Below are 72,089 nucleotides of genomic sequence, written 5' to 3'. Positions count from 1 at the left end.
CAACTTCATGCTGGTTTCATGCTGGTTTCATGCAATTCTTTCATGATAGCTAGAGAGAGAAGCAATGGGAGTGGTAAGTTAGCAAGCTAAGCTGGAACCTTGGAGGGGTGTAAGAGCAAAAATGGTTCTTTCTAATATGCAAGGAAACAAATAGCAGTTCCTAGACCAGCTTTTGGATTTTTGTATTTTCAGTGTCCTGTTTGATCTTGTCTGACTTGACTAAGCCAAGAGCTCCTTTAAAGGAATTCCTGTGATTGAAGGGGCATCTCAGGTTTGATGGTGGATTTTCAGTTTAAAATTTTCCACCACACTGTCACAATTTTAAAGTTTATTTGCTCCAAGATGGAACAATTACCAAAAACATTTGTGCAGTGATAATCCTTCTAGATTTACACTCTCAGCATGCAGTTCACCACCTGGGATGAGGATTAGACAAGGATTAAAACATTTCTGATAAAATTATAATGTAATGTAAAAACTGCTTCCCTTGTTGCTGTAATTCTTCTTTCCCCAGTTACACACTTAAGCATGTGTGTTCTTTTCTTTTATTTTCTATGTTTCAATAAAGTGTACCATTAATGTTGTAAATTTTGATTAAAAGGTGAGTAGTCTGTGCAAAAGAACACGTCTGGAAAGTATCACTTTAACTCACACAGCTTGCACACTACTGGAGTCCTTCCCAATATCAATTCTATCTCATTCTTCTCATAAATATTCACAGGAAGCACTCCTTAGCTTCAAAACCTGACCCCAGGATCCATCAGCCTTCTCACTAACACTATTGGACAGGGATTTTTATCTTTGTAATCCTGAGGAGCACTGTTATGATAATGCTGGTTCCTAAATAGCAAGAGGCAGTAATTTATTGAAATGAACACCACAATATGTATTTTTTTTTTACATTCTTTCATAAATCAGAAACCTTGAGGGTGTTTTGTTCAAACTTTCCCAATAATTTTACCTTTTAACAGAAAAAAGAATTGGTAATTTTAAAATAAAGGAGCTGTGCTTTAGAAAATCTTGAGCAGCGACTTCCAAGTTTTGTTCACTAATGGATGCTTAAACATGAGAAATCAAATTAGGAGTGCTATAAACAAAATTCTTCTCACTGTAATGCCTAAGTTAATACAATGCTTCAAACCAGGACTTTTTTTTGCACGTTGTGCATGACCTTCGGTATGGTCTGGGAAGTTGTCGCTCAGAATACATGGAAACAAAGGTAACTGATAGTAATCGGTTTTGCTATACTGCCTATTGCTTTCAATGAAGTTGAAGATGTGGCAGTAGCATAGACAAGACAAAGAAAAGCTCTTAACAAATTCTCCAGTCAATACACTTTTCTTGGTTAAAATTCACAATGGCAAATGATGTGAAAGAACTTCGCATAGATGGACTGTCAGATAAACCTAACATGGTCTGTCTGCAAGCCAGCTGTAAGGAAAATTTGACACTTCTCAATCACTGTCTGCCCAGAAAATCTGTTTTTCCATTACTCAGGGTATTTCATACCTTTATCTTTTGGAGGTTATATATAGAGCAGTAATGAAGAAATACACCATCTATCAAGGTAGCATGCTGCAGGAGTGAGATCTAGGGTTGTGAGGTGTTGTGATGGGATTAATGAGGTGTGGTAGTTGCACCTGATGGGGTGATCAGCCAGAAGCCCGATGGCTCTTAATGCTGCCTCAGCTGGGTGCAAATAGGGAATGATGGGAGTTCTCTGCCCTTGCACAAGACCCACAGCCCTTGAGCAGCCTGATGGAATGGTAAGCTGTCTCACACTCAGGTCAGACTGATTCTAAAGAGAGAGCTCCCTGTGCATTGCTACATCTCTGCTGTAGAAACCACAACTCTTCAAAGGAAGATTAAGTATCATTATGTAAAATTAAAGAGCTAGTAAAAATCAGGAAAGCAAGTCACTTTATGTACTTGACTTGTGTACTTGATCTTAGGCATCGTATTTGTTGCTGAAAACTGCATCATCTACCTTATTTCAGTAAAGAAGCTTACTTGGATGAAGGCAGTGAATGTATGTCTCTGGGCCTTTGGGTTTAAATCAGCCATTAGCGCTTCCTTTTATTTTATCCAGTTAACATTTATACACTCCGGAAGGGAATACTTTTATTAGCCTAGCAATAGGGGCTTGTATTTTCCTCTTTACATCCTCAGGTACAGACAATAACCCCCTAATGAGAGTTCAGGGCACATTTCCTCCCCCCCCCCCTTTTTTTTTTTTTGCCTTTTCATTTGATATGTTCTGAGGGAAGAGATTTCAGTGGGAAAAAGTGATTAATTATGAGTTATTGTTGTTTCTGTCTTGAAATCGTGCTGGAAGTGTAGGAAGGTAGGTAAGTGTTAAAGGCTACCACATTCCTCAAGCAGCAGTTTATCACCTATGTTAAGGGAGAGAACTGCTACCACACAGAAATTAGGATCACAATGTTATTTTAACTATAATTTAGATTACCTATGTCCTTTAACTTAAAATGTATGCTGCAATGAGTCAGCTAAGACAGAATAAGATTTTAGGGAAGTTAATGCATTAGTGTAGCAGGACCTAATTCAGCTTGAACTAACATGCTACTACATTCGATGTGAAATACAGACTGTCTTGGGAATACAACTGCATACTTTGTGGAGCAGGGTCTTGAAACAGCCAGAGGGGTTAAATTAGTCTAACTAATAGTAATGATCTTTTTCTTGTAGAAATAGTCACTGGAATTGCTTTATGTTTTCCCAGGTGTCTGCCTGGCTCTCATGCCCACCACTTGGGAGTTTTATAAAGAAGGAAAATGGGCCAGCCCCACTCCCTGCCAGAGGCTCTCTTTGTAACTCTCATCACATAAAGCATTCTGGACAGCTGCTATGAAACACAGGCAATTGCCACTGTGTGTCAACGCCATGTTTGCCAGATAGGGTTAACCCCATGGCTTTCACAGGAATATACTCAGATATGTTATGAGGAACATATTGCAGATCAGACAAACAAGGAAGGCGTATCTGATGTGCAAAGTTTTCTTAAAAAAAAAACCAAACCCAGTAACAAAACCCTAAATACTCAGCGTTATCACTTATAAAGAAGCGTAAGATTACAGTTTTCATAACCTTCTAATTCTCTTAGGAAGATTACTGGAAAGTTCTCCTCTAGAGTTGCTTATGTGGCAACATCAGTAACAGAAATAGAGCTTCAGTTCTCCCTGAAGTTTCTGTAAGTTAAAGCTATAGCTCCCCATATCTGATGAATAGAGAATGCAGCAGTATTCTTAAATTTCCCATCTATTTTTATAGAGACAGCGATTCACCCTTAGAGCCACTGGTAGTTGTGTGATAATTGAAGATAAATCTGAGATTCTGTGGAACAATGAAGAAGCAAATACTTTTGAGTATCTTTTAAAATAGGTATTTTCTTCCCCAGGGTATTTTGTTCTCAACAAATGCAGATTTAGATGTTTGTGTGGGGGACTGCAATCTGTATACTGTTTATTTTAGCGATAAATCTTACAAAAGCTTCTTCCTTGTGAATATTCAAAAGTGGTAGATTGGAATATGATTGACTTTTATCAGTTTGTATATATATATTTTGCAAAGTGAGCCTTCTCATTTTACTACAGGTCATATAATTTTTCCCCTGTTTTTTCACCCCCATGAAGTGTTGACATCTCTAGTAGTGCACCTCATGTTTCACAGCACTGACAGATGCAGCCTCAGTCTAAGTGAAAGGTGGGGAGGCTTGGTTATTGAGTGAGATAATCCTTACCTCATCCCTCCCCCTCCCAACTTTGTCATCCGGGTAATCTGCACAGTGATAATTATCTTAAACCAAGTACTTAGGTACCTAAAAATGAGAATACTTGTATTTACAAATGTTAAGTGATCTAAAGGTTTTGACACAAATTTCCCAATTATTTCTGCTGCTGTCTCTTTTTATAAAGCCTCCTTGGGTGCTTTTGTGAATCTTACACTTTCACGTATCTAATTGTGGCCTTCCTGCATGTTAGGGTGTTGGGTGAGCTGTTGTTATGGATATATAATGCAAGAATATGGCACATGTTGATAATCAACCTCCCATAACATAGAATCTCCATTAATAACTGTCAAGTACTCAAGCTTGAGTACATCCATTTTACTATTAGCCCAGTTGCACGCTGGAGACTCCAGGCAGGCTTTGTGCAGTCTCCACTGGCAGCACAAGCCTGCCACTTGCAGAACAGAACAGCTGAACTTTTCACAGTTGCAAATCAGATTTCTCTATCAGAGCAGTGATTTTTAAAAGAGAGTATTTCCTTTTTGCCTAATACCGTTGCTGTCTGTGTAACAGACAGAAGCAATTGAAATATCCTGGGTTTATCCTTGGATTTTCAGCTGAGGAGAAAATAAACATCCAGGCACTGCTGTGGGGACAGAGATATGTGCCCTTATTTTCCTTGTTCTGCAAAAAAATCCTGAAGTTATTTGTCCAGGTCATTTTATACAGTCAGCATAGCTCCTGACATGTGTGCTCCTTTTCCCCTGGAGCAGGGGACACAACAACTCGTTACTACTGCAGGACTCTTCCTCTTCCGCTGTCTGACTCCCTGATTAATTCACACTGCTTCCTCAAAACCTCGTACTTAATAAAGTGACAGAGTTCTGGCTCAGCAGGTTCCCCACTCTCTAGCAGAATAATCATGTGGCCTCCTGCAGCATGCAGGCTGCTGGAAAAGCCTCTGGGTCTGGACAAGCTATTTGAAAAGTGACTTGGCTGCAAGGCAAAGCCATGCTGGCTGAACCTCCATGCTGTCTCCCAAGGAGATTGCCATGGTAGTGCAGATAGCCTATTAACAACCTTCTCTGCTTGCTTCTGTCTCGCTGGGCAGCAAAAAATACTTACTTAAAAGCAAACACAAAGGCTGTCAAACAGAAAGGGAAAACAATCAGCCGAGGTCTGATATCAGATGAGAAGCCATGGGTCAGTGACCAACTGCATATGTGCAAATCAACACATGTTTAAGGGCTACCTATACAAGAATTCCACCTTGTAGAAACAGCCACTCATACCGGTCTTTATAGTCTGCACTATACATGCCTCATGTATTGCTTCCTGCACAACTGCTAGCCCATGTGCCTCTTTGCCCTTCCCTGCCTTCTTCTAGATGATGATTTTCACCTTTTCCCTAGTTGCCAGTTGGTATCTCAGCATGTATCTTTGAACTTTCTGTTCTTTATCAGCAGCCTTCTCCCTCATGGCCAATTTCTATTTCATGGTAATATGCAGAAAGTGGATATATAGGTAAAAGAGCTAATTAGGAACTTTAAATTGAGTCTCAGAAGACCCAGGTTCTGTGCTTAGATTATAAAAAAATACTTCTTTGTCTCCTGAATATAAATCTGAAAATTATAAACTTTCACAGCAACTTAGAGCATAGAAAGAATCTGTTTCCTGTAAATACAACAGTTATTTGTACCTGCTGTAAAAAGGGTGTTGCACAAGATGACCTTCAAAGGTCCTTTCCAACCTCTTGTGTAATATTTATACACCTGAGCAAGAAAAGTAGTCTAAGGATGTCTTATCTTACTACTTTAATAACCCTGACAAATTTGCTCTACCGTTTCATGCATGTTGCAATTATGTCTGAGAAATGGCAAATTAGCAAATTTCTGTGTTCTACAAAAGGAACAAACTTAAGCTGTAACTGTGAGGTGGGACTGGGAATTCTGTAACATCAACAGAGTGCGTGGAGCAGGGCTTGCACCTATCTAGTTAATTCGGGAGGAATCTTGAGAGGCCCTACCAGGCATGAACACCCTCTGGTGGAAACATTCAGTAATCTTGCTGGTTTACAGAGGATGTGCAAAAGGGAATGATTTGGAAATGGCCACTCTAGCAGGTAAATGCTTCTTTCTACAGTTAGCAGTATACCTCAGAATGCTTTCAGTAGCTGTGAACAGCAGTTAGGAACTTGAGACCCCTTCCTAACTTTGCTTTCTCTGCAGGCTTCTGCTATCTGGAGTCTACAGAGAGTCAGTTTTGAGATAGAGTGGGAAGGAAAATAAAAATACATCTAACTATAAAAGATTATTCATGTATTCTCTTTATAGTTATCTTCAGCACTTTCCTGAGCTTGTATCAAAACTTTCTTTAGTGCCACTGCCTACTTAGAAAGTATGACATTGGGCAGTTGTCCTGGTTTTGGCTGGGATAGAGTTAATTTTCTTCCTATTAGCTGGTACAGTGCTGTGTTTTGGATTTAGGATGAGAATAATATTGATAACACATTGATGTTTTATTTGTGAACAGTGCTTACATTAAGACAAGAGTTTTTCATGCATTGTGAGCATGTGAAGGAAAACAGCCAGGACAGCTGACCCCAACTGACCCAAGGGATATCCCATACTATATGGCATGGTGCTCAGCTTATGAGCTAGGGGAAAACTGGCTGGGGATTACTGCTCTGGAAAAGTTTGGGCATCATTTGGTTGGTGGCGAGCAATTGTATTTCATTTACATCACTTGTTTCTCTTGGGTTTTTATTTCTCTCTCTTTTCTTCCCATTATTATTATTATGATGATGATTATTATTATTGTTATTATTAACTGTTCTCATCTCAACCCCTGAATTTTCTTGCTTTTATCCTTCCAGTGATCTCCCTCACCCCACTGCGGGGGGATGGGTAGCAAGTGGCTGTGTATGGCTTTGTTGCTGGCTGGAGTTAAACCATGACAGCAGAATTTCTCTAGAGGTAAAATATGTCACACAGGTTTGTTCCATGATAGTGCACTGCAACAGCTATATGAATGGAGGGTGATGCAAAATGTTGTTTTGTATAATTTCTGGTCTCAGGTTCTAGTATTATTGTTTTTTCTTGTGGTACAGATCCTGTAAATGAAAGCCTTTCCATTAATGTTTGCAATAATGCAGCAAAGCATTTTCTTTGCTCTGTAACGGTATTTCTTGAACTGCCGTGAGCATGATCCGTTTATGGGCTCCAGTCTCTCCTCATAGCTCTCCTTTCCTCTCCCTCTTTCCTGCTCTCAAAACTCCTGCAGCACCTGCACCTATTATTCCCGGGAGCAGCACTGCTCATCTAGGGCAGAGGGATGAGTACTAGTTAAAATTACTGAGGCCAGTTGTAGGAAGACAGAGCTGTGCTCAGCAATCTAAGCTAGTGCGATTTCTGTGACTTGTTTATGACCACTAAAGGGCTGTAAGCCACAGTCTGAGAAACATTGTCTAGAAACTCAGCTCTGGTCACTAACTCCAGAAACTTAGAAAAGTTATACTTCATTAAATCCAGTATAAATAAGCTTGGATTTGGGCCCAAGTCTGAAAAATCTTCATCCAACACATTTTTAAGCTAAAATGCTAGTAAATGTCACTAAAATGTTAGACTGAAATGTTACCTGTTTTTTCATTACTGTAAACATTTTGTATCGGGTTTTGTTGACTTTCATATCTCTGCAACAATGGAGATGCCATTCTCATTTCAAGGCAAGAGAAAAAGAGCTAGAAGAAAGAGACAATAGCATATTCCCTGCATAGAACAGGATAAACAGACAACCAGAAACTATGTACTTTAAAAATGAATGTCTACATTTGATTGGAAAAAGGCTGACCTTTAATGCACTGGCATGTATTTTTCCTAATCTGCAAGAAAGCAGAACAGTGACTGGCAATAAAAGGGGGATCTAATGTGCCTGAAAATTTACATTTAGTTTGCATATAATGGCTTTTCTATTGTTTCTTTTCCTCGTTTCCATTCTGCAACATGCAGTGCAGTTCATTTCATTTCATCTTTCTGTATTCTGTCTAATGAGACAGAATTTGAGTTACTCCTGAGGGAGAGACCAAAAGGTACGCCTAGCCGAATGAATAGATTTCAAAACTTAAGGCAATGACTTAGAAGGGAAGACAATCTCCCACAAGCTACCCATATGCAAAAGAATACGTAAAGGAAGTTCCCAGTGGACAGTGTAATTCACAGGGTATCAGAACTCCTGCAAACCTAGGAGAAAGCAATTGAATTTCAATTATAAGATTAAATATAAAGGTATTAAAATAAAGAACAGACATGGCCAGCTCATCAAAGTTTTTATTCTGAAAGAAGTCTACAGGTTCATATGGGCATTAAATCTCAAGAGACTTATTAATGAATGAGTTTCCTTCAATATTTTATCTTAATTTATTGCATATTTTTCAGCCTGCACAGTCCAATGTTACGCTTCATGTTCTGAGACTGTTGACTTAAAAAAGTAAAAGACAATATCTTCATGTGATCAAAGGCACCATGAGCAATCACTCTAAGATAGCAGTTCAGTCACATTTAATCTCTGCAACATATTACAAGGGTGCAGTCTAAGTTTGATTACTATTAAAAAGAAAGAAAAAAAAGGAAAGAAATGTCCTTCCTCCATTATTTCTGTAGGCAGCTGAAACAGTTTTCAGCCTTGTTCATCAGTGACACTGAAACCATGAAACCTGATGCAATCAAAACAGTGCAATGGGGAACCTGTGATTAAAAGGAGCCAAAAGAGTAGATGATGGCAGTGAGGATAGAAACTGCTGATAGGGACCGCCTTAGTTCACCCTTGGGAACAATTGAACAATAAAAACATGATAAACACAACAGACAAAATTGATTGGTTTTGAATTTAATAGTGGATTCCACAGCATAGCAAACATCCATTAAGACAATTAAGGGATTGGAACATCTGTGAAAGAAGGAGAGGCCAAGAGAGGTGGAACTGCTCAGCCTGGAGAAGAGGAGGCACACAGAGGTCTTCTCCATCTATATAAATATGTGATGGAGGGAGAAAACAAGATGGAGCCAGGCTCTTCAGCGTGGCTCAGTGAGAGGACAGGAGGCAATGGGAATAAACTGAAATATAGGAAATGCCACTTAAACAGGACAATTTCTCACAGAGATACACAGGATACTGAGGAACACACTGGAATAGGATTCACAGAGAAGCTGTGGAGCCTTCATTCTTGGGGATATTCAAAACCCAACTGGTCATGTCCTTGGGCAGCCTGTTCTGCTAGGTCCTGATCTGAGCAGGGCTGGATGGTCTCCAGAAGTGTCTTCTCAGGCCATCCTGTGATTCTCTGAGCTGCTCATTGCTAAAAATCAGTTAGTTTTGCAGCATTGTTTAGTCGATGATGTAAGTTGGTCAGTTTTCATACAGCAATATTTGCATGAGTTGCCTCATAAGCAGGGAAATGAGTCATAAAACCTTACAGCTACAACAGTTTTTTTTTCTAACCCATCTTTAGGAATACCACTGTAGCAAAGCTATCAAAAGATTAACAAAAATAAGGTAGATTTTGTTTACTTTCAGCTGATGCTTAGTGGAAGTTGTAGCTAAGGCTGCTTCTGACCTCTTTATTTCAATTTCAAATTCAGTAGTTTTCTAATAAAAATGTACCCTTAATGTAAAAAAAAGATAGTTCTTAGAAAACTTGATTTTCTTTTGAGGGTATTTCTGGCAGATCATTCTTAGCCTGCCCTTTGTATATTTTTCTGCTTTCTGCACTGTATCTACTGTCTCTCATCTTATATGATAAAGTCTGAAACTAACTTATTTTGGTATGTGTTCATCCAGTATCTAACACCAAGTGCCCAGTAACCCTACCAGTTTTCAGAAAGCAAATTAATGGTGGTAGCAGTGATAAAGTTGATGTTTAAAAGGTAGATTTTCCCCAAATGACTACATCTATTTGTCAGATTTTTGTAAATAACTAGTTTTACCTGCCGTATTTGCTGTCTTGTATATCCCTGTGTATTTAATACAGGTTCTACTGAATATAAACCTAAGTAATTATTTCTAAAGTCTTATTAAGAAAAACTATAAAATTTTATTTTTGGAGGACCTTAGAAATAGGAGAAAGTCTTCATTCTTCTAATTCACAGAAGAGAGGAAACAGCTTGTATTGTTCCTACAGTTCCCAGTCTGGGAGGACACACTGGTCTTTTCAGAAGCTTTCCTTTGCAATTTTCTTTACTAGCCTGCCCTCCATGCACTTCCCTGGTTGTCTTGCAACACTGCTCCTTCTCCTTGTGTATTATGTGAATATAACCTGCATCAGGGCAATTGGAGGCCACCTTCTCCCTCCTCTTTCAGAAATATACATACGAACTGGATGAAGACAAAAAATGTGGTAGAGCAAACAACTTTTCCTCATAGTCCTTGCAAGTGTGTGTCATCAGTTGTTGCTCACAGGCATACAGACACAACAGGAAAGTGGGAGGCTGTAAAGCAGAGACTGTGAGCTTGGGTTACTCTAATATTACAGTATCATCAGTACATGTGCACTAATTCCACATCTAATCTTGAGTAAAAAGTATAGCTTATCTTTATTGCTATATAAGGGAAACGTTGGGCAGGAAAAGGAAATTCATAGGAAGGGGTAAGAAAAGTTCAGTTAAAATACAGTTAATACATGAATTGGATCATATTAATAGGGATGTAACAACCATATTTAACAATCACAGTGCTTTAGTTTTGCTTAATAAGCTGGTCTTATTTTAAAATTACTTTTTTGCTGAATTGAACACTACCTTTGCTTCCAGGGATCTGCAAGAATCTATTCAGAAACACCCACAGCGCATGCTAAAATATATACTAAAAACTAACAGCTTAACATTTACATGACTTATTTGACTTCTACAGATGTCCAAGAAACCACAGCAAGCTGGGGTGAAATTCAACCTTATTGATCAGCCCTCTTTAAGTCCTTTTTTAACTTGGCTGGACAATATATTTTTGTTAGGTTCCCTGAAGATGGATGAATTTTGCTTGTAATGATTAAAAATCAGCAAGGTTAGAAAATTTACATGCGTACTTTGCCAATGCAAGGCAAGCATTACAGTGAAATTATCTTTGGGACTTCCAATCCTGTTAGCAGAAGCTAATAAGGGTACCAGATCAATTGTACTCTACTACATATCTACGAAAGCAGCAGCATTTTCATCAATTTGGTAAGAGTAATAATTCTACCACCTACTCTCTGAGACATCCTGGCTACCACAGATAATTAAATACTCTGTTTGTATGTTAATCAGTAGTTAAAAAATCACTGTTATTGGCATTATGTGCTAAATAATGTGGATTAGAAAACCAATGGCCAAAGGTGGCTGAGCACTTGAGGTTAGGACATGTGATATTTATTCTACTGTGGAATGTACAGCACACTTAAATCAGAGGTAAAGTTTCCTTAAGACACAGCAGAAAAGAGCTTATTAGCATGAACTGTCCATTTCCAATAGGCTTTCTGCAGCAAGTATCCATGGTTTGAATATCAGTATCATCCAAGCATGCTTTCAGTTGTATTACCCAGTTAGGTACCAGAGTTCGTTCTGTGGAGTACAATAAATCACTTCTGATGGAGTGAGCTCTAAGAGTGCAAAGACTTGTGTGTCTGTGAGAAGGGGCATGAACGAAGAAGCAGGAGCCTAGGTATTTCCTACTACTTTCATAGCTGTAGTGGAGTCCATGGGCACTTGTTATTTATATTTGTTTGAATGATTTTCTGTATGCTGGAAAAAATGTTGCACTTTGAGATTGTAAAATGCCAAGAAAGAAGCAAACTGAGCAACTACGAGAGCAGAATTAGTATCTGGGCACTACTATTTCATCCTCTAGAAGATCTATGCTTGGCTGACATCTACAGGATTTAAATAGTGCAGGTTTCAGTCTTTGGGAAAAAGATTAAAATGGATGGATATGTGTCCTGATACCAGTGCATATCCCTTTGATCCCTTGTCCTGCACCAAGACTGTGAGAACATGAATCCTAATGACCCATAAGAGGTAAGATCAGTGCTGCTAAGTGATTATAAAGGTATTTTGGACAGAATGCTGTGTTTGCATTTCTAAGTAATATCAGCCCTGATACTAAGGCTAGGTTAGCAAAAACTGTGAAAGGTGCTTGACTATAGTAGATATGTGGATCTGATTTTGTTTTTATTTGCAGTATAATTGCTAACTTGTGGTTCTTGGAGCACATCTGGCTCACAAATAGATGAATTGTGACCCTCAAACATTGCTTCTGAATTTTCCAGGAGTTCACTTATCCTTCAGGTATGTGATATATATCCAGGAAGTTTTAGCTACATCAAGCATGCAGTCTGGCAGCACCAAGATTGCTGGATGTCTATGCATTAACTAAGTAATTTGGCCCTGTAATTTTTGTGATGCAGTCTCTCATGTAGTAGCTATATAGCCTGAGGCTAGAAAGACTCTGTAAAGAAAAGACTGACTCAGAAAGAAACTGTAAGATATGCCATCCTCCCTAAGAATTGTGATACACAATTCTTTGCCTGATAATTGCTTTTACACCTGACTGTGATAGTTTCCAATGGATTAGAATTTCTAGGTGATTGGACCAGTTTACACATAGATTTCACCTGAATGCCCTTGAAATGGGAGTTCTGTTCAGTCACCCAGAAGTTTTAAGACCAAAGACCTAAACTGCTTGTAAATTATTTATCCAATGAAAATATAATTTAGCTTTCCTAATTTCTCTGTAGAAAATAAAGAGTCTAATCTCTGTAATCAGAGCAGAAAACAGAGGTGAGCTGGGAGCTGGACTTTGATTGGTGTGCTCCTTGCTTTTCATAATTTTTGTTTTCCAGTAAAACCAATCTTTTAGAAAAGGATTGGACAGGCACCCCACTGTTTGCCTAGAGTGGCTTATAATAATGTAAGTGTTTGCACGAAGATGATCTTTTCTTCAAGAGCTAATCTGCCAGTGGGTCTCAGTGTGACAGATATGTGCACTGGCAAGGATGGCTCAGTATCAAGCCTTTCACTACATTTATTTTACATGATTAATAAATTTTTATTAGGAACAGATTATGCTTAGTACTAGTAGTTCATCATGGAGATGTGTTTTGTGCTGTGTTTCAATGCAGGCATAAATATGTCCTTTATCATCTCAGACACTGAATACTGCTCCTTATTTTTATCAAATGTAACCTTTTTCTTTCTGTTTTCTGGTTACTTTTTACTGAAAAGTCTGGGCTGAAGAAGCTGGATACTTCCATCTTACAGAGCTACTCAAAATACGTGCGATTTACACAGATGTTTTTACAAGCTCCTCACCTACCTCCCTTGTAAAAAGATGAATTTTTTAAATAACTGATTTGGAGTTTTAGGGACTAGGGAATTTGACTGAAGCTTTACTTTAATTTATGGTTGCCTCCTCCCTGATTACCCCAAAGTATAACCCTTTGAAAGAGCATCAATTTTATATCTCATCCAATTACTTTAATGCAACTGCTAGTTTAATGATTAGAAAAATATTTTACTGATTTGGGCAAGATGCTAAAACTGTTACAGGTGTAACAGCATTTCAGACAGAAAAAGTGGGAGGCCTCTATTTATATTTATACACTTAACCATGACTTCAGAATATAAGGTTGTGCTCAACATTAACCATGTTCTTGAAATCATGGTAGCACCAAATCCTTCCAATGGAATAATTACTTCACTTTTAGAAGTTGCAAGGAGTTAAGGTTTCTGCACTTTCAAAAATGTTTTTTTTAATTCACACTAGCATTAGCACTGTGAGTTTCAGTAGTTGGCTTTCATCTTTGGACACAAAAAAAACCCTCCACTATGCCTAAAAAATCCCTGAGATTGCACTTTAACATCTGTGCACCCAAGTATGATGGTAGGGGTTTTATAGCGCCTACTCTACCAGAACAAGTAACCTCATCAATGATCTAGGACAATTCTGTATTGTTTAATTTTCATCTAGAAAAGTGAAAAGTAAAATTATATTTTGTAATGACTATCCCTGGAAGGTATTGTGTAAGGTGACTTAATTCAATCTGTCATTATAGCAGCTAAGTTATAATGAAATGTGGAGGAAATTGAATTTGCCAATTTTGGTTACTTGCAGCTTAATTATCATTGATTAAGTGCTAATGCTGTATATCTCATGCAGAAAGCTGCCTGGGTAAAGGATTTCTTAAAATTCACTAAAGCTCTTTTTCTCTTCCAGTTTTGTATTGCATAGAGTATACTTTTAAACACAGATACATTGATTATTATAGACGTGCCATGGGTATTATCCAAGTTCCACGTGAAACGTTGTCTCAGATCTACAGATTTCCCTTCCTCCCTCTTTTCATCAGATCTGACTGTCAAAACTGGCCAAGTAATTGGGACAATTAAGGTGCCCCTGAGATATAATTATCCTTTATAATTTCTCTATATGTTTAAGAAGAATTATGATTGGCTCACAAAAACAGGTTCCCTATGGTAAAATGAGAAAGAGGATACTGGAAACGAACAAATCAGCTTTAATTTCTTGCACTTAAATAGTCGATAAAATAATTTAAGCCCAAACTCTTCCTTCTGCGCCAGAAACTTATGCTACAAAGTAACACTTTCAGTATACATAGACAAATAAATGAGGATCATCTCTGTTCAAAGTATCCTTTGGTCCATTAGGATCCTCATAACGACTCCCAGTTGCTAAGGTGAAGAAGATAAATGTGACAGCCATTTTCCCATGCTCCAGTGACTATTCATTCACCCAAGTACATAGACAATCCTCCAAGTACCCCTCCAGCCTCACAGCTCCTCTGTGGCTGAGCAGCCTTATTCCCACTTTCATAGAGGAAGAACTGATTTAGGCAGAATGTCTTATCCTCATTATTTGGGCAGTTTATGGGGAGAGGCTGGATGCTTACCCCACCATATAACTGCTAGACCAATACCACTCACAAGGTCATGGGAGTAGGAACACGCCCATCATGAAGCCATCAGCATTTGCAACAATTCACTGAACTGGCCTTGACCACAGATGTTCAGGGCTCTTCAGAAATCCATTGTCCAGCTGAGAAATTTTATTCTTGCCTCCTGCCTGCACCTCCAGCTAACTCTAAATTATAAAATTGAAGTAAAAACTTTGACTTTATTTTGTGAAGAAAATTCAATCACTAACATGCAGCATTATTATTGCTCAGATTGAATCAACAGCTGGTTGTAAAATGTTTTTTAACACCAGTGTACTAATAGAGCACCCTCTTATTTCCAGACTTCATTATAAGAATAGAATACTAAGGAGTTAATATTTCCCTCAGGTAATTGAGGTACACCATTTACTTCAATTTCCAAAGAATGCATAGATTTAAAAGGATAAATATGACACAATGGTACAGGAATAGGTGTATTCATGAGAATAATGTTTATACCACATCTATTCCCCTAGGCAAGAACATACTCTTTTCCACCTCCATACCACAGCTGTATGTTTCTACAAATCCACATTTATACAATTACATTCTGAGGAAAAAGGAGCAGTGATTGTTTTAAATTAATCTCCTTTCAGGCCAGAAACAATTCCTACACTTTTTTTGTAATGGCTACCAAATCACTGCATTCCCTGACAAGAAAAAAGTTCTTATTTAAGACACATAGCCCTACAGAAAATGCCAGTCTTTAAAGTCAAAATATGGCACTATCCTCTCATAGGGGATAGGTTGAAAAGGATCTGTGAAACAGAAGTCAGAATTTGAGGAGGTTGTGAATTGCAGGCTCTATCCAAATTTAATTTGCCTTCTATATACCATAAATACCCTATATTTATAGATTAAAGATTTTGGGAAGAATTTGTGGTTGCTTAGCACCTTAGTGTATTCACATACGTTCAGCAAAGTGTATGAATATACAGTTACCCTCTCCCAGCTCAGTGGTATAGTATTTTACATTTGCTTTGCATTCTCCTTGGCTGACTGGCAACACATATCAGAAGGCAGTTTAAAATCCAGCACCCCAGCACATATGTTATATTCTAATAATCAAGCACAGGAAATAGCAGCTACTTCTTTCACCTCTTTCTCACCTGGAAACTGTGCATCCCTGGTCTGTTGAGTGAGGTTGAAGACCTCACTCAACAATTTGCTGCAGCAGCAGCAAAGGCAAAAGCTGTGTCTTAACAGCAAAAGATAATGATGGGGTTTAGATACTGAAGAAGAGTTATGTCCAGATTCAGCCAGCCTGAACTATACCTCAGGTTTGTCCCTCATGCCTCTTGGATATATAGGTTTAGAATCATCTGAAACATTGAAACAATGAGGCCCAAACTGGCTGATCTGAGCCTTTCCCATCTCTACCAGAACTTAAGCATAAAAAAATTCACCCCCATTTCCCATGGCAGCTTTGGCCTCAACTCCTTGTCACCATCTACATGTATCTACTTAGATCCAGAAAGCCCTAGGGATTTTTGAAAGTTTATTCTGGAAGAAAGAAAAGACTATGTGTTGCTTCCTTGTATTTTTGTTTTTCCCTGTGCACTTGCCTGGTTGCTTCTCATTCACTTACTACCCCTGGATTGAACTGGCTGCAAGTATAAAAGAGAAAAGAAATGCAGCTGACTATATTGGCAGGCATGGGTGAGACTGTGAAAGAGGGTTGATTGTTTAGTCAGCAAGGCTCAGATTCTTTAAACTTTGTCATTGTCCCCAAATGAAATGTGTCATACAATTCATAGCTGATTTGCTTACCCAGATTAAACACTAAAATCTTAAAGGAGGCTCTGAGATGAATTTACTTCCTCCGGAGAACCCATTCCCTTAGTACCCATTTGTTCAATGTATTTACTTTGCCCTTAGCCTGTCCCATCCCTCCTACCACTCTGTCACTATCAATTCCCCCTAGGCAACTTTGACCCATTGCTGGTAATACAATGACATTTAAATTGTAAAAAATGCATTAAGGTCTATCAGAGGACTGTGTTCATCTTCATATAAAACGTTAACTTTCCCTTTGCCTGTGGGAAAGGGAATACCTCAGAGCAATTTCTTGGGTCTCATAGTGGGGAAAAAAAAGCCAGAATGATATTTCCTCTGTGAAATGTTCCAAATTGCTGAAAGAAGTGTCCCTCAATGTCTAGAGTCCACAGAATTCCTATACCCACATGGAAAAATTATACTGAGGTATGTGCCCTGTTCACCTGAACTCTGGTCTATTATATTTTGCACCATCTTGCTCAAGTTTTGTGAGCAATATTATTCAGAAGGTTTTCTGAAGCCTTTTCTACTAACTGGCTTTTGTCAGAGGTGATGTCAGTCAGTACAAGATATGTGAATGTGTTGACAGAACAAAGATTTTGAGATGTTTATAGTTCCATATATATATAAATAAAAAATTTGACAGGGTTTGTTCTATTCCTGTTTTCGTTCCCTTGGTAGAGGCTGAAGGTGAGCTGAAATAGAAATTCTGGTTAGCTCTGCTTTATAAAAAACAAATGTCAGCTTGCAGAGTCCTCAAAGCTCATGGAGATGGGGACAGAGAAAAGGCAAAGGCAAGAATTAGTGCTACACCTAGCAGCAGGACTCATGAAAACCCACAGCATCCCTTCCTCCCTTTATCATCCCTCAGTTCTTTCGTTCCCCACTTAAAATTACAAAAAAAAGTAGGACCTATTATAAAAAATGTTATTGCTTTCTTACATTTTCATGTGACCTTTTTTTTTCTTTTAGCCTTTATAAGTGGTTGGCAAAATATATATAATATTTTGGTGAAAATAGAAATTTATGTTTTTCATTTATTTTCCATTTTATCACCTTTCCTTGTATAGGTCTTCTACTTGTCTCTTCCAATTTATCTCTGGAAAAGTAATGGGAGCAAGGTAGGGAATTATATGCATTTTAAAGGCTTATTTTCAAATAGTTTTCATTGAAACTTCAGTTTTAGTAAGAGGTTGAGCTTCCAAATGATCTTTCACAATGCCTAAATATAAAGAATCTCAACCAACTCTTTGGCTATATGTGTTAATACCATAGTAGTAATAGTATACAGCATAGACTGGTAGTACCTGGACCTGTTTTTTCCTGGGTTTTTTTGTTTGTTTGTTTTTATCTAAATATCAAAAAAAACCACCAAATCAGTACAATGCAGCTGAAATACTACATTTATTTTTTTATCCAGAGATACTTCAAATATTAGTGTATTTTTTGAGTGGCAGGAGTGAAAAGTAAAGTTACCTTACTGTTACCAATCTTGAGCTGAAAGTATTTCCTTAGAACTAGCCTGGTAATTGTCTTCAGTAATTGCAAGGCTGCTAGCTACTTGCTGTATTATCTAAAATCCTGGGTCATCCTCCTGTAACTTTGATCAGCACGGTTTTCTCTCTGACATGGTTTTCACATGTTTCTAAGTATTAGGTGGTCAGTGCTGCAAAGCCCAAAAGGTAGCACATTCTGTTATCTGCGTGCTATAAAATGTATCATGCAAAAGTTGTACATTAGCAAATTGTATCTTACAAATAAATTTTTAAAGCAACACCCTGGGCTTCAATGCTCCACAAATAATGCATTACAGATTCCCACTCTGCCTTGATTTGGTCTGTGCAGATAAAGAAGAAATACATAAGATTACTGACAGATCTTTTAATTTTGTGAGATGTAATCCATGTGACACATGGGTTTAGGTGCTATTATTTTGTTTCCTGCTTTACAGAGACTTCAGTTCTGAAATGTCAATTATCTACTGAATCAAGTGTACAGTACAGGAACTAGTAAACATAAAATAGCAAATGCATGCCATTGGTTTCCCTTCTCTTACAGATTTGGCCATTGGGGGAAACCTAGGTTAGTTTTCAAGATATTTATATGAATGTTGATATTACTGGGAACCACAGTTAATTCCATTGCTTACATTGAGTATTATATATTAATTTTTACACTGATGATTAATAAAAGCAGAGTCTTCTGTATGCTAAAAAACCTACATCAGTTGTATAATTCTACCCTAGAAAAAGTCTCTGCTGTTGGAAATAGACTAACACCTCACCTCTGTGATTTGGGCCTGAAAAGCTGTGTGATTAGGTGTAATCTAAACTTGCAAAACTTCAGCAAGTGTTTGGTTGTACATACTTTGAGTCTTATGAACTTCAGTGATTAGCACAGTGCAAAGCAAATATAACAATTTTTGCAGAACAAAAGGAGTGAATACAATGTGCAACAGATACATAAAAATGAAAGTACTAGTTCAGCAAGAACCGCTAGAAACCACCTTAAATATAGGGTTATTTGGTCTTACAGTTTGTGTTGAGAATGATTCCAAAGAACTGCCTTAAGCCTAGTGTTTTCATGCTTTTCATGATAGTCCTTGTAACATGGGCTAGGACATTCCAGTCCCTTCTCTGGTATATGTACAAGATAGCAGGCTGTACCTTCATTTAGCCGCATGAGTCGATTTGAAAACTAATAATTGAAGTGTTTGTGAGCAGAAGTACCTTTAAGGAGTTTGGGAGCTCTTCAGCAGATTACTGTAAAACATAGGATGCCATCATACTCACTGAAAAGGCCTTTATAGCCTTTAAATGTCCTATATGTAGCCTGACTTTCCTGGAAGGTAACTTTCTATATTAACAGAAGTATCTTGTTTCTTTTCCCCTGCTTGTTCAATAACCCCTTTGAATCATTGAAAAGCCTGTAGGTGATAAAAGTATTCCTTGAAATCATCTCAAACCGAATGTAGCCACAAGGTAAAATTCTTCCAAGAGCAAACATTGGTCATGCACGATTACTTTCTGAAGCACAAAATAGCTAGCTCAGACTTTATACCATCATTAAATAAATGGGAACTAACGAAAAGTCCTTTTTTCTTTCTCTGTCCTTATTACGCAGAATATGTTTTGACAATGTTTTCTGCATTAATGTGGACCCAACTCAACCTTGCTCTTATTCTGTATAATGATTTACAATAACAAAAAAAGGATACATAGTACTGCATTTTGGATTTCATAGCTTTTTGTCTCCACTTTGTTAAGCATGTATAGAACAAGTGAAGGGGATGGGAGGTAAGTCTCAGTGGCAACCAAGAGGAGCTCCTCTGTAGTAACATGAAAGGAATGCTGTATTGTAACATGACTTACCCTCACTGCTAGATCTGTCATGAGACACAAACTCTACACAACTTTACTCCTCATTATTAATAAGAATAGACCACCTTCTATTTACCATGGACAACACTCTGCTAACATTAACCATCTTAAATTCGACCTTGCTCTCACATAAATTCAATGAAACCCATTGCAGAGTGTTATCTGATATAACTGATTTCTGAGTTGTCTCAAGAAGCCATTTCTGAGGGCAGGCAGCTCACGCTGTTTCTTACCAGAATATACAAAAGTCTTTGGAAACAATGGCAACTAATGATAGCCTGTACTGCTACTGCTTTTCCTTTCAGTGCTGGCACTGTGATCCATTATACCATTGTGTGAATAAGAGCAAATGGGTGCATGTTTAAAAAAGGAAAATGTTGATAAAGGCATTGCTCTTTATTCATCTTACCCTGGTGCTCAGCACAGATTTACTTAGTAGTTCAGTGAGCGTTAGCCTCTCCTTCCTGTTCAGCAGTCAGTTCATCCTTTCTGCCTACATCATATTACAGCCCCAAAGCCCTGCTGCTCTCCCTGTCTCCATAATAACTACATCCCCCCCGCCCCAGTCAATCACTGCTCTCCACAGTCAGTCCCTTTGAAGTTAATTAACCCCACTCCTGACAGAAGATTCTACTGAAAATGAAAAAAAAAAAAAGGTACAAAGTTCAAAAAATATAAGGTGTCTGACTCAGTGGTCACAGGGAATGGAGACAAATGCTAATATGTAAACCCGTAGTAACTGGAGCATTAATCAAATGATGTAAGGTCACCATTCCCCTTTAAGACTGACCACAAAGCAATGAACAACAATGCATCATCTTCCACATGTAAAAATGAAGAAATAAGACTGAAATCCAGATTCTGATTTGACTCTCACCCTTTTGATCAGAGATTAGTAGTCCTATGCTTCACTGAAATCTGAAATTGAGCTCTAAAAAGGAAGTACGGCACTTCAGAGATGAAACGGTTATCAATATTGCCCTTCTGTGCATTCAGCATTTTAAAAAGAGTATCTTTACCCCCTCAAATAAGAATAGGTAAACATTCAAATAGTTATTATAGCCACTTATTATTCATTTTGGAGTGCGTTCTTATAATCCATTTGGCAGAACAAAGAGGTGTTTATTGGAGAGAAATTGCCTTTCTTAGGCATACTGTCACTGAGCCCATCTGACATAGACAAGCTCAGATAGGAGAGAGGTCAAAGGATGAAAAAGTTGGAAAATTCCTTCCTTGTGTCCGTTATAAGGAAGTAAGCTATTTACCAAGCGAGTGTGAAGTTACTTGCTACTTATGCAAGCAATGAGCAGAGGAAGAAACACTGACTGAGCCATAATTTGTACCCTGCTCTGACTGTATTGACTATTTCACTGTACACTCAGGATCAAAGCAGCCTGGTGTCACCCAGCAGCTAGCTTAACTGCATAGGCAGGGGAAATGCTGGAATGCATCACATCCACTCTTCCTTCTGACTGTGAGATGAACTGTAATCTTGAGAGTAAGACTGCTATGAAGCTCCATTTCAAAGTCAAGTTATAAAATCTAGAAACATTCCATTCCCAGCATGACACTAATGGAATATCTCAGTGGTGAGTGGTTGTTTGAGAGCTGGTATATGAAAGAGCATAGATACAAGTGATACTTCTGCGCTGCAAACTTCCAGGAAAATGATGAATTCACTGTAGTTTCTCTTATGATGATTAGCTGTGAGTGGAATGTGCAGGTCAATTTTGCTTGTTGAAAATACTCATGACATTACAGGGGGTGGGAGGGGAGCAGGAGGCTGTCCCATGTTTCCTTCTTTGTGTTTTCCTTTGAAGCTGAAGATACCACAATATGAGAAGTCATCTCAGAAAGTAAGTCACTTGGGTTAGACGCCATTGTCACTGTGTTTGTACAGAACATGTCAGGGCTCCTGGGTCTGGGAGCATCTCAGCTGTCACTAAACAAATTCTTTGTGGGGGGCTGCGGTGCCAAGCATGTGGTTGCCTTATCTTTGCACAAAGAACTGTTGTTTAAGGCAACTAGCTCTATCCAAGACAACATCCGTAATGGCTTACTAGCTTCTTTAACACTGAAGTCTCTGACTGCTGTGCCAAGCCTTTCGTCTGACCGTTGACTTGCTTTCAGTCCCCTGTCTCTGGATGCTAATGTATGGGTAACAGCCCCTCCAGAGGCTGAGTTACCACTCCTGGACCTCTTTACCATACCTAGACATATTCATCTGATCTATTGAAATGCAACTGAATTAAAACCAAAGACTTCCATTAATTTACTAGAAAGAAAATCTAGTGAACAGGTTTTGCACTCTTGTTATACAGCCACATGGTTTTCTGTACAGAATAGTGTTCTAATCTCATTTTTTCATATGGCCCTCGACAGACTTTGTATCCAGACTGAAAGAAAAATACTCGTAAATCTTACTAGACACCAATGTGATCTGAGGTATTCCACATTATAAAATTAGAGTGCCTGTGCATTAACTTTGGGAAGTAAACTGACAATGGGATAAAGGAAATATTTTCCATAGTGAATTACTGTAAATCTGATTTTTCATTTCTTTCTTGGAAGATCACCATAGTAGATCAAATGACCTATGATCCAGAAAAAACATTTCTTCTCCCCTCCCCTTCATGACTAGGAGTAGAATTTTCATGAGAAGACTATATATGCAATTGTATTCTGCTGTATTTTGATTCACCTTTGGATAAAGATGGGTTTCTTCCCTCAAGGAGGAACCCAGTCACTTCATGGCCATGACTTCTACTATATTCTAGCTTGGACAGCTTAGATCTATTAAACTGTGAAATAACTTGTCCTTATATTATGCAACCTTGATAATTCTCTGTATGGCATTACTCACGGATGTTCAGGGTGGAAGCATCATCTCTAGGAAAAGAAAGTAGGAAGCTGAATGTGCTACCAGAACTCTAAAATAAGAGGGAGGAGGGAAAAACCCAGAGGTTCATGTATCTTTGGAAAGTGCGAAATAAGAAAACTGAAAAAAATTCTTTGAAAACAGAAGTGTCTTTGAATAGACTGTGATATTTTTGAAAAGCAAATCCCAGCTGTTTGTGGAATGTTCTGTCATGCCATTGAGCATTTCATGCCTGCACACAATTTTTTTCCACTGTCTAGACTCAGTAAGAAATCTAGTTTGTATATATACTTATACACATTCTCACACATTATGGGGATGTCAGAAGTGATGCACAGTTAAAGATGGTTGGTTGAAATGTACAGTTAGCGTATTACTAAAATCCCTTTTCTTCACACTTCAGTGACTGAATCTGGGATCCAACTTTGACAATCTAACTCTTTAGAAGAAAATTTAATTCTGGCTTTGCTTTTGGCAAGTAACTTACTGTCTTGCAGGGGAAATCTCCTCCGTCTCGTTCTTTGTTTACAAGCTGAATTAAAACTTTTTCAGAATGAGTGGATTTAATTTTTTTTAAGACATTTGTAGGAGATACATGGTCCTTTCCACAGCCAAAAGCAAATGAAGCAGATCACAAAAATGTCAATGTTCTGTGCCTCAGGATTTCTTCTGAGTATTGTGCTGTTCTGGGAAAGGGTATGTGTGAATGTGTCTGTGCTGACGACACACGGAAGAGTAAGGCAGATGTTTTTGCACAGTCTGAGCAACACCTGGGTTTGACCTGAACAACAGACTAGAGAAATATGCTCTTGAGGTAACATGGAAAGTGAACAAAGTTTGGAGATGTCAACCTAAAAACGAGCCTCACATTTTTTATAAACAAACAGAAATGCAACAGTTTACTAATTTTTTGCTGCTCAACCAGAATACACCCTAAAACATTAAATATTGATTCTGCTAGCTGGGTCAAAAGAGATACTATAGCCCATATCCTTCCAGGCATTCGCCAGCAAAAATAGTATCTTCTCTTCCTGCTCTGCTGTTGATAGTCTAATAATATCTTGAACATAGTCCAATTCTGACATTTTAAATGTGAACAGATTTAGATTCTGTTTTTCAGAACACATTATAGTGAATCACGCAGAGATCAAACACTAAGGCTGCTCCAATCTCCACTTACTTTTATTTTACCTTATTTTATACCTCCATTTTAGGCCAAGACATAGGATAAACAGCAAAGAGAATGAATGTTAGTGCTTAGAGTGACTGGAAGATGAAAAGTGGGCATGGTTTTTATAGGTTGTTGAAATTTCATGGAACAAAAGTTAAATAGCAGAGACTTTAAGATGTGTGTGAAGCAAAGTAAGATTGGTATTTGAGTTGAGCCTCCAGCTAAAGTAGCTTCCACTTCTTCAAGGAGAAATATCTGTATGATTCCTTCCCTATCTCTCCCCTGGATATTAGCTGGGCATTCCTGAGTGCAAAAATGCCAATGGACATATCCAGAGCTCAAGGTCCTTCCTGAACTTCATACTATTCTTTTTCAGTGGCAATAACATATTCTTTAAAATTGTTTAGATGACAAATGATATTGTCTCAGGTGGTTCTGTAGAAGATAATTTTTTAACATCTACAATATTTTTTCATTTCCTCAATAGCTCAGATACAGATTGTTTTGACTGTCTTTCTGCAAAATACTGAGAGCATTACAGCAGGTAAAATACAAATTTGATGGGCAAAACATTTTAAAAGAATACAGTTTGCCTCTCCTGCATCACACACTGTTGTTAGCAATTATAAATACCAACTCCAAACACTGAAAAGTTTTCAAGGAATTTGACAGTTTAGAAATGCTCATCCACAAAAAAGAAGCATAAATTTTTTTAAATGACTGATTAAGACTGATATGGAAATACCTGGTCCTGATTATTTTTGCTTATGAGCGCTGGGACTGTGACAGATGCACTCAACCCCTTAACAAAAATAACTTGGAACACCCATCATGCAATTAACTCATGCATAGTAGATGGCTTTTCCAAGACTCATTTTTCAAGGATCAAAGAAAGTTGTGGGTACAAGGAATCTCATGCATACCTTTCCCAGCGCATGGAATTTGATTACAAGCCAACCACTTTATTTCCATAACTATGATGCCTAAATAAGCTTTTTTTGAGCACCCCCTGCTAAGCAGCATGGCTGCATGGTGGTGATCTCCCTTTAAGCTGGGACACCTCTCAAGGTTGTTCCTCAAGGCACAGACCTTTCACCAGTGGCAGATACATGGTAACTGATAGTGTGCATAACCTATTATTGTAGTAACTTTGATCTTTGTCTTGGTAAGTTTAACTCTGCTTTGGTACTTCTGCATCAGGTGTCTGTGTGGTACAGCAAAAGAGTGAACCTTGCCACTGAAGTTTGTTAAGCCGCACTTTTACAACATGTTTCAATAAAAACTGCTTTGATAGTGGTTCTTTAAGGGAACCAAATGGAGCATTTGTGTTTGAAACCTTACTTTGTCAATTGAGGGGTGTTGAGACCTTAGTTCAATAAATTCCCTGCTGTGAGAAGCCGATGTCCTGAGCCTTTCTTGAATCACCCACGCTGCTCTGCTGAGAGCATGTGCCTAAATATCTTGCTAGACCATGGCCCATGGGCCATTTTGGTTTTATTTAAATGGTACTTATGGTGTTAACATCCACTACTTAATTACCAAGGTATTTAATTACCAAGGTAATTAAGTGGTTTATGAGTAAATTAATATTGCTGTAGAAAAGAAAAAACACAAATGTATATGCTAAACATCAGCAGTAATATCATACTTGACTATTTTTAGTTTGGTGAATGCTAAAGTGGGAGTGAAAAGAAGTAATTGTCTTCTGGAGGAGGACTTCCATTTCATATGGCAAATAAATAATTCTACATCAATCCTCCCCATCATCCCCATCACTTCAACACAGCCTCCATTTCTGTTTTAGACCTGAAGTCCTGATGAACAGAATAAATGGTGTTGTGGAAATGGTGTAAGTACTGTGACCTCCCTCCTCATTACAAATTAGGTAGTGAGGTACTTCAACATGGTAAATGGACTTTGTGCCTTCTGCAAAGTCATGATCTTACTCTTAATGCTTTGGTAGTCCAATTAATGTAAATATACAAGTCTGAATAATTGCTTTGGGGTCATCTTAATTAAAAGTTAAATTTTTAAATTGGAAGAGAGATCAATTAAGATATACCCTCAACCATTCACTAAATCCCATCCCTTACATTTTATGAAGAATTATTCCATCTCTACTCAAGTGCAGGTAAGAATACTAATTCCACCTCACTCTTCCATTCTGCCAGTGGTAATGCTATAAAGAAAAATCTTCCTTTCCCATACATCTAAATCACATGGAAACCCTGTCATCTGGCTCCCTGTTTTTCCCATATAGGGATGAACTATGGAAGAAATGGCTGTCACTACTATGACTCCCTCTCTGGAAGAACAGAGGAAGAGCAGAGGGAGCACTGCCCCAAGCTGGAAAGACCAAAACACAGACCAGCCCTCTCAGAGGAGCACTGGACAAGACCAAGCTTGAGGAAGAGAAGCTGCAGACTTGTAGCTTTGGTAAGATGCCTGGAAATTCCTGGGGTGGGGAATTATAGGGAAAATGTTTAGAGTGAGAGTTTTTAATTCACAACTTTTTGTTATCCAGAATACAAGAATTCTCATGAATTTTACAATCTGGGCACTATGAACTAGGTTAAGTACATCTGCACTGAGTTTTCAGGGGAAATTGAGAACTGGAAAAAAATTGGAAGGTGGCGTTTCCAACCAAGTGCCTCTGCCAGGTGTAAAAGTATTTACAGTCAACTCTTGGTGCTACTGCTCAGTTTCTGTTGATGTCTCATTGGATGGGAGTCCAATAGATCTCTTAGGACAAAGCCAGGCTGCTTTTGAGTATGCCCAGCACTTGTCCAGTCTGAGAAGAGGCACGCCACTACAAAACTGAGATTTCTTGATGAAAAACAAAATCTTAACTACCAACTGATGGGATATCAATTCCTTCTGTGGTACCAATCATGCAAAGAGTACTCAGAATAGTCTGGTATCAGAGTGATTAAATTTAGTTGAAGTGTTTGTGGAGTATAGAATAGTTAGAGATTTATTGCCAAATCACAGACTTCTTGATTAAACACTTGAACAAAACCTCAACATTTCCTCCTTCAAATAGGGATTCTGTCTTGTCTATTCAGTGTTAGGTTAAAAGCGTGCCTGGGGGTGCTGAGTTATACTTTAACAAACAGTATCTTGAAATCCAATTTACACAGGAGGTAGACCTGGAGCTGTGATCCCACTAGAACTCCACTGCCTTAGAGAAAGCTAGGAAAGCAGGCTGCCTTAGAGAAAACTAAGAAAGCAGATTAGCTGAGATTACCACTAGAATTTACAGATTCTTTCAATGTTTTCCTCAGAGAATAGCAGCCCCGGTACAATCTGCTGAGAGGGCAGCAGTGATATAAATACGCTCCTCCTGTTTCTCCTTCACCAAAAAGAACCCATTTATACCACAGCTGCATATAAAAATTCAGGTAAATTAGAAAGTAGGATTGAGGGGATTTTTGTATAACAGATTCAGACTTCTGTGTAACAGCTGAGAAATGGCAAGTGTACATAGTCTTTCTTTCTAACAAACCTGCCCATGCCCTGCCATGAACAGTAGGCATGTACCTTCAGTACCCTACCAAAGTCACATCAGAATGTACAGAACCTATTAGTTTTTCAGTAAAGACAAAACAAAACACACTTTATTTCACATTCTGCTATTCAAAAGTGATAAAGGGATTCAATGTGAGGGATATGATGCAGCTGGCTTTTCCAGGTACAATGAAGTGCTGGTAAATGTTTAGATGTTAACAAATAAAAATAACTGTTGGAAGAAACTGAATGTCTTTGTAGAAAATCTTTCCAGTTGAAGGAAATGGTCAGCCTGCAAAACATACATGCATGTTATGCTCAAGAAGACTGAACCACCCCAATTCCACAGTTTAGGGATTTACTTTTGACAGGTTTGCAACTGGTGGCCCAGGGCGGTTCCTGTAATAACTTTTCAGCCCAACAGAGCAAGCATACAAAGGCAGAAGCTGTGAGGAAAGATGCTGCTGCTTTTTGTTTTGATTCCTCCAGCATTCAGGGAAACAGGTCTGGGTTCTCTGAAAAAAGGAAATCATAGTTCTGCTTCAAACGGCCACTCACCTTCCTTCTGTGCATTTCTTCTAAGCAGAACAGCCTGCAAAATCCTGAGTGTGTGGCTGAATGCTCAGGTCAAAGGAGCAATTGCTGCTTCCAAGTTGTCTTGTCATTTAAATGACATTACTGAGACTAAGGCCTCCTGGCATCGGGGGACCTCCCACAGGAGTCACCCAATGGAGAAGTGTAATCATATTTCCCTTTCTGAAATGAAGACCACCCTCCTGACCTCCTGGCTGCTCAGAATAATTCCATCATTGTTATAACACATTCATTTGCCATCAGGTGAAAGAAGGTGCCTTCACTGGAACATTTTTACCCAGTGACATTAAATACAACCAGATTGGGGTTGTGAGTGAAAGCCATGCATTAGAAACCTTTTCATCTACAACCTTCCCTCTCCTTTGGGCATAAATATCCCTTCTCTGACAGGGCTCTCCAAGTACTAAATCCTGCGGGGCTGCAGCAGAACACAGCAATGAGCTACAGCCAAGTATGTGACACACATTGGGCTGATCCGGCAACAGGCTGTGGAATTGCTCTGCTACAATCTAGCTGTCCTGAAATGATATAACGCCTAATAAAACCATGACAGGTACTGAAGGAAAGTTACTCTTAGGAAATAAACACGGGGCTCTTCTTTTTTAACTTCTTCTTTACTAAATAGATAATATGTTGAAACTAGAAAAGAAGTAAGTAGCAATTCCAAATACTAGCATTTTTCTGATTAAAGGCAGTTATTGATGATCTCTACTTTTGCACGGATCTATACTTTTATGTAAGCCTTTGTCTGTCTTACATGTCCTGCGTAAATAAATGACAGATATGTGACAAGGGAATATAAAATGGACATCGTCATGTAGATTACTTTCCTTGATATCACAAAAATCATACACTTTATGGTGGATGAATCCTCTTCTGCAGAGTCTTTGTTAAAAATAATCCTGCATATTATTCTACTGTCTTGCCTGAGAAGCAAAGCAAGACTGGGACTAGTCTGAGACTGTCAGTCTGAGGGGCTTGCCTTCAGTACCTAGCAGGAGACAACAGAACTGGCACTTTTCTGGGTACATCCCTGCTCAGTGATGGTATCTGTGTTATTTGCCATGGAAAACTGAGTGTCCATGCCAGCTGAGACACAAAAGAAGGTTGGAATGGCTGCTTACCTTATTGCTCCAGCAATAAGGACCATACAGGAGCTGCATAGCACCCCGTAAGCATAGACAGCTGAGCTCTAGACACCCTGTTTAGATCATGTGGTTAAGAAGTTGCAATGGATCAGCTACAAGTCTGTTCATGCACAGTTTGACATCTCAAGTTCTGAGCCCACCCATCTTTTTTTATTATTTCCAGTTTTTGCTGAGCATATAATAGTGTTTTAAAGTAGAAATTCAGATTCTCCTTCTACCAGCACTGCTGTTCTTTATTTTGGTCAAAATGAAGCAAACTGAAGGCTAATTATTTCCTGCTTCAAGCACAAAAGGGTGGTTATTGGAATGTTCCCCTCTAATCCTATCACAAGTGTTACAGGAGCTAGTAATAAATGAGCTTCCAATTAATTAAATACAGCTCTCCATATAGACAGATCACTCCAGAAGCTGTTTCTTTTTTTTCCTCCTGCATCCACATCAGTTGCCGCAAAGCAGGAAGACTGTATCCACTGGAGTTTAATAGAAAACATCATAATTGAAGAATGCTTCACTCATGGGGAAATTAATCTTTAGTCAATTAATGTTAAAAACTAAATAGAAATGTTATTAGTTTCACTGTTAAAATTTCATTTATTTGGGTACAGTTCAGTTTTTGCACTTGCATATTTTTATTTAAGCATTCTAAAATTGATATTATAAATTGAAACTTCTGTCGTTTTTAATAGCATTTTTAATAGCATTTCTCTAATGGTATTTAAGTTACACCTTAGAGAGTTAACATTTATTCTTGATCAAGACAAGAATATTTGTGTGTCATTATTTGTGTGTCAGAAAGAAAATGAAATACTTTTTTTTGCAGATGTCAACAGTGGGTAGAAAGGGCTAGTTTCAAAGCACCTAGGTATTTTGAGATAGCTTACTATGGGTGATTTTTGGTGTTAGGAGAGTTGCTCCAAAGAAAAATCAAACTGGCCACTTTTCTGCTTTACTTGGCTAAATACTGATTTTTTGCTAATACCTTTGCAAGGCACAAAAATAAGGGTTCAGGACACTCCAAAGAAAACTGGCCTAAGTGCATTCATTCCACCACAGTGCTAAGGAGTTGCTAAGAAGAAAGGTTAAAGCACATCAATTGCTCCATGAAGACGCCCCTTTCATGCTCTCTGTGGTACTTAGGCAGTGAGGAAGGCATGAAAGACAAGTGAACTCTGGGTTTACTCTGGGGCATTGGCTCCACAGTAGCAAGTGTGCTATGTCAGCCACTCTGTATATTAGGAAAGACACTTTGTAATATTTATGCATGGGTGCTAATAGGTAAGAAGAGTGGACTTGGGCAGACATTCCTGAATCATCTCTGCTTCAGGTCTATTGGTCTCTAGGAAATTGGTGGCTTTAATATCTATATGCAGTGTAGAATCTGTTAACTTCCTGATGAATAGAGTGTCAAGCATCTTAGGAATGGTGAAAGAAAAATATACTCCCTTGCTACCTAACAAAGTTTTGGAGCAGAACAATCACAGACAAAAGGAAGTATAGATATAAGGAGGGGAATGGTTGTTGTGATTTACCTAAGCTACAAGATTCAAGATACTGCCAATGCTGATTGAGATACACCCTGCTTCAGGCCATACTGAGCCTCAACAATAACTTGGGGCATGATTTTGGATTCATAATGTAGGCAACAGTTTAAGTACTTGTTGAAGGAGAGCTCATGTTGGAAATAAGGAAAAAAATGTGTGAGAAAAGTCTCCAGGGACTTACAAACAAGGCAGAGCAAGAAAGGCATTCATTCTTAACACTCAAATTAAAAATGCGTCTCCTCAGCAGACTAACACTAGTGAAACAGCTGTCACTATCTGATTCCTGAAGACCCAGCAGTGCACAGCCAGACAGCAAAGCTGCCTTTTAGAATAAAACCCACTCCAAGTGCATCAAGGAAGCAACACTGAACAACTGGGGAAACAAAAATCTATTCCTTTTGTCTTGGCGCTACAGGCTTTCCTGAGCCAGTGAGGTACTGACAGAATTGCAGCCTGTGATCTTTGAGCTAGGAGTAGGAAGGGGACTGGACAGAAAGGCTGGCAATGTGGCAGGAGCAGTAAACACTCAGGCTGCTGTCCTGCAGAGCCAGAGGGCTGCAAGAGGCAGATACTTCAGCCAAGGGAAGAGTGATGCTCAACACACGCAGTGTTCCGCATAGAACAGCTAAATGCCATAGTCTGATGCACCGTCATCTGTGTTTTATCCTTACAGTTATCTGGGAGTGTGTGTGTGACTTTAAAGCTGAAGTTCCTGCATGGAAAGTCACTGTTAAAACGTTTTCATCCTGGACCTGTGTCGGTGCCTGCTTTGTCATGGACAGCTACAAAGGCTGAGCGGGTCTGCTTAAAAACTTCAGTCTGTCCACCTTTATCTCCATTCATAGCAAACCCACCTTGAGCTTGAGTCTCAGCAGCTGGTAGATTTTTTGTTCTTTCCAAAAGGTATCAGTTTCTCCACCTGGAACAGTGTGAACAGCCTTTTCTTTGAAGCTTATCCCTGGTAAGAAATCACTCTTATTGAAATCTCTCACTAGGGCACCAACTTGACTCATCAAATGTTCTTTATGACTATTTTTTACAATTTTATTCCCCTATAATTTATACTGGTGAACATAATTCAGAAGAAAGATTAATAACAGCAGCCCCTGAAGATACTATGGTCAAACTGATCCAGATTTTTGTTAATGGCCCTAGCATCTGACTTACCATTGTGCCTGATTGCTTTCCTGTCCTTTATGTGTGTAGTCTCTGCTGCTTGTACAGATGGGGAATCTTTCATTTGTTTAAAGCAGCAGAGCTAGAAGAACAGAGAACAAAACTTAGTAGCAAAACTAAGACCTGGATTTAAAATTTAATCCAAGGTCTAAGTATATATTCTGTCTACAGTTTGGTACAAGTGACAGTTGCTGCCTGAACTTTTACTAACGTTGGAGTAACTTGGGAAAAATTACTAGATTGCTTTCTGAGATGAAAACTGAGTCATTTGTGGGCATGTTCATATTCTTACTACATTTGCTTTCCACAATCATGTCAGGTAAAAGTAGCAAGGCATAAATATTTATCCAGAATAGAGCTTAGGGAGGCACTGCCAGAGCATTACACAGGCATTTATATCTACACAAGTCTGGGGCATATGCATCCCATAAAAGGCTGATGCTTGTGAGCCATGAGATTTAGCCTCAGCAGTTCTTCAGGTCCCCATTATCCAGGTGTTTCTTTAATTCAAAAACCACAGTTAGCAGGAATGATTACACTGTTGCCACAAAAGTTATTAGTCATACACAGATATTAGTCACACATAAAACACAGAGACCTTTATTAAAGGCTGCTAATGGGCAACTAAGTTTTGGGAAGTTCATTGGAAATATGTATTCTTTTTAACAACTGAAATGGCTGGTGCTTTTAGAGGTTATAGCTCAGTTGTGATGCAGCCATATCAGCCAGGCCATAATGTAGAATGACATTTGGGTTAAAGAAGACCTGGTACTGCAGTAATTGTTCACTCATATAGATTTTCATTGAATAAGTTCCATTTTAGTGTCCACAACTATTTCGATTTTAAACATTCTGTTCAGAAGATTGCAAATGCTGATGATATTTAATATGGCATTTTAAAGACAAAAGGCACCCATGGTAAGGAGAAATGATGGGTTAAGAGAATGACACCAGAGTGACACCAATTTGTTAAAGGTTATGAAGTAAGAGCTATTTTGTAATGGACATGTGCAGAATGTAATGACATGTGCAAAATAACAAGGATATTTGTTACTTCTGAATTACTGGGTTCACAGATTATACAGCTATATTACAAGGTCTGATCTAATGCATAAATCAGAGGGTTTTCCTGAATTCATTTTTGTTTGAATTACACCATGTCTTCTAAGGCGAAAAATCCTGATTTTATTCTTACATTGCCCTGAAGCCCATAGGAAATTCAAGAAAGGCTGCCAGTAATATAAAATGTGAAAGATATTATTGCTTTCCATCTGTCTCTTTGTCTCCCCCCAGTCTTAGATATATGGAAGAGACACAACGTCAGAGGGAATCTGCAACACTCTGTGGAACTGCCCCAGCTGAGAACTTGCATGCTAGTGATAAACAAGATTCAGCTGGGAAGAAAACACCCTCTGTAACACCATCAAGTGAGAAGGCTGTGGGCTCTGGACTTTACTAGCCTATAAACCTCCTGCTTTTAATCCTCCTGAGGAAAAAAACTACACATTTTTGAAGCCAGGCACCCAACCAGAGATTCTGGTGACTTGGCAGAGTTGAATTCTGAAGGTCAGTATACAAACTACTCTGTAATCTTTTTGCTTTAATTCATTTTAACTCATTTCATGGATATTTTGTAGCTCTGATGTAGTACTGAGGCTAAAGGAAATTGAAATATTTAAAAACAGCAGCATACAATTTAAAGCCATGCAACAACAAATGGCTTTTTTTGTAGGTCCACCCAGTTGTGTTACCTCTAGGGCTGCCTTGCTTGCTTGGAAACAATGACACTGTGAAGACAGTCAGGAAGGCGTGACTTGTACTGTTAATTAAAGTTGTGTTTCATGACTAGAGACTAATCCTGGAAATGACTAGTAATAACATTGCATTTAATTTTGTGGTGTGAAATGTATTTGAAAAACTGGTGTGCTAATTACTTATATTAAAGTAGATTACTGAGAAAGCAGATGTAAATGCTTCTTTGTTATTTTCTTAAGCCTTTGTAAAGCAAAGTCAACAGTAAGCGCAAGTAAAAGTGTAGGTGTCCTTCTTATCAATAGACTGAAACTTCCACAACTCTGGCATCAAAGCAGTCCTTGCTTGGTGGCTACCCAATGTCAACCATTCAGCCTTTTGAACATAAAATAGAGAGTAAATGGGATTGAAAACAACTGGGCAAAGGCAAGGGTGTCTATGACCTAGATGAAGACGTATAGTGCATGACAATGCAGCCTACAGTATTTCTCTATAGTTCTTTGAAGTGGTCACAGTTCTGTGTCATTCATTAGGATAAAAAGGCAAAAAAAGTAAGATTTATGATCATGAGTTTTAAAATGTTTTGGGCCTGAAACCCTTTCATTTGAAGGGGCACACTGCTCCAAGGTTTTCATTTTTGTGGTACTTTACATAGTGTTATTTGGACATTATCAAATCATTTTATATTCTCAAAATGTTTTTCACAGATCCAGCTTGAAATTGCATGAAATGTTCAGACATTTTTTTCCTCTGGTATGTGGCAGTTATCATGACTCAAGAGTTTATTCTGTGTTCCATCGATCACCATAGTAACCTGTACTCTCTGTATTTAACAGGAAACAAAAAGTTATTTACTTGACAGGGATGGAGTTCTGGGAAGCATTAATTTATGAACATTGGCAAAATATTTTAATGGAACTATTTGCTTCTCAGGTTGTTATGTGTACCCATAATTTGATCTTCATCTGTCATGCAGATTTCACATGAAGAAATTGATTGTAGTCAAAATGTATTCACTAGGATTACACCTATTTTCTATTCTTGTTGGCTGTTATATAAAGCTAAACAATGTCCTATTCAGTCCAGATTGTTTATGTATATGTAAAGCACAGCAAAGGTACTTTGCTAGTTATGGGGCTTGTTTTGTATTTTCAGGAACCAAAGGGATTCCTCAGCTGCAAACAAATACAGCAATTGTTTACTGTTATTTAATCACTGCTGTTCAGTATCAGATCTCTTAAGGTCTATTTTTTTCAAGCCCAAACTGTGAGATTGCCCATCAGATTTTAATAGTTACTTTGGTGGTGCAAATCAGTTTATGAAATAACTTACTTTCAGTGTGTTAACTGATCTTTCTGACTGTTTACTCTTAACAAGGATCAATCCATTGATCTGCCTTATGAAAGTGGCCCCACAGAATGTAGAGACAGCACAGGGGCAATAACTGGTATCCAGTGTGGGGCAGAGGAAGCTGTGGGAAGCTGAAGAGCTCTTTCTGAACAGCCCATTCCTCTGTAGGACTGAAGACGCCAAATCTGCCTTCCCACTGAAGTTTTCCTCAAACAGATTTTAGTTTTAGAGGCAAGATGTGGAGAAAACAGCATGACTGGCTGTGCAGTTTTTCTTTATGAAGTGAGTTTCTGCACCAGTACTCTGGTGGAAACATCCTGTGATATGGCATACTCTCAGCAGTTCACCAGGAAAAGATGTGGTCATTACATTTCTGACCTACTCTACCTGCAATGAATGCTTTGTTATTAAACCTCATTATTATATATCTGTAAGCCACTTCTTTTTTCTACCTTTACAACTTCCCTAAAGTGTAATTACAAAGCACACATTACTGAGGTAATCTCCAGTCCCTCAAGCATTTATGTATTCCACATAACTTTTGTTAAACATTTTATCATGCTGCAGTGAACCATATTTTACAATGTATGCCAATTTAAATACTGAATTTCACCAGTTCTATAGAGAATGTTTTACCCAGATGAGTGAATTTATTTCTTCTGACTCAGGCAGAACTTTGATGTTAACTCTGAGACATTAAAATGGGCCAAAACACTCACTAATTTCTATTTTATTGGAAACACAGGGCTAGTATTTAATATAGTTATTTTATATGCTTAAATATACATTATCTCCTGTAGAAGCAGATGCAATCAGTATTAAGCATTAAACAGTGTATTGTATTATTGACTGTACAAAAACACCCTTTCACGCCCACGTTATCAAAGAGGTTTTCTCACCTCTGTTCTTAAGAATGTAATTTGGAGGATGTGCATACGTATGCATGAGTAAATCAAACTATTATTATCACTTCAGCTGTGAGCATGTTGGCACTGCAGGCTACCAGTTTTGCTGAAGTAATAATTTGGTCATGTCAGGGAATGGAGAATTAGATCGTCAAAGCACTATTCAGAAGAAATTGCTGAGTAAGCGCATTGTGTTTTTTCTTTCCTGCTAAGAGATTAAACATCATACCTGGATATCATCTCTTAAATACCACACACAGAGTACATATGAGATAGATAAGACTGGTAGCACAAGAGAAAATGAGAGGCATTAGGAGCTAGGAAATGTTACCTGTGATGCCTTTTTCTAGCATACTGGGAATGCAGTGGCTTTGCCCTACAAAACAGTTAATCAAAATATCAGCAATGCTTTTTCATTCTAAAACCTGCAAGAGAAAGGGACTTCGGGACGGTGTGCTTGATTGTTTAATTTTGGAGACCAGATTCAGGTTTTCAAGCAGCTTTACAACAAACCAATACTGCATCAGCTCCACTCAAAATGTTTAAAGTTACAGAAGTTTATTTTCGAATTTTTTTAAGACAAGTCTATAGAGGCAGGTGCACAAAGAGAAAGGCTTTCACTAGGCATACTCTGAAATGGCCAACACAACTAGTTCTGAACAGAAACCATACAACTATGCCTAAGCTATGAAGCCATACTGAGTCAGGATCAGCCCAAGTGCATGATCACAAGATTCATGCCTCACCCAGAGCCCTACAAACATCTACCTTTCACAAAGGTGTGGTGTGTTAAAATAATGTAATATTGGATATACTGGATACAGTAAGAAAATCTTGGATGGGAAACTGCACAAATGCAAAGCATTAGATCATAAGTTTATGTTTTCACATTCTGATGATCAGTGTATGCTTATTTTAATTATTTCTGAGGTAATGGTGAGCAGCTTGTAGAGAACTAACAGATATGAGCTGTACATAATTTATGCACTGAAGAATTTGCACAGATATTTCATTTGCTTCGTAAATGTCATTAGTAGAGAACACTGGTGAGAGATAATCACATACAATCCACCTTTTGTTAATTTACATAGAGTCATAATACACAGATCACACATACCAAATGGAAGACTTTAGCTAAAAAAAAGAAATATAACTGTAGAATGGATTTGCTTGCACAAATGCATGGATGGTTTCAAATCAAGCAAGAAGGCAGTACTGATTTTGATATAGCCACCCTTAAAAATATAGTCTTTACAGAGTCAATACTGTCTTGATTTAGGTTCTAAAAAAAACCAAAAGACTCAGATTCAACTTTGTCCACTTATTATTGATTCATCTGGCATGCTGGGTTGTTGTTTTTTTTTGTTTTGGGTTGGGGTTTTTTTTTCAGAAGTGCTTTTCTGCTCTCAAATTTTAGCTAGCTCTCCGAAAAGAATGTCTAATACAGTCACAAAGAGCAATTCTCTTGCTTACAACTGAGCTATTGACTATCGTAATAAAAAGGGAAGACAGAAGTCATGTCAGCTTAGCTTCTCACAGGACCTTACAGTGCTCCTTCATTCAAAAACACTTATGTAACCAACAAGCAATGAGTAATGAGTTGCAAAATATCAAGAAGCCCTTAGTTTTCTATCAGGTATGATACATTTATAAAACTATGATATTTTTAAGGAACAAAAGACCTTATAACTATCACCAAGATGTTAGTTCTTTGATATTTTACTGTAACACCTTTTTATTTTTTTCTCTCCTGCTACTGACATCTAAATGCCTATAGTTTTACACATCAGGACCATATACTAGCAAAAAAATCCATAGGCAGAGAGCTGAAAGATATTATTTTTACCATTTGTAGACAGCAGTTTCACCTGATGTGCATCCTCAGCACCTTCTTCCTCTTTTCATTGGAACAGGGGGCAAAGATGAATGAGCACAAATACACATCAGAATTTTGTTAATAAGCCTTAACCATTTTGCTTTGATTAATTTTGTACAGTGAAATTTAAATCATTTGGGTAGGGGTAAAAGAGCCTTTCTGATGGAGCATGGAGAAAATCAAGAGAGAAAATAAAGCCAGGCTTAGAAGACATTAAACAAGCCATAAAGTTTTCAACAAAACAGAAAGAGAAGTGATTGGTTGAGGTGCAAGTGTATTTGTGGGTAGGAGGAAAGGGAAGAGTAAATTTGTCTGGGGAGTAAATCCATTTAGGTCATTATAGTTCAATACGGCTATGATCCAGAAAAGCACTTGAGCATGTGTTTGGTTTTAACATGGGAGTCACTGTCTCAAAATCTGAGCTTTGCTCAGGATCAGGTTTACATGATTTCATCATAGCTGGATTCTTCTCTTGAATTATACTTCCCCATGCTAAAGCCTTAAGCCAACTGACTGAAAGGTCAAATGGCTTTGAAATGGGTATCTATTCAGAGACCATTTTTCTGGACATAGAGAAGTGGGTGCTCTGCTTTCCATTATGGCATGTGCTTAGAAATGGAAACATATTTTTGCACACACTGAGGGCTGAAGGGAGAGGAATGACAACGGCAGCCAGAGGGGATGTGACATCAGGAATCTGCAAGCTTTTAATTTCTGAAAGACTGTGTAAATACTTTGTGAAAGGTGATATGATAATCAGATTTAACTTGGCCAAATTTACTATACACTTAATAATTCTTTGTGTGGTTCAGTTAGTGGTGCCAGTGCTTGTGGGCTGCAGCTGCCACAGTGGAGAAGGATGGGCTGAGGGCAGACAGCTGTGCCACAAGCATGTGGAGGACAAGGCAGAGCAGCTCCTCCTCTCATCCCAAGAGCACAAGTGGGGCTCTCCAAAGTGTCCCTGTGATGATACTTTATGTTGCAGTCATTAATTGCTGGTAACAAGAAATGGATTCTTTGACTGTTCTTTCTACCTTAAGTTTTGGTGGGATTTCTCGCCAGAGCATAGGAATGACTTTGGGAGAAGTCTGACTAAGTCCATAGTTATGAACCACTAATTTGGGCCAATTAGTTTGTGAAAAGACTGAGTTTAAATCTTACATATTTTTCCCCATCTTTTCATCTCTAAGAGTCCATTCTGCTTCCTCTCTAAGTTCCAATCTCCTATTTTCTAGGACAGAAAGAAATATAATTGTGGCTTTTCAAAAATGAACAAGGTAGAAAAGATTAGATAGATACAAAGTAAATGTCAGTGTCACCATGTACCATAATATTTATTTTTCTTGACTCTGGTTCCTGAGAAAGGGGAATAGAAGAATCACAGCTTTCATGGAACAATAAAGTTAATTTCTAGTTCCCAACTTTTCACAGAAAAGCATTAAAATATGATTTTTATAATGTCACAACCAATATCACTTTGACTTCTTGAATTTTCCTTGCTTCTAAGCTTGCTCTCTTAGGATGCAACAATTCACTTATACAAGCTATTTGCAGAATAGAGGGACCCCTATATCTAACATGCCACAGAATTCCTTTTCCCCTAGGAAGCCATGATGATGCACAAGAGGAAACATCTACATTTTTATACAACCAAAATGTTCACAAGATTTGCTGCCTTTTATTAATAAGCTACTAGTTAAAAAGGTTGTTTGAAACAATCCAGAAGTTAAAATGAAAACCTGTATGTTTTTTTCAGCATCTTTATATTTAATTTATTTTGGAACTCAGTCAGCAAGATGAGGTGGCTGATAATTACTCAGGGTTCCCAATTAACCTACTTAGCAGGTCACATAGGTAAATAGCATAGATTGTGTCAAATCTCATTATTGGGATAATAATTTAATCAGCCAGTTCATTGACTGAAGGCCAGAGAATCTGGAGAATAAATTCAACAGGAAAATAAAATCAGCACCTAGACAATGTACTTACATCCCTGAAAAGAGTTTCTTACACAAAATTATAAAGCACACTACTCACTAGTAGAAACCCAGTAAAGTCTAGGGCAGGACTTAGTGGTAATGAGGGTGGTTTTTTTGTTCAATCATAATATCCAGCATGAGTATAAAGAATGTTATGTGCCACCTTGCTTTTTATGAATGATAGTTTAACATATGCAGAAGTCATAAGCATGTGTGTTATTCTTTGGCATTTAGACAGACATGCAATGCAGTTGTCTTTAATGCAGTGTTACAGACCAGAACTTTTCAGACACATCTGCTTTGTGATTTATGTGGAACAATCTTAGCCTCTTGGCCTTTCCTTTCCCATACATCCCAGCCTTGTTCCATTCTTCATGCCTGGCTTTAGAGCAAGTACAAAAGAATGTCAAGTAAGAAGGTCACATAATGGATAAAATAATATTGTTGGATCTTTCAAGATGGACAGGAGAGAAGAGAAATTACAATAAGTGCAACTGTTGAAGTCACATAGTGTAAAAGCTGTGCTTTCTCTGCACAGTAATGCTCTACATTTACAAGGTGACTGAGGAAATAGGAGGTAGGAAGAGTAGAGTCTGTCTGAAAGAAGAAAAACATTTTCTGGGCAGATAGAGAAAGAACTATTAGGAGGAACAATAACATCTTTAAAAATTTATTTGAGAATGAAATATTTATATGTGTTTTAAAGAGAGGCACAAACATAACTAGTTTTAATATTCAAAATATAGACTGGAGGAAAAAAATCCTCTACTAATGACAGGAACTAGCTGGTCCTGAACTCGTGAGGTGTGAAGAGTCCCACAGCACAGACAAAAAGTGCATGCAAGGCTCAGAATACGGTGAACTTGTCTTCATAGTGTGTATCAATGGTTTATTGTCAACAGGAACAAGAGGGCTATAAAATAAGCCATCATTCCTCCAAGTAGATGATCATTCAGTTTAAACATATCTCATAGGTCTTACAGCCAGGAATTACAGTGTACTGAGCACTACTCCAGGACTTGTAACTTATTAACTCAGTAGGAAAAAAAGTAAGTAACTGCCTTATCGGGTCACGATAGGCCTATAAAGTAAAAACAGCCAGCATATAAAAATAGCCAGTATACCAGGAACGAATGTTGATCTTTTAACTAGCTTTGGGATTTTCTTAATAAATAAGCAAGAACACAAGTTACTGGATGCACCCTAGACCACTCACGTTGTCAAATGTATTGGTTTGAATCATAAGTTGTCTTGCTACTGAAAAAGCATTTATTATAGCAGGAAGGCTGAGCATATCTATTCCAGTTCTGGAACTACAGAAACAACATGCAGCTCTCAAGTGTCTGTTTCAGTGCTGCCCACAGAATATAAATGCTTTAGCAGTCAATATCCTCTTAGATTTTGGAAAAAAAAAAAAAAAAGAAAAAAAGACTTAAGGCAGGATAGCACTAGTCATGGATGCTACCTACTAGTTCAGGAGTGACACATAACAGAAACTACTGGCTGAGGAAAAAACCACTTTCACCTAATTAGTAGAAAACATTGATTAGTTAAGCTTTTTCATTACAATCTTCCCTGATAAAAAAGCAACAAGCTTAAAGATAATAGCTTTTTTTCTTTCACATCAAGCAAGAGCTCAGAAGTACTAGATAAATTCAGTGTAAGGGCTTTTTAGGAGGTGTTAGCTCATAAATTAAGTCACTCCTTGCTAGAAGTTTGGAGGCTAGACTCCAGCTGTTAGCAGTTACTAATTTCTGTGCAAAGAAGACCCACATCTCCCAGCCTGCATTGCCAGTTTTTCTGAACATTTCCAGTATTTTCAGCTCACTGGTTATTTTTATATATGATGTACTAAAGTTATAAATGACTAATCAAATTACATATGCTACAATCACAGTACAGAGTGACAGTGGATTAAGAAACTCTGTTTGTTAGAATATTTCACTATCTAGCTATCTAGCTAAATCTGATTCTATAAATGCATTGATAAAGCAAAAGCATTATCAACTCACTTCCATGATGGTCTAGACAGCCACAGTTTCAGAGGTTAACTTAAGGCAATAACATAGTCTAGGCAGCATGATTCCCATATGGTGCAGTCAGGATGTATTCTAAGCGGGATTTCAAGTCTGAATGGATATAAGCCCAAGAGAGAGCAACAACAGACATATACTCCACTGTAGCTTTGCAAGACTGTTGCAGAGACTGAACATACACTAATCGTTTCTCCACCAAAGACTGTTTTTTCTGCAGGAGACTTGCTCTGAGTGATCTCTGGGAAAAGGATCTATTAAAAACTTTTTGCTCCCCTTTCATATGTTACTTTTTCCATTTCTTAAATGGCCCATTTCTCCACTTCATTTTCCATTGTTCTCTCATTCACAGTCTGTAATTGTTGTAAACTGTAACACCATTATATTGTTGTCATTTACAACTCTTCATTTTAAAAAAGTGTTTTCCAATGACAACATTATTTCTTTAGTTGAAAACAATCACCTGTACATTTGTTAACTACAAATTTAATGAGAAGAGGAACTAGCTGTTATTAAAGTACCATAGTACAATGTGATACTGCTCTGGACAGATCCAGACCAGTTGAAATTTTATTCACATCCTTCCCAGTAGTGTTCAGGCTTGAATATTCCTGTTCAGTGCTAATCATTTTCATTCCTCTTCATATTCAGACTAACACTGACTTAGCATCCATTTTTCTATGTAGGTGATTCTAATTGCTAGCATGCTTGCAGCAAATTGAACCACATACCCCACCGGGACAGTCTGGGGCAGGGAATGACTTTTTCTCCCTCTGTTGAAAATTATGACTGCTCACAGCTGCTAATTCCCACTGAGAGAAAAAAAGCAGGTAGGTTTCAATCAGAAGAGCAGGAGATGAGGGAACAAGGCAGGCTCTGAGTCTCCCCAGGGTTATAACAACTCCCCCACAAGGAAGGCACTGCAAAGCTTTGCAGGGTCTGCCTCCTCAACCCCAAAATAGAGCTAAACATGCTGCAATATGGCCCCCCTTTGTCCCGCTTCCCCTTCCAGCGCTCACCCTCACTCCCTCCTCACAGACTGCTGTCTCATGGGGGAGGTTAGTTACAACCCATTGGGACCCTTATCTGAGCATCCACCTAACTGCTGGGGCTGGGAGAGCAAAGGGTAGACTGCATTTTTCTCCCCATCACAATTGCCTGTTTTTCTGGACAGCAGAAATGGTTTTAAATCACAGCAAGCTGCTAAGACTCTGGACTGCTCTATCCCACTCTCTAGGCAAGCATCTTATCACTAGGTTGTATTTTTTACAAATAGATGCATATATTATACTCAACAAAGAGCACAGTAATCCCACTTCAAGTCATGGTGAGAAAGGCAGTGTTAGGAACTTGGTATAGGGCACAACTTAGTCTTATATAACTTCCCATGCAGAAGGTTTCACTGCCTGCATCTGCAATGGGCAATTCTGGCTCAGGAAGTGACACATCTTTTGGTGCAGGACTACAGAATATGGATGATTTTTGTTTGCGTCTGTGGCTTTCCCACTGCTCACAGAAGAAAGCCTTTATCTTTCAGTAAATGCACAGCTGAACTAATAGATTGTCCAGGATTCATTGCAAAAGGACAGTTTACTGTTCAAGATAACTCTAAAGATTTGCAAGTGTAAGAGTCTGCAACAAAATATAAAACATTTTAAACATAATGCAGTGATTAACCATGGGCTTTCCATAATAATTATCATTTAGTGAATGTATAAATAGAATAAAAGCAATATTGAAGCGAACAAATGACCTCTGACATAAAAAATAGCTTGCATTTCATATTGCTTTGCTTAACTGTCCCCTCCTTCCCCCACCAAACAGAAGCTTTATTGACAAAATGTGCTCTGTTAATTTAGCCCGTAGACTTAAAAAATGTGCAGCTCTGGGAAAAACTGAATTATGGGTTCTATTTGTGAGATGAGGAATGGCATGTAATAACTTAATGAACTGGAAGTTTATTAGTTGTAAAAGGGAGAACTAATGGAATGCGTTGTCTATCAATCTTTTTAACTCGAAAATGTTCAGGTGGGTAAAAGTGTCATATCCATTATGCATTTATTATCTTATTAATACAAATATGTGCTAGAATCTCAACAAGCTACAAAAATATATCTTAGTTCTAATTTAATGTGTATTCTATTAGTCAGTTTTGAGGCTCTATTCTAAACCCAAGTCACTGGAATTTCTACTCAGATACCTGGCCAGCAAAAAATTCCCCTGAACACCAGAGCTACTCACTAACATCACCTAAAGTTACAACCCTCTGCTCCCAGTACAGACTGTATTCATCAAAATTGTGGAGTGAAATAAATGCACACACAGTCATGATGACAGGCTCATTTTAGTACCTATTTATTGCTCTGTAGACACATAAAAACAAAAGGACAGTAAGATAATGATTTTAACAGGAAACATTGTAGAGAAACCAGTCTAACATAAAACGTAAGAATCAAACCCTTGGCTATTTTCTTCATAGCTTTCTCCACTGTGTAAAGAATAGGCATTTACCCCAGTTATGCTTTTACACAGACCTATTTATTTTGCACAGTGGAATGATTTGCCTCAAAATATTTTGGATCATTGCATGCATGTGTGAATATACAGAATAGTGACATCAATAAAGTAGTCTAAAATCTGTTAGGATGCTTCTCCCAGTCTTAGCTGATATTATGTTTTAAAACCGCAGTGTAACAAATAAATTTAGTCCTAAATAAATACAGAAAACAAACATGTGCAAGTAACAAAAAACAACAGGGACTGGGAAACTCGAAGTTCAAGTCAATACACGTGAAAACATAAGTAGAACAAAACATTCAGGTTCTACTCTATCAGCCCAAATATTTCATATGATGATGCATAGATTCTTCAGTAATTCTAATGTTAACCCTGCAATGGATTGATCTGTTTGCTTTGATTTCCTATTTCAGAGATAAAAATAAGCAAGAGAGGATAATCTGCAGTAATTTATGACTCTAGTAGGCTCCTGTGGGTGGGCCTTTCTTATTTGTTTTGTTCATGTGCCAGTCTAGCAGCAGGTGTCTTACATATATTTAGCTATTCAGAAGACCAGTCATAGCCATTCCTTAATCAGGTAATAACATACTATTGACATATTAGACCAATTTAAAACATTTGTTTTCTTTATCAATTTACGTTTCATCTCAGAGGTCCAATACAATGGGATTTTGAACCATCTGTACTGAGCACAATCAAAGGGCCAGTAATCCAATTATTTGATTTTCTTCCTGAAGAGATCAGAAGAGAGGAAAAGCCATCTTTCACTCGCTCTAGTGAGTAAGCTGCAGGCCTGCATAAGGCTTTAAGCTTCCTGTGTAAAACATACCCCAAGGGCAACAGAAGGCCACTTAAATGTAGCTTGGAGGGCATAAGTGGAACATGGCTGTGGCACATTGGCTTTCTGCCCAGGAATAAATTCGAGCCATCAGCATCAAACACTCATCCTGAAGCTCTCATAGTGAAATTAAATGCCATCTATCAAGTGAATAAACAATAATAAATTAAAGTAGCACAAGTAAATAAAAAAAAAAAAAAATTGCAGTAATTTATACTGTGGAACATCTGTTCTGGATTGCATTTCCAGACTGCACACCTCAGACTATCTTTCAGCCTTTGTTTTTTTTCACTATCGTATTTTTGAACATGCAAAATGGCCCTGATGCACAAATTGAATTTATTCATGGCCTACTCTACATATTAATAAAAATAAAGTTTTAAATAGTGTTTGCTTTTCCTGTGCAAATAATTTACTTCTGCCAGTCAGCAGAATCTGACTGATTTGTTACATACGTTGTGTCTATGTGAATTATATCTAAACAAGAATTCATACAACAATGAAGCATGCAAAAAATGTACCTTTTGATACCTCAAGTGGAACTGCACATTGTGGTTTAGGCAGTCACGGCTAATTTCAGCAGGCTTCAGAATTTGGATAGCTGTGAAGTTAAAATGAATCAGTCCTTTTAAAGTGCTCACAGGAAAAGCAGACTCTATTCTGGGACAGATTTTAAAAGGGGTGTTTTCAGTAAGCGGAATTTAATTACCTAACTGGAATTTTGCTGCAATGCCCTGGCTAAACCTTCATGTTTTGAGAAGAAGAAAAATAAAATCAGGGAAACTATTATGCTCTATCTGAACAATACCTATTATAGCAATAAGTTCAGCCTTGTGCTGGGATGGGACAGTATTAAGAAGGAAAGCAAACGGAAATGTCTCACCTACTGAATATTAGCCTGATTTCCTAAAACAAGTTGAGTCTCCCCAGGAACTTCTTTCCCAAAACTTCCTTAGGGTATGAAATAATTGGCTATTAACCAGTGTATTCTTGACCCAAAGAATGGAGCAGAAAACATGTAAGACTTGTCTGGATTAGGGGGAAAGATAAAAGAGAAATTAGAGCTGATAGGTACTGACTGAGCCTGCGGCTCTCTTGATTTTGCTAGTTGAGACTCAGAGGGTTTTACCTGCATGTACTTTGCCATGTACTATGGCAAAAGACCCAAGGAAGACAGCAGGCAGAAAATGGGGGAAGGAAAAACAGAATGGCACAACTTTCTCCCTTTTCAGATTGCCCCCCCTCCCCGCTTACCTTGCATTTAGCGTGGGACTGTGAAAAAGAAAGGCTGCCAGCTCCACAACATCATATTGCCAGCATAGTGGGCAGCCTGTCTCACCTCAAGGCAAAAGAGAAGTTATGGAAAAGGTATCTGCACAATAAGAAAAAGAAAAGCAAAATCTTAGTTATCACCAATCCTGTACCAGTCTTCTGAACGACTGATAGCTTCTTCTTTTTTTCCTCCCCTTGTAAATCTGATCACCTGTAACCTACCAAAACCTCTTCAGGTCATTTGTGGGCTGCCCCAGAGCCCCAAGCACTGACAGCCAGTGTGCCTGGCAAAGGTGCTGTGGTGCAGGCTCCAAACGCCACATGAGAAAAGGACAAGGATGCCAGCGTGCGTGGATGCAGTTCTCATGCCCTGAAACAAGGAAAACAAGCTGTTAGTATGCACCACACAGCACCAAAGGCTGAGCCCGCTGCTAATGAGTGCTATACAGAGCTCAGGTCATGGTTTTGCTAAATTCTGTGCTCTTGGTACACCTGGGAAACACACCACCAAAACACAGCTCAGCTCAAATACCCGTCTTGAGCATAGCATGTTGTAACTGAGGTGCTGGGTCAGGTGCCTCTGAGCCATTGGTGAGGTATCTACCCCTTGATGACAAGTGGTTTGTTAGGACTGGAAAGTGCTGTGCAAGGAAAGAAGTCTTTATGGGGTTGGTAGGCTTCCATTGCACCTGCTCTGCTGCTAAGGCAGAGATCTTGGGCAGGATCTAATGCCTTAATGCTGGTGGTTCACAGTGGTCCGTAACGGTTCTCAGTAAGTGCCTGTATGCTATGGCATGCAGCATGGGTGTTAGAGGTCCTGGGCTGGGATCACAGCAACAAGGTGCACTAGCCTGGGGCAGGGGGTCAGCTGCCATGGATGGACCCAGCTCTTGATGAAGGATGGGCCAGGACATCAAGGAGAGAGAGCAACTGAGGTGCATGGAGCTGTGCCTTGAGACAGATGATGGGTCAGCTGGCAGTTTATGGGTCAGAATTAGAGGGTAGCTCATGGTGGGTGACATTGTAGTGGGTGTCTGCTACAGGTTGCTTAATCAAGAAGAAGCAGACAAGGCAAAAAACTGGAAGAAGCCTCATGCTCACAGGCCATCAAGGGTCACAGCACTTACGTAAGTTACACCAAGTACTGCTAATGAAGTAGCAGAACACAGAAATACACCACAAAAGGCTCCTGGTAGATCCTAGCTTAGCTCTATCTACCTTAAAAGGTGGCTTTTATCCACTGCATTAGCATTCTGTTGCCCCTCAGAGGATGGTGAGCACTACCTATACAGCATACATCTCTTCAGCAGTCTCCAGGAGAGTTTTTTTGTTGTCTTGCATCCCACCACAACGTTCTGCAGCAGAAAGCAGGTTTCTGGCATTTCCAGCCTTATCCTGCTGATCGCAGTTTGATGCCGTGAATGTGTGATGTATGCGAACAGGACACACTGACCACAAATTCTGGGAAAGCATTTCTTTTCATATGGGCACAAACAAGGCTGTAGGTGTAGGAGGTGTGTGTGCATACACGTGTAAAAGTTCCCCCATGTTTCCAGGGTAGATAGTACTCTACTTCAAAAGCCTTCACCTGCCATATATCCCCATACGTCTGAATAGAAAGGGGATTGGAAAAACTTTGCTAGCCACTGTAAAAGAAAAAGAAAATACTGTAATAACATACATATTTCACTCCTCGAGTGAAGGAGGCCTTTAGAATGCAGATACACAGCTGCGAGACAATACATTTTAACTGTGGATAAAAGACAAGGTTGGAGGTTACTGGGGAATAGTAATACCCCAATGCCATGCTTCCCCATTCACACCTCTGTGGCAGGAATTTCTTTGATTTTGTTGCAGCCAGAGTCCTCTATATCACAGAAGATGGCAGGCAGAGCCAGTTCTGCCTCAGTACAGGAACAGCCTTTACATGCTTTTATGGAGATATGCTAGTTCCCTCAGGATCTCTGAAAAGATCACGCAGCAATCAAAGTCCTGTGGTATGTTCTAGGGATGTGGAACTATTTCTAGAGAATTTGAGGGAGGAATTTTAATGTCTTGGGAATAGCCTATAGCTTCAAACAGAAACTAGGACCTTTAGTTTTCTTTAAACTGTATGGCAAACTGTTCAGATTCAGTGAGTGCCTCGGGATCTTACCTCACAACACTCTTACCCACACCTACATAGTATCAATGCTTTGCTTATTCTGTACTTCAGTAACTTAATTACATAATGAATTCTCTCATGCTGCCAATTTTATCTTCATTGAGCTAACTTTTGATCTTGACATTAACTCTGATAAGGGCTAAGGCAGATCCAGTCTATCCAATCAGCAAGTGGTAGCCTCAGAAAATCGGGATATAGCACCTCTGTTATTCTTCCTTCCAGGAGCTTTGGCCTCAACAAACGCATTTCATGGTCCTGGCCATGGTATCTTGGCTGCCTATTGCAGCTCATCTCCTTGGATGACATTTTGCCTGTTAGCAAGGTAATATACTACTTTCAGGAGGTGCCCGAAAAGGATGGGTTTAGGTCTGTAACTGGGAAAGCTCTGCTAAAATGGCTTTCTTCTGACACTGAGCAATTTCATAGAGCATCTTGATTTTCTCTGTATAAAAGTGACTCATGATCAGACACTCCCTTGTATGGAAACCAAACAACTTGTTTTCCAACATCAGCAAAAACAAGTATATACTTCAAAGGAGATTGTCTTTGTGCTCTTCGGAGGCTGCTCTGATATTGATGACATCAAGGAATCTCTGTTTCATCTGACTGATAGTTACACTTGGGGCAATGATGATCTTCTCTGTTTTCCAGTATCTAGAGCAAGGGCATCTGAGCCACAGCAAAGGTTACTGGGCATTGCACTGTAGTGCTGCATTAAGTGTCACATAAGCCTGGCACTTTGTTTTGTTGGCAGTTTCAAACCCACAGGGGGAATCCATGGCTCAGCTTCCATTAAAAGCCACTAGTTAATTGTGAATACCCCTACCTCACTGCTTTGCACCTCTAGTGAATCTGTAGCTGTGTCAACTGATGCCTGCCTGCTTTGACATGGCAGAACCCCAAAGCTATGTAAACAAGAATGCCAAGATTTGAGAGTGCACTGTAAGTCAGATGTAATCAGTATCTTTCCTAATGTTCCTGGATGCCTGAGGGTGCATCAAATGAGGGCGTGTTGAAGAACATTTAGATGACAACAGGTGTGAAATGCTTTTCTTTGAAAGAAACACTACAGCAGAACCATGCACTGACACTGTTTGCAAGTTGTAGCTGCTTAGCATTTGACTCTAAGGATCCAAAGCGAAGCTGATCACAACACAGTACAGGGGACTGAAGTCTTACATGTACAGAATAGTCTTCTGGTCTGCCTCTTTCTGTGCTTGCAAAACATAAGCTAGAATGGTAGTGGCAGCAACAAGAGAGGCATTGGCATCTTCTGGTTTTCAACAGCTCAATATACACAAAAGAGAGAACAATGCTGTGACCACCCTTCTGCCATATGCTGCAGAGATCCTCAATCTATTCCAAGAAACAAAGCAAAGTGCCAGTTGCATGCAGTAGCTCATAAACACCATGGAGATATCAGCTGATCTGAGCATCACACCAGGACAACTAGCTTTAGCACTGTTCATACTGACATGGCTTCCAGTTCTAGCATTTGATTATTTCTGATAACTACAGGATCTTCAAACTAGGTTCTTCAAATGGACTTCACCCCATTTTTCTTTTGCATTCCCACAGCAGTCCTTCCTCTGCTCCTCTTCTAGTCTGATTACTCTTCTTTTTGTAACATGATTGATCAGAAGTCTGTCTTGTCAGTTTCTGTTCAGTCTGCTCTTGCCAGGCATTTTACATTAAGTAAAACAGATCTCAAACCTAGAACTAAGATGAGAAGAAAGAGATCACAGGAACAGAAGAAAAAAAAAAGAAAGGATCAAGAAGAAAATTCTGCAATCCATAGAGAACATTTCTTTTTCATGACTGAAGTGTGTTGTACGGCAACAGTAAAGACACAGAAAACTGCCTTAACATGGAGCAAGGAACTTCAGTACAATGAGGAGCTACGTGACTGTTGAAATTATAGAGCCTTTCTCAGATTTACTCAAGCTACCTCATATACCTGCATTATTGCTAAGGGTTTAGAGAACTAAATACACAGTACTTTTCAAAGGGATGTGGGGGAAAGGGCTGGAAATCAGTGTATCACAAAGAAACCTGGAATGGGGAGGAGGACTATGCACGCAACTTTCCTCCTCTGCAAAATCAATTCAACTAAAACTGAGTACAAGAACAAGATGATGTCTCCCTCCTACATTACATTCCATTCTTCAAGTATACTGACATTAGAAGGGTAAGCATGAAAAAATAGCTCTATTTTCAGCCACACAAAGATGAAAGAAGTTTGCGGATATATATGAAAGAAAGAAGTTTGGAGATATATGCAAAAGAAGTTATAAGACAGACTCCAGCCAACGGCTTTCTATTGCCTCAAACCTTGCATGGTCTCCTACAAGAGACTTCTGCTGGCAGTATTAAACAGGCTTTGAAAGCTGTTTTGGGGGCATAGAAGTGATTTTTCTACTGGCACACGGGCAGGTCACTTAACTGTCAACTCTATTGATATAAGAAGCATAATTTCATGCAGCCAAAGGCAACCTTCCAAGCAGAGTTGAAAAGAAGATCATTCACCTGTCTGAATCAGCAGTAGGGTCCACAGCGGGTAGGTAACAGGAGCCTGAAGAAAAGCTCTGGTTGCTGAAACCGCCATTCCCACCAAAGAATTTTTGAGTGGTCATGCCCATAACCATTCCCTCCTTTACCTTCCAAACACCAGGTAGCCAACTGGTAGAAAACCAAATTCTCATTTAGTGCCTAAGCAGTGAGTAATGTTAGCATTCAGTTAAAAATAAATAAAGATTAACTGCATGGCTTACACTAATATAGAGGGATATCTGATGCATAAATTTTAACACAATGTACCAGCACTGTACATTTTTGTTTAAAAAAAGAATTATTAGAATCTACCAAAAAGGTTTTTAATAAACTCAAAAGTACATAGTATTTTTCTTATAAAGGGAAAAGTGTATATGAATAGGCCAACAGAGATGAAGGTAATTAAAAAGGCACTTAAAAATAGGAAAAAAAGATAGGGAAAACAACTTCAGTTAATTCTCCTTTTCAGGATCTAATTAACCTTAAAAACTGCAAGTTTCTAGCCTTTCCTATGCATTTCAATGCAATGGAGAATGTCCCTTGCTACAGGTCTGATTTAATGGAGTTTTGATTGAGGATAAAGTCAGTAGAGTCAGTTTGTGGTACCCTCTCTTCACACTGAAAAGTGTCCAATTCCAAAGGCAAATGCACTCAGCTCAGTCATCCCAATTAAAGTGTCGGCTGCTATTCAGCATAAGCGAAGATAGCACAAAGAATGCAACAGAATCAGCCATTACAGCATATTTACAAAGCCAGCACAGAAATTGATGTTAGTGAGGGACAGAGAAGGAAAACACATTATTTAAACAAACAGATGTACATACATACATGCATATATTTACACAGGATATATTTACCAAGCACTCTCACACACACATATACCACATAATAAAATTATGCAAAAAGGAGAAAACCCCCTTTCCTCTCATTAGGTCGTTCTCTTGAATCTTTTGGCTGTATGAAAATAAGCAGAACTACAGCTGAAGCTGCAGTATCTGGCTGTTGAAACAGTATCTTCTTGCTGCAAGTATAAAGTGTTAAAAATAGATAAATTTTCAAATACCTTTTTTTTCATGGGTGTCTATAACAACTCATCTAGTATGCACAGCACACAGAAACCTTGATCTTATGCTGATGTCAGCCTGCCATAACCCCTCATGCCTCTAGAGGAACTTCTGCGCCGAGATCAGGATCCAGCCCAATGCCAACCAGGTCATACCTTGCAGTGGTGCCAGGCACAGATCTCCTACTGACATCTCTGGAGGTTTTGCATCAGTGCTAGTGGCAGTCTGTTAAATTCAGGTCAAGTCACCTGAAATGCTCAAGCTTCCTTGTATCCCAAATGCCTACCAGTTACTATATTTTTATTAGAAAGAATGAGAGAGACAGAGAGAGCTCCCTGCCAAAGGTTATCTCCAAGTTCATAGTGTGTGTCCTTTCGCTGCCACGTCCAATATATCGTTAATGCCGTCTGATCCAAGCAGGCTTCCCTGGGACTGGTTTTGTGGGACCAGCACAAATCTGTGCTGGCTGCTGCAACACAGAGGACAAGCTGGGCTGGCACCACAGCTCTTTGTGAACATGGCTAGCCTTCAAATGCTTGTGAAATGATCTTTCCAAGTTCAGTTTTCAACTGCTGCTGTTGTTTCCAAGAACAAAAGAGACACAGGCAATCAGAGTCTGCTCAGCAAGCACAAAGCTTGCCCAGAGCAGCAGACACCTCCCCAAAGTCCTCTGTGCTCGCTTGAAATGCCCCAGTGAAGGGCCAGAGAATCTCTGCTCTCAGCCTCCCTGAACAGCAGTACTACTGGTGCTGGGGCTCACTGAAGGTACCATCCTGGGGGTTTTGGACTAGGTAGATGTTCATTCTCACACAGAAGGAGCTTCCACCACTTCTGCCTAGCCATGTGGGTCAAAATTACTTTAAGGGACCACAGTGTAATGCTGTAGCTTCTCAGCAGTGGGGGAAAATGCCATTTCCTCTTATTTGAGAGGAAATCCACTCCCAAAAGTTAACACAAGCCATTGACAAAGTTCTCAAGCCCTCGATGATCCACCTCAATTTCCTATGCAACAGCTGATATGGGTTTCAATACATGAGAATAAACTGGTACATACCCCATGCTCCTGTACTCAACACAGTGATTGACTTTGTACCCTTTTAACCCTTTGTAAAGCCAGATGACCCAGGCTAGCAGCAGTGGGATGCCACCCGGAAGCATAATTATTTTATACCTTCTATTTATTTTTTGGAATATCAAAATTTACGACAATCACTCAAGCAGACTGATTAAACCCTAAACACAAACACACCATGATAGAGAAGTTGTTTTGCACTCATCCCAAGGCAATATATATTTGCAAAGTACATGGCAATATCAAAGAGCTCTCTATTGATTAAACTTTGAAAATAAAATTGCACCACTTATCATATGCTGTTTGCAAAAATGTCAATCATTATAATACTCACATAAGCATACTGTGTCTTTCCCCTGAACTTGTTAAACTTATTACCGAGACTCTATCCTGAGCTGCCTACATGTGGAAAAAATATCTTTCAGATAACACATTAACATTTTAACCAGTATTTAAAGCTGTGCATGGTGCCACCTCAGAAGACAGGGGTCTTGTCAGAATTCCCAGTATGAGCCTCCTTTCAGGGGATGGAAGAAGGGAGCGGCAACTCTGCATTTCAGCTATTTTAAATGACACCAGCAAGAAGCCTGACATACAAATTGTAGCTCTAATTGCATCTGTCTCTGAGAGATAGGTGTATCTATCATCTCACATTCAGTTTAAGAAATAGTGAAATTCACAGTATATTATTGTAAACTACCTGGCATTCTATCATTCTCTTGGGCATACAGCATCCCACACAATTCTAATTCTAGATCTAAAACTTCGTATTATGAAAGCTTTTAATGTGTAGAACAAAAATGATATGACCACTTTCTCACAGGTGTACTTGCACTGTACAGCAGAAATAGAGATTAGCAGAACAACAGCTAACAACACAACAACGAGGACTTGGTCCATGACTCAAGTTATCAGATGTTCTTGCGGTACCACAACACTAATATTACTGAATACAAAAGTTAATGACAAAACGGGAAAAAAATTTTCTGGGAGGAGAAATTTATAAGTGCAATGCATCTGCTTTTGAGCAAAATCCTGCTACAGATACAGTGTAAGTTGTGATTTACAAAATTATACCCGTTAGCTGTTGATGTTAAAGTATTCTGTCAAAAGAAGAGATATTTGTATTAGTAAGAAAAATATTATCAAAAGTAAGCAAGCAGCTGTTATAAGGAAAGACAGGCTTCAGAAATCCACAACAGCTCTAAAAAAGAAAGTATTGCAATAAGATGATCAGGACCACTGACCAGTTCATAGCCAAATACCTATATGACCATATCCCTATATAATTGCATCAGTATCACCAGTTAGAAATAATAAAGCCAAATACTTCTATCTGTAAAATCAACAAGATTTTTAGTCAGAAAGCTCAAATGCTAACCTGTGTAGTAGTTGCAATACTCTGACAAAATACGAACAGAAGTAACTGGGTTTGCCCACAGTTTTCAAGATTCCAAGCCACAGTTGGTTACCAAAGCTGGCTGAGCCGCCCACTTCTATCAGCTTCACTTGGTGCTCAGTCATGAAGTGGACATTAAAATCTCCTGCTGTGCAAAGGATTTTATTGCTTGACAGGAAAAAGACTCACGGTAAAACAAACAAACAAACAAACAAAGCCATACAAAGTTATTCATCAATTATATGCTTTGTCATGGAAAGAAACGCCGTAAGTGTTACAGAATACACACACTTTAGATCAAGGCCAAATGTTTACTCCCTCTTGCCAAAGCTGTTCCACTCTACATGGAATCTAATGGATTTAACACACCCCATAAGGATAAAGGTTCCCCCACCTGTGGCAGTTAGCACACGTAATTATTCACTGACTATTCGCTACATTCAGGTGTCCCCTGGTATCCCCTGGCATTTAGGCTAGAAGAGAGATAACTAAATATCTTCAGCATCCCGAACCACAATATCAACCAGTATTGCAACTTCTCTTTCTGTTGTCCTTTCACTTAATAAGTGATGTTTGTTGCATCCCTGCTTTGCTTTGAAATGAGTCTATCAAGACAGAAATGGCTCTGAGGATGCCCAGGAAAATAACTTCAATCCCAGGCAAACTATAAAAATTGAGATACTGAGCAATTTTAAGCACCATCAAAATTTGATCACTGTCAATAGGGGAGGAGATTCTGAGTATGCCTATTTTCTACCTAAGCACCTAAATCTCAGCATAAAAAGTCCTTGAGGTTTTTGTGTGTTTCTATGTAACTCCCCAGAGTAAAAGTCAGCTGAACTCCTGGCCCCATGAAGTCAAAGGGAAATTTGTCAACAGCTGAAGTCTAGGTCAGGATTTTATGTATGCTGGTATTGCATTTTGTGCAATAACAACTCAGGGAGCTACTTCAGATGTCAAATAAATTTTAATGCTTCCCTGGAGTTCAGAATTCTTTATTCTAAGTGATTCTCCCCAACATATTAATGCAACCACCATTCTCATAAGTTCTAATTGTCTCATGAATTTCTTTTCATGCCACTTTCAGTTATACATCACACTTCAAAGTCATTATTTGTAACCGACTGGCCTCCACAAAGAGAAATATTATAGGGTATTTTTCAGGTAAATGATTACTGCTCAGAGACAGCAGGGAATAGTTTTCTTTAGTCATAAAACCCCACCAAACAAAGTCCTTAGTTCTCAGAGGCTTAACTTTCCTATCCTTGGAAAATCAGGAAAGAAACTTTCTTCCTAAAAGCTACATCACTGTTCTTCATTTGTTTTTATTTTATTCTGACTTATTATACCCCCTTTTCAGAGATAAACTGCTTGTTTTTTTCAGAGTAATTTCTTCTTTCCTATTGACTGAGGATGGCTTCTTGAGTAACTCCTTGAGTAACTCGCCATAAACTAGCTTCACCTCTGACACCAAAACTCACCATCAGTCCCACAACCTCTTTTGCATCTCTATAACTTTACATGGTGAAATACTCACATTGAGCCTATGCTGCAACAAGACTTTGAAACAGCCCTGCAAATAATGGTGAGTGACTGACCTGAAGGGAAACTGTACGGCTATTCCATTCCATTCCATTCTCATTCGATATTGTAGAAGCCTACAAAACAACAAGGCAAATGCTTAAGAACACGTCCCCCTCCCACCTCCTGACAAAGGCAGTGGGGTGAGAAGCCAAAAATCAAAGTTTCTAGTTTTGAGCCAAATTCTGATGTGGATTTTTCTGATAGATAACAATGGATGAGTGTGGTGGGTTAACCCTGTCTGGATGCCAGGTGCCCAGCAAGCTGCTCTATCACTCCTCTCCTCAGCAGCACAGGGCAGGTGGGGAAGAATTAAAAAAACCTCATGGGTCGAGATAAAGGCAGTTTATTAAAGCAAAAGCAAAGGCCACACATAGAAGCAAACTACAGCAAAAGATTTATTCTCTACTTCCCATCAGCAGGCAATGTCCAGCTATTTCCGGGGAAGTAGGGCTTCGGTACACATCAGCTGGTCCTGAAAACAAATGTCATAATAATGAATGCCCCCCTTTCTCCTTTCTTTTAGCTTTTATTGCTGAGCAGATATCATATGGTATAGAATATCCCTTCGGTCAGTTTGAATCAGCTATCCTGGCTGTGTCCCCTACCAAGATCTAGCCTACCCCCAGACTACTGGTGATGGATGAATGTTGGAGAGACAGCCTTTATGCTGTGGAGCACTGCTCAGCAGCAGCCAAACCTCTGGTGTGTCAACAACACCTTTCTAACTACCAACACAAATCACTGCACTATGAGGGCTGCTACAGGGAAAATTAACTCCATCTCATCCAGACCCAATACAGTGAAGCTAGGCTGCAACTTTTCCTCTAGGAAAGCAATTTCCAGTACTTACTTCTGCTGTAGAAGCAGGAAACTAAAAATCTCTACCAGTTAATACGTTTCATCAAATCTGGTTCAAAATATTTGTGAAGATAGGGGACCTTGTCTGAAAGCCAGACATATTCACATACTGTGCAGACACATACAGCACAATTACATTTCTGTTAGGTGAAAACAGGTGAAAAAACACAAAAGCCAATGACTGCCAAAATCTTTCCACAGTCAGCAACTGTTCACAAACATCTCTTAGGAATAACTTAATGGAAAGAATTTGGGGGGGGACATGGACTGTGAAAAAGTACTGGGTTTTTTTCCATTCACCCCATTTTTTTCTGGAGCAAAACCAGAAATACGTGACCTCTGTGCATAATGACAACTCAATGACATGGCTTTCATCCTGAATGTGGAATATGAAATGCTCACCGTGAGCTGCTCAAAAATAATCCTCAGGCCATGATTATTCATAGAAATTATTTGGTGAGTAATTTCAATTAAATAAATTCAAGGAATCAGGTAAAAGAGGCTAAAGTAATAGAATGTATTATTTATAATGAATAATTCATTTTGTGGAATTTCCCCCCCCACCACTGCAGAAAGCCAACTCAAGGATAGGGTACTGGAGTCCCACTTAAGCCCTATTTTGAGGTCTTAATTGGTGGCTTTCATGATGGATCACCCTGGGCTGGCCCTCTGCCCAGGACTGAATTTCACCCATTCCTCCTGCTCCTCACATATTGCTAGATACGTCATTAGCACAGTGGGATTTGAATTCTTTCAACTTTACTGCCATAAAAATAATGATACGGGAAGATTTCATTATGTTTCTTTTGCTACTAATAGGCAGAGGGAAGAAACCTCTCATATCAACCCTCCAGACTTTCAACAGTGAACATTCATCCTACCCATACAGCAACTGCATTATGCAAATATGAGCCCCATTACTAAGGCATGTCCATTCAGTAAAGCAAGACAAGATAATTTCAACAAGACTCTCTGAATTACTAAAAACACTTGTGTGCACTTGTGCTTGCATGATGGGACATTTCCAGTTAAAAGCATTCACAGTATGTAACACGTAGATTATGACTCTGAAGAAATCTGAAAAACTGCACTTACAAATGGTAATAGTAAATATTACTGTAGACATTCCTCATCTGAAATGAAAGGAACGATAAATCCATTGCTGTTTTAAAGACAGAAAAAAAACTCTGTTTTGTTTTTGTTTTTGTTTTTGTTCCTGATGTCCAGCAATGTCATCACAAAGTATCTACCATCAGGAAGATTCATCTCACTGTTTCTATCAATCAGAGAAAAAGACCTATTGACATGATGAAACAAAGCACTTCTGAAAATATTTAACTCACTCAATAAGAGCTAAGTGCATGCTTATAAGTTAAAACATTTGTTCAAAGACCTGATCCAAATCCCACTGAAATCAAGTCCTTCCACTGACACCAAAGGGTTTTGGATCAGACACATTACTTTGCTGAACAGGATGAATACATCCATAAATATCAACTGTCTTACAGTACTTTGCTTGGTCATGTGCTAAAAGATGTGTATGTACAAAGGGAGGGGAGATTTGGTTTTCTGTGCAAGAAAGAAAAAAAGGGCCAAAGCTAAAATAAAGTGCAATCCTAGTTACATAGTGGTGAGTCTGTCAGTAACCTCAGTGCACAGGCTATCTAGGATACTTTATGACAGACAGTTTCTCTATCACATTTCCTGCTGAAACCAGTATTACTGCTATTATAACTCTCAAAATCACTTGCTATTTTTAAGAAAGTTAGGATTCCACATTAATGATACAAAACATTAGAAGCTGATAGTTATATGACTGTATTTTGCACCACCAGTGTAAAATCATGCTGTGCTGTTACAGAATGGATTGCCCCAGATATACTGAAACAAATCATGGCAAAGCCTCTTCACAAAAAATTATGTTGTAATTAGATAATGGGCCTCAAAAATGTGTATCCTTGGCCAGAGTCTGAGTCCTTGCAGGAAGCAGCAACTGAGGGGAAGAATTACGAAGCATGTTGATTTTAAGGTGTAGTTCATTAAATTCTTCTCTTTATACAGCAGGTAGTCATGAAGTGCCAGTAAGCAATATTATGAAGTAGACTATGGCTCTCCCTATCTTTGAATTGTTGGGGAAAATGGGGTTACAAATTGCATCTGGAAACCAATAAAACTCATTACAGGTAACAGCAATGGCAATTACTGACTGCCAGCAAAAAACAACCCAGTAGACAGCATACCCTCAGAAGCCACTGTCACTCAGGAGTGCCCCTCTGTCCACAGATTGGCACATCCATTGGCTCTCCTTCCACAGAGCCTTCATCACCAGCATTTCTCTCCTCTGCCTCTCCTGTGCCTGTGCTGCACCCTTTTGCTGTTGTTGGGAGACACAGGTGAGCAGGGACGGATGTTGTGGCCATGGAGGATGCAGTCTGCCCATTCCTTCCTCCCTGTCTTTTAGGCTCACGCTCCTTCACTAACCCCTTGCCTGCCCCTTGCCCAAAGAAAGCAAGCGAAAGCCAGGGCCTTCTCTTTCACCCTCTCCTTTTCAGCATACTTTCCAGTGCTGCTGGATGAGATAAAACCTTGGATTACAAGTAACAATTATTTTGCATACTGCGCGCTGCTAAATCTGGAAACTGTTTATTTCCTTAATAATTACTTTTAAGTGAGGCACAAAAATATCCCACTCATAGTACCGGAAAGGTTCAAAAATGTACATCTTCACAAAGTGAGAATGTCTCCAGCTACAAAAAGGCACACATATATACACACAGTCACACAGAGAAATATCCCCTGGGAAAGCAAGAATATAGGGTACTTGTTGAATAGTAGTGATGACTTTCTCAGAACCTTGAAAGCTGACATGGTGTAGGCATCTTATATTATGCAGCTCAGAATCATGAATGAGGAACACATGAAATCACCAAACACCTAAATTTACGAATTCCCATTGTTTCACCACATATGTTTTGTTCACAAAAATAAATTCTGGCATCTATTTATACTACATGAACAAATCCCTCCTTACCCATCATCAGCACCCAGGCTACCTTGTAGCGTCTAATTATCAGTAAAACTTAAATATTGCTCTCCATCCAACTCACAGAGATTTTTGCTTAGCTTCTTGCTGCTTTTTTATTCTTTATTCCGTGAGACTTGGTGGATATGTTTATTCCCTCATTTATATACAGAGAAACAGAAACAGACTAAGTGATAAGATGTGCAAGTGGTGTTTAGCACCCACCTGCAGATACAATGAGGAGAAAGAAAATCATCTCCACATTTCTAGACTTACTCTGCTCCTCGCTCAGAAGGACAACAGCATGATGTGCATCAGGCAGGAAGGGCAATGATCTGTGCCAAATGTGATGTGCTTATGCTTCATGCCATGGTCTGGCGTTTTTCCCCCACCGCCCCCCCTGCCAGCAGATAGACAAAGTGGTGGCTTTAGGACCATGCAGAAGCCAAGAGCTGCTCTGGTGTATGCACCAGCAAAGGACTAACACAGACTATTGAAGTTGGTATCAGACAAGCATTTAGTTCATACTTGCGCTGCAGCAGTCTGGGAGTGCCCCATGGGAAACAGGTATGGAATAATTAAGGGTTCTTAAGCCATAAAATATTGCAGGGATATAAGACAAGAATAATACAAGGACAAAAATTTTAAACTGAAGGCAGCCAGATGCAGAGCTGTAGAGAAAGCACCATTTTTTCAACCTGTGGGAGATGAAAGCTATTGGCAAACAGTATGGAAGATTTTCATCATAGGCAACTGCTAAAATAGGCCTGGATATGTTACCGGGTTTTCAGTTTTGGGTTGTTTTTTTTTTTTTCTTCCTTTTTTCTTTTTTTTTTTTTTTTCATAGGAAGTTTGAACCAGTTTAAACAGGAATTCATTCAATTTAGCTGACTGCCTGGGTTATGCAAGATCCCAAAGCCACAATGGTTCTATTAAGCCTTATAGTCTATGAATCTGTAAGTTTATGAATCTATACTTCATAACTTTGCTCCAAAAAGGAAGATGAGGGAACACTGCAAAGTGATTAGGGAAAAATTTAAACCTTCACAATGCCTACACATCAGGCTTAACACTGAGTTTTCCCAAACCCTCATAGGCTGCTGCATCAACCTGCCTCCTGGCCTTCCATTTCTGGAGGCTCCCAGATAGTCATAGCCTGAAAATGTTCCTGTATTCAACATGCAAAATAAAAAGGCAGTAAAACAAGCAGGGGGAAAAAAGCTGTTCTTTTATACTCTGTGTTTTTAATTGAAGGGATTATAAAGCACTTCAGGCATGCTGAGAAATCATGACTTTGTTCCCAAATAAAAAGCTGTAGCTATTTTTTTTTTAAATCCTTGCTCATCCTCCTCCAACAGCAGTTATTATATGCGTGCATTTGCAGTGTAATAGAATCAGTATCATCTCTGTGTCTTATTACTGTTGCAATCCCCTAACATGCTGTTCCTTCCATCCCACATGAATCTGGTAATTACTGCTGAGGCATGCCATGCGTACACTCTCCCTTCCAAGGCAGCATTAGCAGTTACCACAAACACATCTCCTGCGTACTAGTAAACACCGGCAAGTGGGACAGTATCTGTTGCCCTGTGAGCCACTTCCAGGACATGATCCTTGCTCACCAGAAAGCTGCATGTCACTGAAACTCACAGACATGAAGCAAACGTACGCTGTATGATGAGAAATGCACTGGATTTACTTCTGCCTTTAGCTTCTACTGTGTGTTGGAGCGAGACCTGTGAGTGCTGGCTACCTCGTGCAGGGCTACTCAGGTGAGCCAGTTGAAGGTAGGTTACAGAAAGGTGTGTGTCTCTGTGTCAGTGTGGGCAGGCGTGTGTATGAATATGCTCCCTTCAGAAAACCAAAAAACATTAATCTGGGTCTACTTGCATGTTCTCATTTTAGGCTCATGCCCCTACACTGTGTTAGAAAGGTCTGAAAAACAGATTTGCTATGTTCTGTAACTAGTCCAATTTCACTCCCCAGACACCATCATCTGATGCTTAAAGCAGAAAACAACTGAAAAATCTCACAGAATAATAACCTGGCTGGTGGTGTATTAGTGTTGTGAAACCTCAGATCTGCTACACATATCTTTCCTGATCTTAGCAATTTTTGCTCCTGAATTTAGCTGGATAAAGAGAGTTAGAAACTGAGCAGCTCTGAGTGCATTTCAGAAGCCACATCTTGTTGAAATTCATGCAGCACCACACCAAAAGCGTGCTCCAGTGTGGGATGCTCCTGCTTTTTCCACAACCTCTCCAAATTTTAGATAGGGAAGTTGCAGCTGCTTCAATCCCAAATGCAAACTCCAGCACTATTCCTGCTCAACAGCACTGTGAAGGCAACTGTGCTGGCCGCTGCAGGATGTCACCTTTTCCTGTCTCATGAGCCTCATACAAATAGACAATGCTCTTAGACTGCTCCTCCTAAAATGTGGGCTCTGATACTTAATGGCTAGAGACTAATACAAGATAACACTACCACTTTTGTCAAGTCTAGCACTCTCTTGGCAGCAAACCTCTGTGCTTATAGGCTAAGTAAAGTGTGTATATATTAGCACTTTAAAAATTCACTGTGGAGTGTCTTTGTTTTTCCCAGTTTGAACTCAAAGTTTTACCTTCCAGATAGATAGAGATCAAGAGCAGCCATCCCTTCCCCCCAAACAGATCTGTGCCCAGTGCATGGTGCTTAACAGTAACCCACATCCAAATCCAACAGCTTGTACTTTTTAAAGGCAGCCAAACGCTCTATCATAATATTGCAGGCTGGCAGTGGGACTAAGTCTAGGCGGTGCGGATGATCGCGTTAGATGTGGTCGTAGCGGCTCAGGGCTCGGATGAGCATCCTAGAGGGTGTGGGATCCGGGCACAGGGCTGATCGCCCTCCCCCGCCTGCCCAGCCTGGTGGAAGGTGTTCAACTTCCCCGAAGGTGCAGCAACCACCAGTGCGCTGGACGAGCCCGGCGCGGCAGCCCGGGGAAGGGAGCTGCTGCCGCTGGAGCGGGGTGCAGATGCTAACGCCAGATCCGGGTTTCGCAGCACCGCTGCTCCCAGAGCCAGATGGTGCGTGTGTGCGCTGCGTGTGGTGTGAGTGTGCGGGTGTGCGGTGTGCGCGCGCGGTACGTGCGCGCTTGCCGGCGGGCTCGTGCCGAGGAAGCTGCGTGACTTACTGCCTATTTTGAGGGCACGGACTGGGGACTCGGGCCCCAAAATCCTCCGGACCCAGGTAAATCCACCCTTTACCTTGTTCCGCTCCCGGCTCCGAGTCCCCGCGCTGTCCTGGCCGCGGCCGCAGGTGCTGTCAGGGCGCTCCCACGATGCGCGGCCGGGCCGGGAGCGGAGCCGGCTGCGGGAGACACCGGGGAGGGGGAACCGGGGGAAACGGGGCGGGCTGGGAAAAACGCGGGTCCCCCCTCCCGCCCCCGTGTGACGTCAGCGCGGCTCCGCGCGGGGCAGCCGGCAAAAGCGGCGCGCACAGCCGCGCCCCGCGCACAACCGCCCGCGCTTCGCAGCAGCGGCGCCGCCGCCGCTCTTCGGTTCCCGCCCGGCCCAACTTCACGCCGGGACGGGACGGGACGGGACGGGACGGGACGGGACGGGACAGGACGGCGGCTCCTCGCTGCGCTCCAACCGAGCCGCGCGGTGGGCGATGCCTCTCGCCGCCGGGCGCCTGTCTCCAGGGGCGCGGCGGCACTCGACGGCGGCCCCTGCCCCTGCTGCCCCCTCGGGTGCCCCGAGAGCAGGTACGAGCGGAGGAGCGCGGGGGGAAGCTCGGGGAGAGCGGTTCGGGAGCGCCCCGCTGCCGGGAGAGGGATAAATCACTGATCTCTCCCTCGGCCGCTGTCCGGGTTTGAAACGCGGCGGTGAACGGGACCGGGCAGCGGGAGCGGGACTGCCCCGGGCCGGGCTGGAGGGGATGGAGCCGCTCTCCATTCTGCCGTCGACGTAGAGGCGGCGGCTGCGGCTGGCGGAGGGGTCGGGCGGGGTGGACAGCTCTAGGGACCCCGGATTTCGGAGCGCTTCCCGACGGGGCTTCCCCCACAGCGGCTCCGCGGGCGCTCCCCGAGAGAAGGAGGGGTGGAGGAGGGGGGATTTCACAGGAGTTTGCCAAGTCTCTGCCTTGCCCGCTCCTCATCCTCCCAACTTCCCAGCTGTGCCCTCCCACTGCAGCCTCTGCCCCCGGCTGTTTTCACTGGGGATTTCTTCTTTCTCTCCTTACCTGTCTTAAAAGGTTTGACTGTAGGTACCGAAGCGGGGATCGACGGCGCATAAAGATGCTGAAGGGTGTTTGGTTGCTCAGTTTGTTAACAGTGGCTGGGATCTCGCAGACAGAGAGTCGCAAACCTGCCAAAGACATCTGCAGCAAGAGCCGCTGCCCTTGTGAGGAGAAGGAGAACGTGCTGAACATTAATTGTGAAAACAAAGGATTTACAACTGTCAGCCTCCTCCTGCCACCACCATCCAAGATCTACCAGCTGTTTCTCAACGGGAACGCACTGACACGCCTGTTCCCCAATGAGTTCGTTAACTACTCCAATGCTGTGACCCTCCACTTGGGCAACAACGACATGCAGGAGATCCGCACAGGGGCCTTCAGTGGCCTCCGCACCCTCAGAAGGCTGCACCTCAATAACAACAAGCTGGAAGTGCTGAAGGAGGACACATTCCTTGGCTTGGAAAGTCTGGAGTACCTGCAGGCTGATTACAATTACATCAGTGCCATTGAGGCGGGGGCCTTCAGTAAGCTGAACAAGCTCAAGGTGCTGATTCTCAATGACAACCTCTTGCTGTCCCTGCCCAGCAATGTCTTCCGCTTCGTACTCCTCACTCACCTGGATCTGCGGGGGAACCGGCTGAAGATGATGCCTTTTGCTGGTGTACTGGAGCACATTGGAGGCATCATGGAAATCCAGCTAGAGGAAAACCCTTGGAACTGCACCTGTGACTTGCTGCCACTCAAGGCCTGGCTAGACACCATCACTGTGTTTGTGGGTGAGATAGTCTGTGAAACTCCTTTCAGGCTTCATGGAAAAGATGTGACCCAGCTCACAAGGCAAGACCTCTGCCCTAGGAAAAGCTCCAGTGATTCAAACCAGAGGGACAAACATCCTGTCCTCTCAGACCCACACATTTCGAGGCTGTCCCCCACAGCCAACTCTGCCATCAATCCCACCAGAGCCCCAAAAGCCAGCCGTCCACCCAAAATGAGAAACCGCCCCACACCCCGTGTCACTGTGTCGAAAGACAGACAGATATTCGGACCTATCATGGTTTACCAGACAAAGTCTCCTGTGCCCATCACCTGCCCAGCTGGTTGCATCTGTACTTCACAGAGCTCAGACAACGGCTTAAATGTGAACTGCCAGGAGAAAAAGATAAGCAACATTTCTGATCTCCACCCTAGGCCAACCAGTCCAAAGAAACTTTACCTTACCAGTAACTATCTGCAAGTCGTTTATAGAAGCGATCTCGTAGAATACAGCTCTCTGGATTTGTTACACCTAGGAAATAACAGAATTGCAGTGATACAAGAAGGTGCCTTTACAAACCTCACAAGTTTACGTAGACTTTATCTTAATGGCAACTACCTTGAGATTCTGTATCCATCTATGTTCGACGGGCTGCACAGCCTGCAATATCTCTACCTAGAGTACAACGTCATTAAGGAGATCCTGCCACGCACCTTTGATGCTCTGAGTAATCTTCATCTGTTATTTCTCAATAATAACCTGCTCAGATCCTTGCCTGACAATGTCTTTGGTGGCACTTCCCTCACCAGACTCAACCTGAGAAACAACCATTTCTCACACCTGCCCGTGAGAGGAGTCTTGGACCAGCTCTCAGCTCTGATTCAGATAGACCTCCAGGAGAACCCTTGGGACTGCACATGTGACATCCTGGGGCTGAGGAACTGGATAGAGCAAGTCACTGACCAGAACAACCAACAGTCAAATCCTCCTGTAGTTATCAATGAAGTCATATGTGAGTCTCCTACCAAGCACTCTGGAGAGCATCTGAAATTCCTGAGCAAAGAAGCCATCTGCCCAGAGAACCCCAATTTGTCAGATTCTTCTCTCCTCTCCATGAACCAGAACACAGATACACCTCATCTCCTTGGTATCTCACCCAGTTCCTACCCAGAAATACACACCGAAGTTCCACTGTCTGTCTTAATTTTAGGCTTGCTGGTTGTGTTCATTTTGTCAGTCTGTTTTGGGGCAGGACTGTTTGTCTTTGTCCTTAAGCGCCGGAAAGGAGTGCAAAGCATGCCCAGCAGTGCAAACAACTTAGATATAAGCTCATTTCAGCTCCAGTATGGGTCTTACAACACTGAGACCCATGATAAAACTGAAGGACATGTTTATAACTACATTCCCCCTCCTGTTGGACAGATGTGCCAAAACCCAATCTACATGCAAAAGGAAGGGGATCCAGTTGCCTATTACAGGAATCTCCATGAATTCAGCTATAGCAATCTTGACCACAAAAAGGAAGACCCCACCAGTCTTGCATTTACAATCAGTGCATCTGAATTACTGGAAAAGCAATCCTCACCAAGGGAACCAGAGCTTCTGTATCAAAACATTGCAGAAAGGGTCAAGGAACTCCCCACCGGGGGATTAGTTCATTATAACTTTTGCACCTTACCGAAAAGGCAGTTTGCCCCTTCCTATGAATCAAGACGCCAAAACCAGGACAGGATAAATAAAACTGTTTTGTATGGAACTCCCAGGAAATATTTTGCAGAACAGTCTAAACCCGAGCATCCTTTACTCCAAGGAAAGCTACAAACAGAACCAGACTACCTCGAAGTTCTGGAAAAACAAACTGCAATCAGTCAGCTGTGAGGGGGGAGGTGGGAGACAAAGGAAAATTTTTAAATGAATTCAGCATCAGCCTGAACTCAGTGCTGGTGTCATCTGTGGCATTCCCAACATTTCCACTTTTTAAATTGGAGAGGGAGTAAGACAGAAATGGAACCCTTACAGCATAGCAGGGATATGGTGTTGCTTTTGCAACATTCCCTTTAAGTTATTTCTATGTCTCTCTCCTTTGACCCTTCTGTAGGAACTGTCACTGCAAATGTATGTTTCTGTAATAGATCTTGCATAATTCTTTTTGCTTTGGAAAGAAATGAGGAAGGGGTCTTTGGGTTTTCTGTTTTTTGGTTTTTGTTTGTTTGGTTTTTTTTTTTTTTCATTTCAAAGTGAAAATTTAATGTATTATGTAGAAGATCTCCAAAGATCTTTTTTTTTTTCCTGGACTATGACTTTCTTTTGTAAATAATAATATACGGTACTGCTGTTTCAATTACCAAGTATAGCCACTGGGCGTCACTTTTTTGTGTTAAAGTGCCTTTGCACTTTAAGTACATTATTACTTAATTGTTGCTCTTAGCTTTGATAAATTGAACCTATTTTAATGTGTTGTATTTTTGAAATTAAAAAAAATGTAAAATAGATCTATATGTCAGCTGCATTAAATCAGAAAGTTTGATTTATAGGAAAGCTGCCCTTCTTTAAATGAGTCTAGTTCTAGGACCTTACAGACTTAAATGTAAATTATTGGGTTTTTTTTCCCTCTAGGTTTGTTTAGAGTGATTCACTGAAATCAACTGAGAGGATTTAGCAATGGACTAGAGGTTATCAAATGCCTCAGCTGGGAGTAATAGCTCATTAATAAAAGATGTTTAACACAATGTCATAGTGAACTGAACGATTAATGCGCTTCTTAATACATTGCATTGCAGCTCTAACACAGTAATGTTCAGTGGTTTAAGATTATTTTCATACTTAAGATAACATTACTCATTTGATGCACTGAATTAGGAACTTTTCTACATTTTATGACTGAGTTTATATTTGTAATTTTTGGGGGGCTGAAATTAAGATGTCTTTTTTCTGCCAGATACATATTTTTTTCATAAGCAGGGGCACCAGCAGGGGTCATCCCACACCTCATTAAATTTATTAACATACAGGCAAATGAACCAATGCCAAAAGTAAAATTTGAACCTGGGTCTCTGGAGTCCTCAAATCAAGATAGCATAAATCAGTACGTGCATCACACTAACATTCAGTAGTCTGAACTATGTCAAGTTTTCAGCCTCTAAAGTAAAAGTAATATTGCAATAATTCTCACCTACTAGAAAAAAAAATTAAGTGCAGTATCTTCAATTTATATGGTGTTCTAAGTTAACTGAATTCCATTCTCAGCATTGGTTTTCTTAATACCATCAGTGAACAAATGCAGTGAGTCTTCTCCTTTCCCATTAACTCAGGCACATTTTGCTTCAAGCTTTACGTTATCACCTTCAATTTACATTTCCTTCCTGGAGAATATTGAAACCATTTTTATTAACAAGCATACAGTCAAATTTTATTAAGCCTTATTAGCTTCTAAATAATTTTTAGATGCAAACATTATTGTGCAATTTAAACAAACAGCCTTTATTTACAACAAAACCAGTTTTGTTTTGTCTATTGTAAATCCTTATGCAACTGGGATGGTGATCTGCATATAAAGTAGGCCAGGCTTTTCAATTCCTTATTAAAGCAATTGATGGGGTCTGAAAGAAGCACACTGTTTCCTTTTCATAAATAGGTTACTGCACATAATAATCCTTTATTATCATGCGGAGATTGAAGTGGCCTCTGCTGACTGATTTTTAGAGCCTTACTATAGTTAATAATACAGAATCTACAATTTGAGAAATTTTCAGCAATAGCATTTGAGCTATAAATAACTACAATCAATGTTGTTCTCATCAGGACTTTGCCAAAAGGAAGTTGCTTTATATTTAAGAGCTAAAGTGGCTTTGCATGTGTATTGCCAGATATCTGAGCCATTCAGTAAACTTGTCTTCTAATGATTTATGTGACATCTGAGTACATTAATATGCTAACATGTCAATTCTTTATGTTTAGAGTCCATAGCATCTATGGCTGTTCATTAGATCAGGTTTAAATCTGAAGTGCTACAATGAACTACTGAAGAATCAGTCTACAAAATGGTCTCACTTCAAGAAGGAGGCGAAATGGTATCACATTAGTCGAACTTGGAACGTTTGACTGGAATAGCATCCGTCTTTGAGTGAGGTACTTGTTTGAAAGCTTCCAGTAGTGATTGTCTTATTATGGCTCCTTTCCCTGGGTAATTAAAAGCATTTGCTACTGAAACCCTAAAAAAAGTATACGTATTATTTTAAACAGATTAACTCTTTCCAGGTATGATTTTAGTATTACCTGCAAAACAAGTTCCATGTTATATCTGGCACTCTAGCAGTTAGCATATTATTATTTATTATTCTCTAGTGAACTAGAAAAAATTACAGGGGTTTTTGTTCAGAAAAATGCCAATTTTCCCTACAAAAATGTTTCCAGTTTTTTAGTTCTTGCGAACAATAGAGTTAGGGAATTGATTCTTTTAGAAACTTTATCTTATCTATTCTTACTGTTTGAGTCTCAGACTGTCTTATCATGCTTGTTTTGGCAGCACAGCCATATTTTACAGAGGTTGCTGTTGCTTTATACTTCCTCAGCTTTCCTAGTGAAATTTATTCAGTGATGAGATTTGATTTTGCATCACCAGTGCCAACTTAAAAAATAATTATTGCTGTAGGTCTTTTAGGTTTGTTTTTATACCCTTCAGCTGACATCTATTAAGCAATTTTTTTCATAGTGTGTCTAGGTGAGAGAGGAGGAGATTTTTTTTCCAGTTACGCTTAAAGAGATTTGTTTAACAGGGAAAGTGTGTCGGCAGCTGCTCTGTGGAAGGTCTCTGCATTTCTCTAGCTGTGCAGCCCTGGAAGCTGCCGCTTGTTAGGGGAGAGCTGCTTGCCTGGCTAGGGGCTTAATAATGAGTGAAAAAAATTTCTTTCATAGTTTGAAAAGTTGAACTATGAAAATTATGTAACCAGGTTAGCAAAGCATCTTTTTTTTTTACTCAGGAAAATGGGATGCAAATAGTTTTCTTTCTTTTTAGTCTTCTTTTGTGAAAGTGGGTGCAATGACCTTTACAGAAACAGTAACAGTGCAGACTGTTAAAACTCGGCAGTTATCTCCAGTGAGAATGAGGGGCAGTACACTTCCAATGCATTAATACATTTTTTAAGAGATCTTTCTGTATAAACATGAAATAAAGTTTATCAGTGGTATTAGAACCTGGATTTTGGTAAGTAAGTTTAATGGCAGAATGGAGAGAGGTGCTAACCTTACACCACTGTGGCCAGATTGCCCTGTGGTTCCTAGTCAGGCATCTGTCTCCTAGGATGATGCTGTGGCTTTGCTAGCTACACATGACATTTTAACTGCCTTCCTTTTTTCTCCCTGCAAAACAAATGCTGCTTTTCGTAAAAGGCTCCATACTTTCTATCTGAGTTCTAAAGTCTGCTTCAGAGCCACTCCAAATGCCTTTCTGCAGTCTCTCTCTTCCGTCACATTTCATCCATTTCAGGTTCTAGCATTTGCTCAGTTCCTACCTCACCTCTATTACCTGCTTCCCAAGCCCTTGCTGTGTAACGCTCCAACCTTTCCCCTCATGTCTGTCCCTCTGGCCTCTTCTTTTCTTCCCTAGCTACTTCTGGAGGACCTATTACAGCCGTCAAGGGATTTGATATCCCTGCTCCACAGAGAGGTCAGCCCTTACCTCCTCCTGTGACATTGCTGAGTAGCCCTATGTGAAACGAGACACCTGATCCCAGTGGTACTCCTGGGGGGGGGCATGCTGGAGAATGGTCTGCACAGCTACTCACTCTTCCACTCGTTGAGCAGAGAAGTGTAAGATCAAGTAGCATTTCAGCTTCCATGTGCCAACCTTGGCTATGCAAGCAGCATTTCTGCATAAGAACAAATGGATGAACTATCTGAAACTACTGGCATCACATCACACTTTGCTGTAATTTCAGTGAGTTGTCTTCAGCGCAGGTTAATCTTGCCAAAATTAGCTACTACTCAAACTGATTGTGTAGGGTCTCCAGAGTAAATAGCAAAACCCAGGCCATTCAAATGTGATTTACTCCCTCCCAGAATATATGGCATGAATTGGGCTATAGATATGCCTGCATTTTTCCAGCTACTGTAAAGAAGATATATGAGGAGCACTGATTAGACATCTAATTCCCACATAGCTGGAGTCAGCCCAGCCTGATCATTTTCTAACATACCCACATGCAACATATATGCTCTGATGAGTATCTGCCAGTCTCTATGCCAAGACATTTCCATTCAGTCCATGAGAGAAATGTTCCCCAAGGAGTTCATAGCCTGCTTCAGTCAAAGGCATTGTGCTCCTTGTACTGATAGAGAACTATACAGCAGGGTTTAGCTTGGTTTTCTTTTTCTTCCCATCAATACTTAGGTTTTTAAAATAAAAATCAAACTTCTTTAAGTCAGAAGCTGTAATTAGTAGTGTCAAAATAAGGATACCAACAAGTTAAATTGCCTAAATAAAAGTCTTAAAGCATACTGATCGTATATAGGAATAAAAATGCCATAAATACTAAACTGCTCATGAGTGAAATGAGATCCTGGAGATGTTAATGAAACTTCTTAGGCTCTTACAGGCTAATCACTGATACAGTTTGTGATTTCTCATATTACTGTTTTTGCAGACAATAAATGTCATTTAACAGAGAGAGAAGAAAAACCCCCAACTTATTTCCTGAAGTCCTTCCCCCAATTGTACAGCTCCAAACAAATAGATAAATTAACTTATGCAGATGATGTGACATTTCTTGTGTTTTTCCCTTCACTTTTTCAAAGTGTTCCGTAGGAGAAGTACAAAAGTTATTCTTTTGTAAGAGGATCATTAAGTCTGTTTGGATTATTGATCTCATAGCTTTTCTGGGCACAAGGCCAATCATTTTAACTAAGGTTTTTAATCCTAGTTAATGAGGGAGGTGGATTAATGAGAAGTTTTTTGTTGTTTTTTGTTATTGGAGGGTTGGTTGGATTTTTT

At 39.8% G+C, this 72,089-nt stretch overlaps 1 protein-coding gene and 1 long non-coding RNA gene across 5 annotated transcripts; one reads left to right on the top strand and one right to left on the bottom strand.

Moving 5' to 3' along the window:
* Nucleotides 1-20,536: 20,536 nt before the first annotated feature.
* On the bottom strand, nucleotides 20,537-54,114 carry LOC130593371 (uncharacterized). Of its 3 annotated transcripts, none has more exons than XR_008970791.1 (4): nucleotides 46,639-46,770; nucleotides 46,028-46,173; nucleotides 27,798-27,950; nucleotides 20,537-21,699 (listed from the first exon to the last, which is right to left on the bottom strand). It is a non-coding gene; the product is annotated as an uncharacterized LOC130593371 (long non-coding RNA). The 3 variants fall into 3 exon arrangements; XR_008970792.1 differs by lacking the exon at nucleotides 20,537-21,699 and adding an exon at nucleotides 25,740-26,383; XR_008970790.1 differs by lacking the exons at nucleotides 20,537-21,699; nucleotides 27,798-27,950 and adding an exon at nucleotides 53,601-54,114 and having other exon boundaries at nucleotides 44,911-46,173; nucleotides 46,639-46,786.
* A 7,559-nt stretch (nucleotides 54,115-61,673) lies between these two features.
* On the top strand, nucleotides 61,674-69,408 carry SLITRK2 (SLIT and NTRK like family member 2). 2 transcript variants are annotated; one of them, XM_057398441.1, is made up of 2 exons: nucleotides 61,674-61,901; nucleotides 64,363-69,408. In XM_057398441.1, the coding sequence occupies exons 1-2, from the start codon at nucleotides 61,804-61,806 to the stop codon at nucleotides 66,977-66,979; spliced, it is 2,715 nt and encodes a 904-aa protein (XP_057254424.1). In that variant the 5' UTR covers nucleotides 61,674-61,803; the 3' UTR covers nucleotides 66,980-69,408. The 2 variants fall into 2 exon arrangements, with proteins under 2 accessions (XP_057254424.1, XP_057254425.1); XM_057398442.1 differs by lacking the exon at nucleotides 61,674-61,901 and adding an exon at nucleotides 63,734-63,874.
* The last annotated feature ends 2,681 nt before the right edge of the window (nucleotides 69,409-72,089 follow it).

The sequence above is a fragment of the Pezoporus wallicus genome, unplaced genomic scaffold, assembly GCF_028554395.1.
Source record: "Pezoporus wallicus isolate ANWC-B61680 ecotype Strahan unplaced genomic scaffold, APGP_CSIRO_Pwel_v1 contig_10431, whole genome shotgun sequence".
Taxonomy (NCBI): Eukaryota; Metazoa; Chordata; class Aves; order Psittaciformes; family Psittacidae; genus Pezoporus; species Pezoporus wallicus.
This window is presented reverse-complemented; position numbering and strand designations above follow the sequence as displayed.

Bases quoted from the DNA above. Each gene is read 5' to 3' on its own strand.
- SLITRK2 (XM_057398441.1), top strand. From the start codon at position 61,804: ATGATGAGAAATGCACTGGATTTACTTCTGCCTTTAGCTTCTACTGTG. The intron at 61,902-64,362 runs GTGAGCCAGTTG...CTGTCTTAAAAG, and splicing joins CCTCGTGCAGGGCTACTCAG to GTTTGACTGTAGGTACCGAA.